General features: G+C 48.1%; 2 protein-coding genes and 1 long non-coding RNA gene across 3 annotated transcripts; all 3 read right to left on the bottom strand.

The window, feature by feature from the left end:
* Window positions 1–2,125: 2,125 nt before the first annotated feature.
* On the bottom strand, window positions 2,126–8,996 carry LOC123387301. The gene is made up of 3 exons (XR_006601670.1): window positions 8,608–8,996; window positions 7,192–8,039; window positions 2,126–2,785 (listed from the first exon to the last, which is right to left on the bottom strand). It is a non-coding gene; the product is annotated as an uncharacterized LOC123387301 (long non-coding RNA).
* A 28,640-nt stretch (window positions 8,997–37,636) lies between these two features.
* LOC101686506 (PRAME family member 27) lies at window positions 37,637–40,357 on the bottom strand. Its single transcript, XM_045064933.1, is given in 4 exon segments — window positions 37,637–38,120; window positions 39,072–39,349; window positions 40,068–40,255; window positions 40,258–40,357. Coding segments are annotated over 4 exon segments (1,050 nt in total).
* Window positions 40,358–58,119: 17,762 nt separating this feature from the next.
* Window positions 58,120–69,921, bottom strand: CFAP107 (cilia and flagella associated protein 107). Its single transcript, XM_004741442.3, has 4 exons — window positions 69,596–69,921; window positions 62,997–63,110; window positions 59,631–59,808; window positions 58,120–58,521 (listed from the first exon to the last, which is right to left on the bottom strand). Exons 1-4 carry the CDS (start codon window positions 69,707–69,709, stop codon window positions 58,340–58,342), a joined length of 588 nt encoding a protein of 195 aa, XP_004741499.1. The 5' UTR covers window positions 69,710–69,921; the 3' UTR covers window positions 58,120–58,339.
* Window positions 69,922–71,008: the final 1,087 nt, after the last annotated feature.

The following is a 71,008-nucleotide window of genomic DNA, read 5'->3' as shown; positions in this document are numbered from 1 at the left end:
CCAAGACAGTTGCTAGTCTAGGTTCCAGACCGAGGGCAGGAAAAGACTCAGCTCAAGCACTCAGGCAGACAGTGAACGGACAGTGGGGGGGGGGGTAATTCTCCCTTCCTAAACCTTTTTATTCTGTTCAGAACCCCAAAACAGACTGGATGCTGCCCACCCACCCTGGGGACCACCCTCTGCTTCACTCAGTCTGCAGACGTAATCTGTTCCCATCGGGAGACACCCTTCCGGTCACAGCCGGAAATCATGTGTAACCACATTTCCGGGCACCCTGGACCCAGGCAAGTTGATGCATAAAATTAACCGTCCTATCAGGGAAGGTCTCGGCGGGTGGCTTCAAGCGGAGTCCTGCCTCTTTCTCTACCCTCCATCCCTCGTCCCCCCTCTTGAGGAGACTTGCGGCCCTCAGCATTGTTGCCTCAAGGGGAGGAGACCCCTCGCCCAGGGAGCTGTCCTGTCACAGGTGGGCAGGTGAGGAGGGGGGCAGCATCTTTGTCACATGCCGTGGCCCTTCAGCCCCAGAGGGAGCCCCCCTCTGGGGTCTACCCCTCAATGCAGGTACCACTTCCCTTGAGAAAATAGAATGAGCTGCCTGAAAGTTGTCGTCACCAACATGAGGTGCTGTGTGAATGTCAGGCCTGAGGTTCCAGCCACAATGTGCCCCTCACTGTGAATGAAGGCTCGTGCAGAAGGTTTTCAGTCAGGAGAGGGGTGCTCTGCTGATGGTGAGCTTCGGGAGGGACTGAGGGACTGTGGTGGAGGGTGTGCGTCAAGGGCTCAGAGGTTGAGAATTGGAGGCACAACACAATCTCCCATTGGCCCCTCCCCAACCTTGCCACAGACTCACTGAGACTTGTGTGGGGTCAGAATCTCTGCCCGTTGTCACAGTGTCTGATGCCCACCCCCAGGGGCACCGTCAGAGGGACACCATTAAAGACCCTCCATCCAACGGGGCCCCCGCCAAAGTTACAACTTGTTTCTCCCAGAATGCTAGGGAGATGGTGCCCCAAACTGGAATATTCCTACCCCAGCCTTGTTCTATGGGGCTCCAGCGGATGAATTCCCACCTCCGGAGTCTATGCTATTCCTTATAATGTGACCCCTTAGAAACGCAAGCCCTGCACAGCGTGGAACTGTTCACTGAGGGAACAAGTGAGTGGGGGAGGGGTGACCCAGAGCTGGAGGTGGGCTCTTGAAGGGCGTCAATCAACCCCCACGTCTGCCAGCTGCACCCCAGAGTTTTCGAAGAACCATGACTCTGGGGAAGAAGAGGTTTAAATCATTGCCAGCTGAAACCGTCACTGTCTGGATATAAAACTTGCGAACCACTCTGGTGGTTGGGGACAGGAGGGACATCCACGCCCAAGAAAATACACTGGCCAGGAGCCCCGGCTCAACTGGGGAAATGCCTGTCGAGAAGTGGGGTGTCAGCAGGGGTTTAGTGATCCCTGACTTGCTCTGGGGTCTCAAGTTGTCACTGGCAACAAGGATGATGCAACACCACCTCTCAGCTCTCCACAAGTGTCCCTGAGTCTTCTGTGTCCTCTCCTCAGCGTCTCCCCATCACAGCACTCCGTAATGTGTGCTTCACAGCCCCTGCCCAGGATGTGAAGTTATCCTACCCACTTGTCTACATGCTTCTGGTCTACCTCTCTGGCCTGGAACATGAGCTCCCCAAGCACCGGGACGTAGGTCATTGGTGTCCCCAGGTTTAGAGCCATCCATGCTTGGCACACTGTGGTGGCACAACCAACATACATATTGGGTAAAGAAAAAATAAAGAGGAAATGAATGAATTCTATGCACTATACCAGAATCTCTACAAACACAAGCTCTTTTCAAGCATTCTCGTAACTCCAGGTGGAAATCACTATTAAACCCATTTTATAGATAAGGAAACTGAGGCCCAGAGAAGGTGGGCAGGTGACAGGACATGGCAGAGCTAGAGCCCACTCATAGTTGGACTAAGAAGCCTGTGCTCCTGCTTATGGTAGTAGTTCATGCGCCTTGAGGATGCTGTCTTCGAGGTGCTGGGCCACACCCATTACGTGGCTCCCAAGCCCTGGAAGGGGGTGTGTTGGTCCGGCTTCCCCCAAGAAAGAGAACCAAAAGGATGTCATAGATAAAGAGATTTATTCTAGGGAGTTGGTTCGTGTGACTGTGGAATCTCCCCAGTCTAGAACTGTCAGGGCTGGCCGGCTGGCCAGAGACCCAGGGAGGAGCCAGTCTCACGATTCAAGTCCGGACACTGTCCCCAGCACAATTCTTTCCTGCTTGGCGGAGGTCGGCCTTTTTGTTCCATTAGAGCCTTCTGCTGATTCCATGAGGCCGTATCACGACTGGGCGATCTGCTTTACCCAGAGTCCACTGATTTAAATAATCTCCTTTAAAACACCCCTGTAGAGACACCCAGCATGTGTGACCGCATGTCCGGGCGCCGTAGTCCAGCCGACTGACCCATGAGGCAAACCATCACAGACAAGGTACCACGATCACCTCCCCTTTACAGATGCATCGCCTCCATGTGGCCATTGAGAGAACTGGTGCGGTCCTGGGAGTAACTTGCTTGCCCGGACATGCTCAGGCCAGCGGGGCGGGCTGGGCAGGGACGGTGTGGGGCGGTCCTTTTCTTGGATCTGTGTCCTGGGCTCCAGGAAAAGCAGGTGGGTGCTCCCGGGATGAATTTCTTTTGAGTCTCCCATCCAGTGTCTCAGACTTCTTCGGGACAATCAAAACCACCAAAATATTTCGCCTTGTCTCGCTCTCCTTAATGTCTGATGCCCTGTAAGGATGACAGAAGATTCTGGTAGCAACACAGATGAATTCGTCTTTTATTAGGCTGACAGTGGGTAAGACCCTATAGCCCATGAACCCAGACAAGGGGGCCTCTGGTTGGGTCTGGCACTTTAGAGGACCCTATCCTAGCCTTTGTCTAGCTGTGCTCTTCCCCCCTCGGATGAAGAATCTATGGGGCCCAGGGTGCATTACCGCTCAGAATGGGCATCCTTTTCTAGAACATTCTCTGGGTACTTAGGACTCCAGAACTCGCTGCACAAATGACATCAAAGGATATGGACCCACCATCCCTCCTCCAGGACGGAATAAGTGGTCAGGCAGTAGAGACTGGGGGCATGGGAATAGAAATCGGATGTTACTTAAGTGTGTGCATAAGACCCCTAGAGGCGCAGGATGGAGGCAGAGCTGGGAAGAGAAACGGGGAGGTCTTAGAGGCTCAGTTCTCCCCACGTGCACATTCTGGTGCAGAAGGTCTGGGAACGTAAGAATCATTTGAAGCTGGCCTTCCGTTCATTAAGGAGGTAGTTTGTGAAGGTTGCTGGTGGAATATTGTCTTTAGCACTTTATCTTCATTGATGACTTACGACGGTTGGATGTGCGTATGCGAAGTGTATTTTTAACCCTTGTCCCGGCTTCATGGGCTGTCACCGGTGGGCCTGGGTACCACAGCTGGGGCCAACAGGCGGCCACAGGCCCTGGCTCTGGCCTTAGGGCCCAACACTGCTTCTGCTCCACGGGGCTTTGTACAGAAAGTATGAAAAATGCACACACACGTCGTCAGCCACAGAGAAGGCTTCGCAGGGAACATCTATGTTTCAGCCTCCCCATTCTGCCCCTCCTTCGCTCCCTGCAAAGTCCCGCTTCACGCTCAGATGGCCAAAGTTACAGGCACAGATTCTACCTTCCGACAGTGGTGGGGCACGGGTGTTTTTTCTAAGCTATTAAATTTAACTGGACCCTGGAGCACATCAAGTCTCTAAGCCTCCTTCATGTACAATCCCACACCCACCAGCCGAGTCAGCCGCCAGCCCTGGCCTTGGCCATAAACTCCTTTTTAGTAGCCTGAGGGTTAAGGAACTCATTCATCACAAAAGTGGTCTGTTGAATCCTGTCTGGTAAAACCACCCCAAAGCAGACGCCTGTGGCTTTCATTTGCCTGCAGCCAACAAGGTAGCTTTGTTCTTTCAGACTCCAGGCTAATAAACACACATCCCAACTCTAAATTGTTTTTTTCTGGGGAAGGATTTCTAAAAAAATGAATACGAACTCTCTTCGATTTGCCAGTGGGATCTATTTTTTGGAAAAAGCACATTTCTAGGGTGCGAGTTACTGTGTTATGGTCTTGGGAAAAATACAATGTGCTTTTTGGTAAGACCTCATACCCGTGTTCAGGACCATTCCTCAAGAGCGTATCTGCTGCCTGGAGCTTTGTTGGTATCTGAGCTAGGGGTGGGTTGACCAGGAATTGTTGTTCCCAGGTGTGTCACCCAGTACAATAGAGCAAAGCCACCATGCGTCCACCAGCCTCCAGCAGAGTCCTGGGTAGCGGACGGCTGGCCCTCCAACAGGGAGTCTGTCCACTCTATCTTTACAGCCAGGTGCCCTTGGCCATGCCAAGGACCCTCTCGAGCCACGACCCCCCACAACGAATAGAGTAATACTTCTTGGCAGAGTCGATGAGAAAGGATGAAATAATGGCCCCTACAAACGTGGACCCTTCCCTCCCCACTCAGAATCCCAGTGGTGCCTCCCTGAACACTCACAGGTGCACAGAAGAGGGACTGTCTCAAGAGAACTGTGGAATCAGCAGCCAGATCCCAGGCTCCGATCACAGGAGCCAAGGGCCAGCCGCCCGAAGACCTCTGGAGCTTAATGAAGGAGCTCAGCTATCCTTTTCATCCTTTTGGGACCAGCCCCAGCCCACAGCTCACGAGTCTGCATAGATGTCAGAGGCCATGTTCACACGTGTAACCCGTACACCCCTGGGGTCCACTCTACAGAGGTACAGATGAGGCCACGTGAAGATTCGTTCATTGTTGTTGTCCTGGTGGCTCCCACCTGCCTGAATGCAAGTCAGGGACCGGGTCCCCCTGCCCACTCCCCTGCCCACAGACAAGAAGACGGAGAGTCTCTCTGAGGCTTAAGACCCATCCTGAACTCATGTCCACAAAGTGTCCTTCCTGTCTGCTGTGGGTTCACCCTCATCGTGGGGAGCGTGGCCTCCACCTGCCCTGCTGGGGCTCCTTGGGGGACCCCTCCCTCACTGTCAGTGCCCTGCCCGGATACGTATTCCCACATCACCCTCCCTGATCCCTGGCTCAGCCCACAGAGCCACAATGTGTTTCTCGAGGAAATCGGGACAATGTCCCCTCTACAGGGTCAGATCGGGGAGGCTGTGGAGATCTGCTGAGGCATGGAGAGCTGAGGGCTCTCTCTACCCTTGCAAGCTGCCTAGGAAGACAAGAAATGCAAGGCAAAACGTGCCCACCACCCGGCTCCACGCTGGCATACATGGACGTCTTCCTCTGCCCCATGGGGTCCCCTGCCCCCAAAGATGCCCATGAGATTGCCAGCTCCCTGAGGTCAGACGCAGATGGTCCCCATCACTAAGCACTGACTCTTGAGCAGGCCTAGCAGATAGGAGCCCCCAAACATCACATGAACAGGGAATGCACACTTTTTCCCATCTGAAGAGGCCACACCAGGTGGCCTCCCTTAAGGAAGGAAGTGTGAGGGAGTGAGGGGGCAGAGCAGGGTCCAGACTGGGTCCAAGCTAGCCTATTGCACTTGACCCATGGCCACTGAGACGGTCCTACCAGAATATTCGGGGGTAGTATTCCTGGAGCATTGAAATAGAGTAATAAAGTATTCTGGTATAGGATTTGCATCCACCTGAGTATTTGAAAGGCCCTTGGTCTGTGTGATGCTGCCGTGGGTGGTCCTGGCCTTTGGCAACCTTCTTCTACCCCTCTCCCCACTGCCCATGCCGGCGGCCCCTTGGCATGCAGGTCTCGCTTGTTCCAGCCTGAGAGCCCTTGCAGCCAGCTGTCCTCTCTGCTTGCGATGTTCCTCCTCCAGATCTTTGCTCCTTCTCCTCATTCTGGTCTCAGGCCAAAGGTCACCTTCTCAGGGAGGTCTGCCCTTCCCATCCCAGCTAAAGGACCATCCCCCTGTCCGCTCTACTGCACGTCACTCTGTTTCATCCTCTTCAGAGCACTCCTCGCTGTGCGGGCTTCTTGGGTTTTGCCTGCCTCTCTGTTTGCTCTGTTTTCCTCCTCCCTTGATTGTAAACTGTGAGAGCAAGGTCCATGCTTACCGTGTTTATGCCCAGAGCCTAGACCTGTCGTGAGGTTGGCAGGAGCCTGATAAATATTTGTGAGGTGGATGGGTAGGTGGGTGGAAGGGGAGATGGATGATGGATAGGTAGATGGGTTGGTGGAGGGATGGGTAGGCAGGTGGATGGATGAGTGAGTGGATGGATGGATGGATAGATGGACGGGTGGATGGTTGGATGGATGGTTGGATGGATGGACGGATGGATGGATGGAGGGAGGGATGGATGAATGGATGGGTGCATGGGTAAGCAGGTGGATGGATGGGTGAGTAGGTGAGTGGGTGGATGGGTGGGTGGATGGATGGATGGATGGATGGATGGACGGATGGTTGGATGGATGGATGGAGGGAGGGATGGATGGATGGATGGATAGATGGACGGGTGGATGGTTGGATGGATGGACGGATGGATGGAGGGATGGATGAATGGATGGATGGATGGAGAGAGGGAGGGATGGATGGATGGAGGGAGGGATGGATGAATGGATGGGTGCATGGGTAAGCAGGTGGATGGATGGTTGGATGGGTGGGTGGATGGATGGATGGATGGGTACATGGGTAAGCAGGTGGATGGATGGGTGAGTAGGTGAGTGGGTGGATGGATGGTTGGATGGGTGGGTGGATGGATGGGTGCATGGGTAAGCAGGTGGATGGATGGGTGAGTAGGTGAGTGGGTAGATGGGTGGATGGGTGGGTGAATGGATAGGTGAGGAAATGTATGGATAGGCAGGTGGATTAGTGAGTGAGTAAGTGAATGGGTTGGTGGATGGATGGGTGGATAGCAAATTTTCTACCCTTTCCAAGGACTTGAAAGCCACACATAACGTGTGAGGGATATAACCAAGAAAGGATTTACAAGCCATATAGTGTGTGTTAAAGGAACATGACTCTTCACCTTGCAGGGGGCAGGGTTCCAAGTCCAGGGATGCAACCATGTTAGGGACCACTTGTCGTATTTCCTTCCTTAGCAGTTGCCCATCTGGTGGCTCAGGAGCCTTCCTCCCCTACCCCAGGGCGGACTTTTGATTATGGATGCAACCCCCAGACTTTGCACCTTACCTTTTGTCTGAGAGCCCCAGGAAAACAAGCCCGGGTCAGATCGTCAGATTGCCATGTCCTGGTAGGTAGTGGCGCCGCCTCTGCCTCCCTCCCACCCTCTCTGAGTCCCCGTCCCCCTTGCTCTCCTCTCCTTGGCCCTGCCAGCCTTGGCATCAGCGGCTGGATACTGAGTGATCTCCATCCGTGACCATCTGACCCCTAATTACTTCCGTTAATTACTTGGACAGGCTTTCCCTGCAAGAAGGACTTAAAACCCAGCGAGGGCGAGAGGGCGATGTTCTTCACCTGTCCTTGTCTACCACCTGCCTCTAGAGGGAGGAGACTGCACCAGTCAGGGTATTTGATTTTCCAAAGATTTGCTCTCCCTGGAGGTCAGTCTGTACTTTGATGAGCTCCCTCCCTCTAACAGCTTATTCTCTTGCTAATCATGAATCTTTCAAAGTGCCTAAAGGCTTGTTGGGAGAAATAAGTGTGAGAGCAGGAGGGGGAGAGCTCTCCTCATGGGTCCAGCATGGGATTAAGCCCCTGGATGATTTCTGGTCCCTGTTCTGACTCTCCCCTGGAGCTTCCCCACTACACCCCCCAGCCCAGAGCACAGAAGCCCAAGCAGGGCATAGACACCCCTCAAACCAGTCTTAGGGAGACTGTGTGGGTCTGCACTTTCTGCTCATTTTCTCCATCCTGCGTAAACCTCCTTGTCCTAGATGCTCCTAGATGCTGGGACTTGATCATTCATTCATTCGCTCATGCATGGGTGCACGCATTCAGTGTCTGAGTATATACCCCAGGAGGGCACTGTCCTACGGTGCCAAACAGGACAGACACAGACTCTGACGTCAAGCACTTTCCTACCAGAGAAAATAAGAAAGACAATGATCAAAACAAAGATAAGGAGTTAGCCTGCCGCTCCCTGAGGAGCCCAGAGCAGGAGCCAGCCCAGGGTGAGGGGCCAGGAGAAGGGTCCCCAGGGACAATGGGCCCTGACTTCCCCTTCTTAGAACATTTACTAAACAGGGCTTTCAGTTGAGAAAGCTTCCTCTGTCCCTTTGAGATGTAGCCCTACGTCCTGTAACTCAGGAGTTTTTCTCTAGGGCTTGAGAGTCATTCCTCTGAAATGCAATCATTGGGAAATCGGGGCCCCAGGCTCCCAGTCCCTCGGGGAGGACAGACTCCTAACTTCCATGACTGCCTAACAGCCTGGGCACTGTCCTTGCCTACCACCTGCCTGTAGAGGGAGGAGACCGCACCAGTCTGTGGTTTTTCTGCCCCCATCCCGTGGCCCCCACCCATTCTCCCCCTGCCTCATTCCCCCTTTCAAATGCCCAGTCATCTCTGGCAAGTCTGCCCTCCCCCTACTGTTGGCCTCTCCAGAAGAATCTATGCTCACTGCTTTTGTTTGCATCGTGCTGTGTTTACCTTGGACACTGCGGAAGGGGTGTTTCATCTGGAATGAGAAAGTTCACCAGGCGAAGGGGCTGGCTCTAGGGCAAGGAGGTGGGGGAGAATGTTCTAGAATGTTCTAGAATGTTCTAGACAGAGAATAAGGGAGGAACTTGAGGAGGTTTAGGGTCAGGATATGGGAGGGATGAGGTCTCTGGTGCCTGTCAGGCTGCTGCTTCTCACCCTGCCTCCTTCCCTTTCCTAGTCACCCCTGCCCAGCCCTCTCTGCAGCTGCCCCATCGCTTCCTTCTTTCTTATTAAAAACAAAACTCCAGATAGGACACACCGTCCAGCCCCGCCTTGAAGGGGACAGCCAGTGGCGTGAGTGCCCTCACAAGCCTGTACAATGGTCACTGTGATCTGACTCTGGAATATCCCATCGCAGGAAGAAAAGCCCCATACCTCGCAGCGGGCGCTCCCCATACCCCTTCCCTCACCCGTGCGACCACTGATCCGCTTGCTGTGCCCATGGATTCGCCCATTCTGGACATTCTGTGCAACAGAATCGTACAAACGTGGCCTTCGGTGTCCAGCTCCTGTCGCTCAGCATCTTCGTCTCCAGGCTCATCCCCTAGGTAGTGAGGGGCGGTGGCCGTGCTCCCCCTGCATGGCGCGGTTACGTTCCACCTCTGGGCCCATCTGCTCTGCCTGCTCAGGGCATAGACGTTTGCATGGCTCTGCTCTTCCCCTACAGTGAATGATGCGGCTGGGAACAGTCACGTAAGCATGTGGGGTTTTTTATTGAACAAATGTTTCGGCTTCTTTCGGATGTGAACATGGGGGTGCGATGCCAGGGTCGTAGGTGACTTTAACTTTGGAGGAACCGCCTGTTTTCCAAAGCAATCGCACCGTTGTCCGTCCCAACAGCAGCTTCCATGTGTTCTAATTCCCCACAACCTCGGCAACACATGTTATTGCTCGTCTGAGGGTATCCGTCCCCGTGGCAGTGGAGGGGCACAGGGCTTCACTTCCCGTCGCCCCCCCCCCTTTCCACTGTAGCTTTGCGTGCAGAGTGGCACCAAGGGTCTGGCGAGAACATTTCAAACGTGGACAGGGCTCTGACTTATGTTTTTCTTAAAATTTAACTTTAGTTTTTAATTTATTTTTTTTTACTTATTTGAGAGCACACAAGCAGGGGGGAGGGACAGAGGGAGAGAGACGGGGAATCCCGAAGCAGACTCCCCACTGAGCCAGAAGCCCCCACACAGGGCTCCATCCCAGGACCCCGAGATCACGACCCGAACTGAAGGCCGGCCCTTACCCAGCTGAGCCATCCAGGCACCCCCTTTCCTGCTCGTTACCCTGCTCTTTCCTGCATCAGCACGGAGAATCCCCTCCACCGGAGCAGGTAGCTGAGAACAGTCCCAGGTTCTTCCCGGTAAAACACGCTCCGTGAGTTTCGGCTAAAGAAGCCTCCAGCCCCAGCACTTCCGTCCTCAGCTTCACCACCTGCCTCTGCACCGGACCACGCCCCGAGAAGAGGCCCGAGTCCGGGGAAAGAAAGGAAAGCTCTCAGAAAACCTGCTCTGACCCAATCGGGGTGAAGGTGGATTGTTTCCAGGAGGGCAGGGCTTGGGCAAGGGGCAGGCTGGTGCCGGCCGGAGCCTGTGAGCGGGAGGCCATCCAGACCCTGCAGGGCTTGCTGCTCTCAGCAGATGGCATAGGCTCTTGCCAGAATTGCAGCTCCAACTGCTGATTTGGAGCCAACGTTCACTCTAATTCACAGTCCCTGTTTTAGAAAGGTGTACGCTTGCCTCCCCAGAGGGCAGCTGAGTCACTTGGCAAAAGCAGATCAGCCCTCACTGAAATGGCCGGGACAGGACGTGTGCTGTGCGTTCACTGGATGCCCGAGCAGCTGGGAGGCAGTGTCCAGTTAGGCTTTACCCAAAACTCCCCCAGGGGATTTGCTAATGGCACCTTCTAGAACCTTCTCTGGCACTTGCCTTGGGTGGTTGAAGCCGCCCCCGTGGGAGTTAGACGTCCCTCCCCACAGTGGAGGGCTGGGACAGTGGCTCACAGAAAAAAAAGGCTTGCCAATTTCTGGGGTGTAAATATCACCCTGGTGGCCAACATAGAGTCTCCAACCTGAGGTCCCTGAACTCGGAGTTGGGAAGAGATGCATACAGTTGGTCTCACCAGCTGATAGAAGCAGGCAAGAACACACCACCACTCCCTTCCCAGGCCAAAGGCAAGCGACTGATGGGAGGTAGGATATCAGAGGTACAAAAGCCCCTCCCCTTTGTCTTAAGATGGGAATGGCCCTGGGGGACCAGTCATGCTTAGGGGCTCCCTAGAGGACTGGCTAAAGCCAGACTTCTGAAACCAGTCTTATGCTGTTCCTTCCCCTGGGGTCTTCTGCTTCCCTCAACCCTTACGGGAATCTTCCAAAGGCTCTCACTTGGTAAGTCACGTGCCCACAGATCCGAGTCTCAGGGTTGGCTTCCAGGGCACCCGACCTGAGACGGGCCTCTCTGCCAAGTGGTGCCCCAGCAAGCTCTGTCCTGAGGTGCACTTGGGATTTCTTGAGGGTGGCAGGAGGGAGGGCATGGCCATCCCCCGACTTTTTCGGGTGGTCAGAACTGCCTGTACTTCCAGGAAGCAGGAAATCGGCCCCGACTCCACAGCTAACCAGGGCCAAGGCCCTTCCTCTTGGTCTCTCCCAAGCCCAGCAAGGAGAATCACGGGCACGGACTCTGTCACCTCTGGAAGCTTTGAAATCCTTGGTCAGGCCCCATTCCTGGAAACTCAGATTCCTCATACCCATGTTGGGAAACTTGTGGTTTAAAAATGCCTGGGGAGGGCCTGCTGATCAGGTGAGGATGGAAATCATGGTTCAAGGGCAGGCTTCTTAGCCTCTGCACCATTGACATTTGGGCCCAATTATTCTTTGTCCCGGGGAGAGCATGGGTGGGGGGGGAGGGTGGGGGATGGGGGGGACCATCTTGAGCAGCATCCCTGGCCTCTCCCCATGGGATGCCGCTATCCCCCACCCAAGCTGGGACAATGAAAAATATCTCCAGGCTCTACCAGCTAGCTGTCTGCTGCTGGGCAAACTCACCCCTGTCCCCACTCCCTGACTCAAGATCTACACCCATGAACCTTGAAATGTCACGGCCACACATCGAACTGCGGTAAGGAGACTGTACAGATAGGACTGTCCACAAACCCTCCTACTTTAAAAAATCTGTTACATTTTATTTTCCAACTATATTTGCATAGAGTTTACAAATCCACTTGCTCCTTTCTTTCTTTTTTTTTTTTTAATTTCCTGTTCTCATGACCGTTCTTCTAATTGTCAGTGAGGGAAGGAGAATGACTTCGAGTTCTGTCCGTGCAGACACATTCCTTTAGCTCTGCCGCCCTCCACCTCGGACTTGAGACCCCTCCCCGCCACTATCTTTAAATTCAGGCTGTCCCCTCTGAGGCCTTCTGTCCTCCACGCTGTCAGCACAAGCTCCTGCAAGATCTTAGGGAGATTCTGGGACCCAGGATGGACTAAGGGGCTTGGGAGACAAGTAGAAAGTAACAGGGACAAGTAGAAAGTATGTGAGGAGCGGGGAGCAAGCCACTGCCACTGGGACAGGGGCTCAGAACCAAACGAATCAGGGGCACAGCACTCTCATAGCTCCTAGTAAGGGGTAGGGTCTACAGCATTCTTCTAACTGGGGAGTGGGTGGAACCCCAGAGGTGGGCATATTCAGCAACCCTCAAAAGGTGGTCGGTTATAAGCAGTCACTTTACATCCCAGTAGGGTCCTTGATAGACAGACAGAGGCATTTAGGTCCACCATGTTGGGCCCTGGGGAGCCACTGAATGTTCTTGAGCAAGGGCATGGTGGCTCCAGGTAAGATTCCACAAAGCACCAAGGATCCTGACATTTGCTGAACCTCCTGACATTTTCTGATGTCTCTGCAGCTTACAGCAAGCCGTCCGAGAATAATGGGGTGGTTAGGGAGTGGAGAAGGCCATTGGAGGAGGAAGAGATCCCGGCTGTCCATCAGTTAGGCAGAAATCATTGAGTAGCCAATTCGTGGGAATTCCCGGGAGGTCACATCTGGATTGTGAAGTCCTTCCCTGTCCAGAGGAGGCACAGTTTAGGGAAGCAGTGTGCCCTTGGCAATGGGGCGCTAAGGGAGCAGGTGGCTTGTTACAGGGCAAGCATTGATGGGCACCTGTGGTCATGGCCCATCTGGACGATGCGGGTTGGCCCCTCCCCACTGTGAACCGTACCAGCTTTTAACCCAGGCTTTGACATTCCAACCAGCGCCTTCCAAACGCCCAGATATACGGCGCCTGCCCAGGGATTTTCTCTAGTGTAAGGGGAGGATTTTCTCAGATTAAGCGAACCCAGACAGGCAGACGTAAAGCACTGGGCGAGGCTTTGGAAAGGAAACCTTGGCCTTTTGCAGGCATATTCTCAAATTTCCTGGATCCTCATGAGTGATGGGGATGTTTCTTCAAGCCATCTTGGGATGAAAGACTGAACAAGGAACATGACTCATAAGTCCTTCTCTTTTCTTTCCTCATGATCTGAGTCTCTAAATCCAAAAAAATAAAGGCATGTAAATACGGTCCTCCCAGGACGGGTTTACACAGGTCCACAGGCCCTGGCTGGCGGATTTCTTTTTTAAAATCAGGAACTCAAAAACGTAGTGGAAACTGTCATTTTCAACCCTGATGTGGCAATCCCTGAGAGGGTGTGAGATGAACCCTGCCTTCCGCATTGCCGGAGGGTGGGCTCACATGCCTTAAAGCGGGCTGATTTCCCACCCTCTCCCAGCACCCAGAGCAGCCCCAGAAGGCATACGGGGTGATGAAAATGTTTGGGGGTCATTCATAGTGAACTTGAGCCACACTGTGAAAGTACTAAGTACCCCTGGATTACAGGACTCTACACTTTCTTTCTTTCTTTGTTTAGAGAAGGGGGGGGGTAGGGAGGAGCAGAGGGACAGGGAGAGGGAGAATCTCCAGCAGGCTGCATGCCCGCCCAGAGCCTGATGCGGGGCTCGGTCTCACAACCCTGAGACCACGACCTGAGCAGAAATGAAAAGTTGGATGCTTAACCGACTGAGCCACCCAGATGCCCCTCAATGCCACTGGATTATACAGATTCAATGCTTAATTTTATGGTGTGTGAATTTCAACCACACTGACAATAGGGCAGGGCATAAAACCCCCTGCCCACTTGTGCTTTTCTACCTCTTTGACCCCAAACAAGCTCCTCGGTCTTATTTCCCTGGCTTCAAACTCGAAGCTCCTTATTTTAAAACCCCAGCCTCACCCTCTGGCTTCCTTTGACATTTATAGTCATTGTTTCCCAGAAATATGATCTTATGTTCCAGCTTTGACCTGCCTCCTGGGTCTCCTTATCTCCTGTCTAGGTGAAAGTTCCAAGAGTTACTCCAAGCCAGCTGAGGGGACTGGGGCCCCCCATTGATGGTCATGATCTTTAATACAGAAGCTCATTAGAATGTTGAACCAAGAGGGAGTAAAAAGCAAGCAGGGTGTGGGAATGGGATTGAGGGAGACACCAGATGGTGACTCCAAGCTGCTTGGCCCTTCCCTCCAAAGCATGTCTATATGTCTTCCTTTTTTTTTTTTTTTTTAAAGATTTTATTTATTTATTTGACAGCGAGAGAGAGAGCAAGAAAGGGAACAGGAGCAGGGGGAGTGGGAGAGGGAGAAGCAGGCTTCCTGCTGAGCAGGGAGCCGGTTGCAGGGCTCGATCCCAGGACCCCGGGATCATGACCTGAGCTGAAGGCAGACACTTAACAACGGAGCCACCCGGGTGCCCCTGTACTTCTTCCTTACTGGTTTGCTTGGGCATTGCTGGACAGAGATACAGCAGACAGACAGGGTTCTCAGATGGCCCCCAAGTTTCCCACCCCTGGTGGGCAGACCCTGCACAACCCTTCCCTTTGAGTGCAGGCAAGACTGAAAAACTGTTGGGATTTTAAGGGTGTGATTAGGTTACACCTGAAGACTAAAGGTGACCGGATCTTGCAGTTGTCGACTTCGGGTTAATCACAAGGGAGGATGTTGTGGAGGAGGATTTTGGAGAGACTGTCCTGCCGGCGGGAGGGCGCAGAGCCATGAATGCTGCCCCAGGAGCTCGGGGAGGACCCTGGGCCTCAGAGGAGACCCCAGTCCTGGCTGACATCTTTTTTTTTTTTTTTTTTTAAGATTTTATTTACTTCCTTGAGAGAGAGCTCAAGTAGGTGGAGAGGCAGGCAGAGAGAGAGGGGGGAAGCAGGCTTCCCGCTGAGCAGAGAGCCCGATGCGGGACTCGATCCCAGGACCCTGGGATCATGACCTGAGTCAAAGGCAGAGGCTTTAACCCCCTGAACCACCCAGGTGCCCCCCCCAACTGACATCTTGACAGCAGACTTGTGAGTCCCTGAGCTAAACCACATAGGGACTCTCACAGAACCCACAGAAACCCACGGAGGATGCATGGGGTTATTTTTTGTTGTTTTAGGTTGTTAAGGTCTGTGGTGACTTGCTCTTCTACATAGCACATTAATATACATTGACCAAGAAAGACGTCTTGGCCAGAAAAGCCCTCAGTATCAAGAGATTGGAGTCAACTCTTAGATCTGCTCTCTGAATGTGATGGGGTCGGGGGCAGTGCTTCTATCATGAAAGAGCTTTTTGTGAACAACTTTACTGGTGTATGATTGACATGTAATAAATGGCACCCTTAAAGAATACAATTGGTGAGTTTTTATCGATCTGTCCATCCCTATGCAATCCTCACCACGATCAAGATCGTGAACATGGCTTTCATCCCTCATACCTCCTGCCCCCATCCCCAGGCAGCCATGATCTGCTTTGTCACTATAGATTAACTTGCATTTTCTAAAGTTTTAAGAAATGGAATGGTTACCAATGCATCCAGCATAGCCCCTGATTCAGGGAAGGAACCAGTAAGCTCTGGCTCAATGATGTAGCCGACGGCTCCATCCTGGGGAATCCCAACAAATCGAGAGCATAGCCCCCGGCTGGCTTTGCCAACACTGTTGCTGAAGAAACTCGGATCAGCTCATGGCAAGAGAAGCCAATAACTCAAGGGATGAGGGTTTGGAAAAGAGGAAGGGAGAAATTTATCTCAGGGGCTGGCATCTGGGGACAATGACCGGCTTGAGCCTTAACAAACGACCCCTCCGCCCACCAGATGGACATTTAGAATTTTCTAGAAAGAGATCCAGCGGGGTACACGTGAGAGAGCAGGTGGAGAGTGTGGGGTCACGGGTGGGGGTTTGTCTGTGTTCAGCACATGTTCGCGGGCAGGGAATGGGGCGCATGGAGTGTGGTCTTCTAGGCATTCCCTTGCTATCAGGGCTTTTCTGGGCTGGCGACTGGGATATTCTGGTCATTGCAAAACATCATCAGTGTCTTCACAAGGTGTGATGAGACATGAGAACATAAGAACAATGGACTTGACGTAAAGCGTGAGTGAAGTGGTCTTGTCTATTTCTGGTGTTAACTCTTGGGGTCTGGAGTGGAGCCAGAGAGCTCGCCTGCACAACCAGAGACTAGGAATTCTTTTTGGTTGGGCTTCCCCTCCGCTCTGCACAACCATTTGGAGACTGGTCCATTGTGGCCATATGCTGTTGCATACATCAGAGGTCATGCCTTTTGCTTGCTCAGTGCTCCTGAATGCCCTGTGATCGGGAGCAGGACACGCAGTGGCTCGGGGCTTCAGTTTCTTCTGTGGGTAAACAAACACCAGATCCCCTGGGAGCTACCACCTGGCTAACTCCACGTCTTCTCTTCTGGGATTTTGGACATAGCACCCCTCTTCTGGTACCTTCCTGCCTGTGTCCTAGATGCCTGGGGATTTTCTAAGGGTGGCAACGGTCTCTTAAGTCTGAAAAATCTGTCTCTCTTGGTTCTTAACTTACAGAAAGAGAGACCTTTGAGACTCCAGTATTCTAGGGACCCTCTGTGACACTGAGTGAGCCCACAGACGTGGACCGGCCAGTGTGCTCACGACCCTGATCACCCAAGAGTTCCAGAAAGAGACTCCCACTTCAGTCTTAAAGACACAGAAACTATCAATCGAAATCTCACGGTCGATTTGTTGTCAGCCTGCCCTCCTTTCTGCTAGGATTCTGGGGGAGGAATATAAATAGTGTGGTGGGTAATCAGAGAGGCAGCAAGGTGCAGGCTCTGCCCTAGAAAAGACATGAAATATATTTGAAGGAAAAAAAAAAGGGAAAGTAAGTAAAGGAGAGAGAGAAACAAACAAAAACAGGAATGCTTTTGTATCTCCTTGGCAGCGCTAACCTCAAATCCTGTTTCTGATGGTTCCTTGGCCCTCTGTCGAAACAGCAGGCAGCTTACTTGCCAAGTCATGGATAAACATTGTCTTTAAAAAGTGAGAGCTGAGGGGCACCTGGGTGGTTCTGTCGGTTAACCGTCTGCCTTCAGCTCAGGTCATGATCTTGGGGTCCTGGGATCAAGCCCTGCGTTGGGCTCCCTGTTCAGTGGGGAGTCTGCTTCTCCCTCTGCCCCCCCCACCAAATAAATAAAACCCCTAAAGATTTTTAAAAATTTAAAGTTAGAGTCGAAGTTTTCTTTCTTTTTAGAGAGAGCAAAAGAGAGAGAGAAAGAGAGAGTGTGTGTGTGTGTGTATGTGTGTGTGAGCAAGCAGTGGGAGGAGTGGGGGGAGTTTAGTACAAAGCCCAATGCCACCACCCTGAGATCATGACCTGAGCCAAAATCAAGAGTCAGATGGTCAACTGACTGAGCCACCCAGGTGCCCCGGAGCTGAAACTTTTAAAACAGAGAGGACATGTCTCTATGGGTAAGGCAGCTCCTGGGTCTAGACCCACCTGAACAAAGAAGCCCTTAGCTTGGTCTGAAATTCCATCGTCGGGGGCTATGGCTTTGGCTTTGGCTGGGCTATGCTTAGGGTCAGTTTCTCCCGGTGCCCCCGACTGCAGTCTCCCACACATCTCTGCCTGGTCCAGAGGCGGCCATCTCTGGTTTATTCACTTAAACTCCTGCTTCCACCACCCACTGGGTTTGGTCCTGTGGTTCCGGAGGCTGGGCAAGAACAGTGGCTTCCTTGGGTCATGGCAAGGCTGCCAGCCTCCAGATTGAGTGGAAAGCCTACCAGGGACCTCCCCACTACAAGCTGGGGCTCCCTCCTGGCACAGGTTCCTCTGGTCAATGGAGAAACATCTTCTCCATTGTTGGTTGGCACTGAGCAGCATCGCTGGGGTGTCTCCATGACAACCACATCTCCACTTCCACCTCCCTTAGGAAAATTACCCAGTGAATGCATGTATTTCAGACTGATTAGAATCAGATAAGTTTAGAACAAGAAAGTTACTTAATTTCTCCTGATTTCTTCCTCTGCTGCTTTGTGGATATACTGAGTCACAAAGAGGTAAAGTGACCCCAGTGAAATTACAGAGGTGGTCAACGGAGAAGACAGATGGGAACCTTCCTGTGTCACTTAGGATTAGGTCCGGGGATGAGGTTTGGCTGTACATGACAACAAACGAGCGAACAACAACAACAATGAAACAGATAACAATAGCTTGAACAAGAGAGTGGCGTAGTTCTCTCTCCGATCAGGCAGCTGGTCAGTTGAGGATTGTCTGACCATTCCACAATTCCAGGAATCCAAGCTCCTTCTCACTGTGGCTCTGCCATCTGCAGCACCCGGCTTCCGCCTCATGGCCCAAGATGTCTGTTTGAGCTCCTGCCATCACTTCAGCATCCTAGCCAACAAGAAGGAGGAACAGAGGGGAAGGACGTGCCTCTGCCTCCAAAGGGGACCTCCCGGAAGTTCCACCAACATTCCTGCTTATTCCTTATTGGGTGGAACTTGGTCACCAGGCAGGCCAGGGCTGTTTTAAGGGAGTCTGGGAAATGAAAGGGGAGGGGACCACAAGACCAGCTAAAATGCTTTTTGGGGATGAATGAAAGGGAGAATAAGTGTGGGAAGCAAATGGAAAGTTCCCTGACCCCTCCAGCCCCCCAGCTTCTGCCTCAGTTGTCACCTGGGGCTGCAGATCTGAGCAGGGAACGCCTAGGTTCAGTGGATCCATATTTTCAAGTTTTCTGCTTGTTAAAATTCATCTGCAACCCCCAAATCAGTACTTAGAGCACTTTGTGGTCATTCACAGACATGCCTGCACTCAGTGACTAGATATTCAAGTCCCCCGATGTGAGGGTTCCCAGCTGATGTGGGCCAGGTGACGCTCTGCCCTGCTGTCTCACGCTCTCACAGCCCAACCTTCCCATGGCCTATGGAGTGCCACTTTTTCTTCCTTTCTTTCTTTCTTTCTTTCTTTCTTTCTTTCTTTCTTTCTTTCTTTTTTTTTGCACTTTTGTGCATTTTGTTGGTGCTTTTGCTATTTAAAATGGTCCCTAAGCCATTTTAGTGTTGACGTGCAGTTTGGTGTTCCTAGATGCTAGGGTTTGGGATGGACCTCAGAAAAGATAACGTGCGTTGGACAAGCTTTGTTCCGGCCTGAGTTATAGGGCGGCGGGCCGTGAGGCTGATGTTATGAATCTATGGTATTTAGCAGATAAGGTGTCTGGAGACAGAAGTACACATAAAACAAGGTTACATGTTGATAAGTTGGCACAAATGTCGTGACCGGAAGTCTCAAAGAAACTGACCATACATTTCCGCTGGAGGTGATAATTCAGTACGGACCTGGTCAGCATCTCGTGGACTTTATGGAATGTAAATGTCAGAAATAATGAGAATTGACAGCCCCCCCCACACACACACGTTATTTAATCCTTAAAAGCCATTTAGCTCACTTCACAGACAAGAAAGCCAGCTCAGAGAGGTTAAGCGGCTTCCCCTACACTGCACAGCCAGAAGGTAGACTTGAACTCACTTCTGTCCAACCTGAGTTCTTCTTCTTGCTCCCGTCACGCGGAATGAGAGAGAGCTGGAGTAAATTCGAGAGCAGGATGAAGATTGCAAGGCAGAGCGTGATGCTCCGAGAGGTCAAGCCCCCATCCATCTCCACTGGGCAGAGGAGCCCAGGGCTCCCTCTCCTCCCCTCTTTGGGCCCTGCCCCTGCTGAGAGGCCCAGGGCGGGGAGAACTGGGCAGGGCCTGGACCCCCAGGCGTGAGCCGCAGAGTGGACATTTGGGCTGGGGTGGGGGCAGGTGTGGGGCCCTTGGTGGGCGACAGTTACATGTCACCAAGGATTGACTGCGGCCACCTGCTCTCCCTTCCTTTGCCCTGAAGACCACCATCCTTGACCTTTACACAAAGCAGGCAGCCAGCACCTCCTCACCTCCCGCCCTGGGGTCGGTCCGCGGGCTCCTTCACATGCAGGCCCCAGTGGAAAGAACAGAAAAGCATCTGCCTTTGGAAAAATGGAAAACAGCAGACAGCGAATGCAGAAGGAGCTTCTGTTGTTTGGCGTAGGAAAGAAGACTCAGAGAAAATAATGAAATAGAAGCAAAATTAGAGTGGCACGGGCAGCGCAGAGCCAGCAAGCAGAAAATGGTGGCTCTGAATGATCCTCACTATCTCTCATCTTGGGGATTTTGCTTCCAACGTGGAATGGGCTGCCTGGCCCCCCGGATTTCCTCTGGGGCTTGTCCATGGGGGATCCAAGGGGGTGTCACAGACTCGGAATTCATGTTGCTCAGGTCCCTTCCAACCCTGGGATCCTTCAAGTCAAATGCCTACAAAGATATGTCCTGGGGTGATAGGGTGAGGTGATTAGGATTTGAGCTCGGTACTTTGTATATGTTTCCCAAACTGCCATGCCGCACAGGTCCCAGTATCTTTGTTTTTCCTTTGGAGACACTGACTGGGAAGCCACGTGCCCCGTGAGACACCAGTCAGTGGCTGTATCTTTCCCATTATGCCACCCCACTCCACCATCAGTGCCCAGAACCATCCAGAAGCCAAGAGCTCTGGAGGGGATGGACAGCAAGACATAATTCCTCCATACCAGCGAGTTCTTTCTCTGAAACAGTTCCTTGGGTTTCCTGGGTTGGAAAGACCATGTTCTCTCTAACGATGATTTCCAACTGTATCCATTTTTAGCAAAATAAAAATCATTAAAAAAAGATCTTCAGATAGAACTTGATGCAGAACTCTTGACACAGGTGGAGCATCAGCCATCCCCTATTTCTGGGATGGGTGCACCATCCTTCAACCCCGGATACTGAAGAAGTCAACAGTATCAGCCATGGAGGAGGAATCATCACCAGGTTCTGGGGGCTTGTCTTCTCCCCCACAAGAGCTGTCTCTTCTGGGCACCTGGCTGACCAGTGCAGCCTCTCACCTGGCTCCCTCAAATGCCACTTCCTCCATGAAGCTTTCTGGATTCTCCTCCACAGGGCATGTTCCATCATATAGTGCATGTCCTCCACTAGAATTATGCAGTGCACAACTTGCACAACCAAATATGGCAGCCTGTCCTGGCTCTAGAAGCAAATAATCTCTCCTTCCTCTGAAGTTGAAATAAAATATTTTTATGAAGTATTACTACCTAGATTGAGTTTTCCACACATGCATGTTCAAATCTCCAACTCTTCTACCTCCTCCCCCCCCCCAAAAAACCAAAAAAACAAAAACCTTCGTGGATTTGGATTTGTCTTCTTCTCTCTTCATTTTATATGCGGCAGATTGGAGTTTCCAAAAATGGCTTCGGTGGTATCTCCCACAGCTTATACCCCTCAGCAATATGACTTTGCCATATCCCCATCAAGAGATGGAGTCAGTGGTGAGTGTTGGGAACCCCGAGACTGTTCTGAGGAATAGAATATGAGGGACCGATGCTATGGCCAATTCCAGGGGCCTGGCAGACCCCGCTTCATGCCCCTACAACGCAAGGGTCATATTGGAAGGTCAGTTTCCCCGAAACCACCATGCTGTGGGACGCTCAGTCATGAGGGATGGGCCCTGGTGGGTGACAGACCACATGAGAGAGGGTGAGGAAGAGTCCGGGGCACCACAGGGCCAACACCAAGGTAGCCAGGAGCTACCTGGACATTCCTGCATGGTGGACACCTCACGGAGAGAACAAGTCACAGACCCATGGCCCCAGTAGGACTGGTCCAGACTCCCCGGTGAGATATCAGAGAGAGGACAGTGGACCCTGCTGCACCCACCCCAATCCTGAACCATGAACACCCCAAAATGGCTGTTGATTTATACCACTGAGTTTTAGCTTGGTACAGAACCACAGACAGCCAGCGTGTCCTACATCCCAACCCACACCAGCATCACCCTTTGGCCGTCATCTTTGTCTTCGCCACCGCCTCCTCCTCCTCCTCCTCCTCCTCCTCCTTCTCCTTCTCCTTCTCCTAGAAAGGAATTTTTTAAAAAGACTTTATTTATTTAGAGAAAGCACAAGCAGGGGGAACAGCAGAGAGAGAGAGAAAGAAGCAGGCTCCAGCAGAGGAGGGATTCCAATACCGGGCTCGATCCCAGGACCTTGGGATCATGACCTGAGCCGAAGGCAGATGTTTAACTGGCTGAGCCCCCCGGGCACTGCTGCCCCTTGGCCTTCTCAAGAACTGATTACCTGGATGCCTCCTGGTCCGTATTTCACCCAGGGGTCAGAGTCCTGTAAATAATGAATCTCATGGCTTCCTGCACAAAGACCTCAAAACCTATCGAGTCTCCTCCTCTCTCTGACTTACCTACCTTGTGCCAGGAACATCTTCCATCAGGTTCTGGAATGTGCCAGGTCTTCCCTGGGAGGGTGATCTGTACATGATGTTCCCCAGCCTGGACTGCTCTTTCAAGGGGGTTGGGAGGGCTGGTTTCTCATCAGTCGGCTTGAACAGCACCTCCTCAGAGAGGTCTTCCTGGCCTCCAGATCCAAAGGCTCCCCCCTCGCCCTGCCCACCCTGCATGTCCTCTGCCTTCATTCTCCATCTACCCCCCTGCCCTCCCTGGAGCTCTTTCTCATGGCTCTGAATGTTATCTACCTGCCAGGCTGTCTCCCTCTTTAGATCATGAACGGTGGGTACAGACACGTTTGTCTGGAAAACCTCATAGCCCCTGCTCCAGCCCAGTGCTGGACAAATGGTAGATGCTTAGTTTGTGGAATGAATGAAGCTCCCAAGGCTGGGCTTACAGCTCATACCTCTCTGAAATCCCGCAGCGCTCAGCCAGGGACCCGACTGCCGGCAGATATTCGCTGGACAAATGTGGCGATGCCGTCTGTAGATTCCATGTGTGTCCCTACGGTGGGAGCAGGTGGGGTTTGGGGGGCGTGTTCAAGACCAGCCTCGCTTTCCCTCCCCTGAGGGTCACCTGAGAGGGTCCCTCACCCTCTCTGGTAGGGTCCCGGTAAGGGAGTTGAAAATTGAAAGTCATACTGCTTGTACCCCATGAAACCAGGGGAAATGAATGAATGAGCAAATGGGTGAATGAATGAATGAATGAATGATCAGGCCACTCCTGGAACCTGCGGCGTGACAAGAGGAAGGCTGACCGAAGACTCCAGCCCCAGGGAGATCCTCGAGAATTGAGGACCATAAACCGTTGTGTGTCTAGCATCCCCTCCCCAGAGAGCCCTGGGCAGGGGGGATTCACCTGCTGCCCACTCCTCAGGTTTCCTGGAGGACGCCGGCCCTCCCCTTTCTCCCGCCCCTCCACCCTTTCTTGTCTCCTCCCCTTCTTCCTCCTTCACCTCCACCCCATCCTCAAAGCCTGCAGCCCAGCCCCGTGGCCAGTTCAAGCAGGGCTGAGCATCTCTGGTTCTGGAGTTTTGGGCACCACACTGACATTTGGGCCTGCACACACTTACCTCGGACGTCTTCTCGCTCGGGCGTGAGCCTGGAGGCAGGGGGAAGAGGGATGACCGGCCTTTCCCCCTCTAGAATCAGTATCAACAATATGCATTGAGTTCCTACACGGAGCGGACATTGGGTCCGTGTGGGGTCAACGCTGATCAACGAGATAGTGAGGTGTTATGCTGCCTGGATCTGGTCATCTAGAAAGAACAAGAATGTAGAACATCATTACAGATCGTGCTGTGTTTCTTCCGTGGGGGAAACCAGCTTCAAGAGTGATGGGGAGGGGCACCTGGGTGGCTCAGTGGGTTAAGCCTCTGCCTTCGGCTCAGGTCATGGTCTCCGGGTCCTGGGATCGAGCCCTGCATCGGACTCTCTGCTCAGGAGGGAGCCTGTTTCCCCTTCCCCCGCCTGCCTCTCTGCCTATTTGTGATCTCTCTCTCTCAAATAAATAAGCAAAATCTTAAAAAAAAAATAGTGATGGGGAGGAGCAGAGGTGGTCAGGGAGGGCTTCTCTGAGGAGGCAGCAGTGCAGCTGAGACTTGGAGGACAAGAAAGAGCTGTTTTAGTAAGGAGGGGTAGGGCAGGAGAAGAGAAGTCCCTGCCTGTCTCCTTCCAGCCCCCAGAGCCAAGCTGCTGCAGCCGGTTAAGGCTCCCTGTACCAACTCCCTTCCCAACCTCTGGCTATGGGAGGTTTTACCCTGAGAGGGAAGGGTCCCCTCTGCCTTGTCTGGAGGCCAGTTAACGTCCCTGCAATGTGCTGCTACGGAAGGTGACAGCTCTTTGATTTATCTCTCGCTGACATGCCTCCCAGTCCATGAGGAAGCAGCACCTAAATGGCCCTGAGCTGCGTTCAGGCGGGTCAGCTTGCCGCACACATGTCTGTTCAGGAGGCGGAAACTGCTCTGGACAAGGAAGAAATGATTTAATAGCAGAAAGGATGGTTGAGAAATTGCAAGGGTTTGGCCAAATCCATGTGCAGAGGATTTCGGGGTGGGGGACAAGTTGCTGACTTAATTACCTTATTTTTTTTTAAAGATTTTATTTATTTATTTGACAGAGAGAAATCACAAGTAGGCAGAGAGGTATAGAGAGGAGGAAGCAGGCTCCCTGCTGAGCAGAGAGCCCGATGTGGGGCTCGATCCCAGGACCCTGGGATCATGACCTGAGCCGAAGGCAGAGGCTTAACCTACTGAGCCACCCAGGCACCCCTAATTACCTTGTTTTTCACACTGACCAGATCCTGTTCAAGAAAGTCCCAGCAAATAACAATGTGGAAAATCAATTTTGAGCTCCTCTGGAGGAAATAAAAAGTACTATTAGCTGTACTCTTCTGTAATGTTTCTTGATTATGCCAGAATATAGTCATGAGCTTCCAGCAATATCTGAATTAGGCTAAAGGAAGTTTTTGGTTTTTTTTACAAGTCTGGTTATAAAAGCATCAAACTAACAGGTGTTTACAATTTTGATTTTTCTCTCTGACCTTGGATGTGGCATTTGATTCCTCAAAGCTAATTTTTCCCTTTAACTTCCCTACGCATACCTGGCATATAAAAACCCCTAACACCTTCTCTGTCCCTTTTTTTGTCTCACGCAGCATCTTGAACTTAATCTTGGTGCCAAAAAGAGGCAATCACACACACACACACACACACACACACACACACGGGTTCAAACCAGACAAGGTGAATGTGTAGAGTATGCTCTGTTTTAACCAAACAGTGAAAAATAATGCACGTCTGCTCGCTTAAGGCAAGAACAAAGGGAGAAAGGTAGTAAATCTTCAAGACATCCTATCCTCGTGGTGTCATTTCTTTTTCCTGAGGAATAAGGGGTCTTTTGAGGCTTAAGACTTTCCAGAGAAGTACGGCGGGTAGGAGCCATCATTAAAGTGAGCCTGCGACGCTGCACTAACTTTCTTCCTCCGGGGACCGAAGAGGGATTTGAATTTTCAAGGAGGTTGAGCCCTCCGTCTGTAACCACATCAAAGTGGGTCACGGATCTGCTCTAACAGATTTCACTGTCAAACAGGAAGCTGGCGCCTGGCCCAGCCTATGATGGAAAGTTAATAGAATATCTCTCATCCTGGAGCCTTTGGATCGTGTGGAGATGTGGAGTCATGAAGGCAGGCCACCGTGTTAAGTGGAAGAAAAATGCCACATTTTGACAGCAAGTTAACTTTCAGACAACCTCTTCCAATGCCTGCTCATGAATATGTATATGTTTAAAGAGCCATTCGCGGGAGCAGCGATTAACTCCCGCACATTGCTCATTTTTCTTTAAGTGTCTTCTTGAAATTCTATCTCCCTTTTGCACTTTGCTGCTCTCTCCAATGGGCTGAGTGCCCAGGTTCTAAATTCCTGGAGCAATGTTGATGATTGCCATCATCTTTTGTCCAGGAAGCCTGGTGCCTACCTCCTGGCCAGTCAGCAGTGCACATACAGCTGTCTTCTTAGCTAAGTTTGACCAGGGGTAGTGAACCTCCAGTGACCCATCCAAGGCCCTGGGCACACCCATCTTCAGCTGCTGTGAGTGTTGATTGCTGACAGCTCCCAGCTCCTGCTTCTTCTAGAGAACTACCACCTGCAGAAGTAGAGTTCCTTTGTCAGTCCTGACCCAGGCACCCCACAGCCATAACTCACTGACAAAGGAAAACAAAAGGAAGCCCCCCTGTCCTCCAGTTGGGACCCACGCGTGGCACATTCTAGATTCCAGAGCCCACATATGGTCAGCTGGAAGCTGGCTCCAGCTGGAACCATGTCCTTACTTGGCTCCTTCCTCTGCCCTGTCCTATGTCCTTCACAATCTTCTCCTCCATCAACATCAACCCTGTGCATTCTCACTCCTGTAGCAGGCTCTACTTCTAGGGAACCTGACCTAAAACATTTGGATGTGCTGGGGTGGAAAAATTTTCCTCTATCATTCAAAATTCTTCTGGCTGATCTAAGAATTAAACTGACATGAGACAGATTAACTGGAGAAAATAAAAATTTAATGTTGAATATATGGAATGAACATGCAAAAGAGGTTCAGAGACAGAAAGGCAAAATGAAGAAGATATGCCATCTTAAATTAAGGAGAAGAGAGTAGGAGTCTGGCACTTTGAAGGGAAGGAAATGATTCAGAGGAAGATAGAAAAATAAAGGTTTGTTAAGTAAATGTTTGCTAGTCCACACAGAAACAATGTGACACAGAGGAATTTTAGCAACCAGACTTTGCTAAATCCCTCTGTGTTTACTATCCCTGTTCACATAACAATGTATTATCAATGGTGACAGATCTCTTCCTGGAAAATGTCCTCTCTAAATTCTTTTAAGCAGTTAGGGGGAAGATCAAAGTTTCTTCCTAAATCTTTTGAGCTTGATTGATTTCAGCCCAAAATAATCTGCTTGCCCAAGTAGTACATCTGTTCTGAACACTTACAGATTTACAGGTACCTAAGAAAGAGTCACACTGACCAACACAGATAAAATTCATCTCCATTATCTTTTCAGAACTCCTTTTTCATTTGAAAGCATAGGATCTGGCAATGAATAGTTGGGGCATTTTCTCATAACATGGGGTGGGAGGGTGGTAAAAAAACAAGTTCCAAAGCTGTTCACATGGGGAATGAGTGAACTTTCTCATTAGGAAGGTCTTCTTCCAGCAGTGGCCATATGATAATATGAAACTGAGTGCGTCAGGATTGGACATCTCCAGAGAACGGTGGTAGGGGCAACCAAGAACCCAGAGACGTGAAAAAGGTCAGCCTTGAAAGTGCTGGCACACTTTAGGGAAATAGATTCAACAGTGGTCTAAGACCTCAAAATATACCCAGTCCCTGATATCTTTGTGGAAACCTCTACAGAGTTGTTGTTCACATCTCTATGTCACATATTATATGTAAAGTAGAAATTCTGGTTTACAATAGCTTTAGGGAGATTATTTAATATCACTAGAGATATTTAGTAAATGTTAAATATGACAACTTCAGAGATGTTTTGTTAGTAAAGGGCATGTTCCAGACACCTATAGCGCATATCATAATAACTCGTGAACCAACAGCAGCATTGTAGGCTGTGTGCTATAATATGTCTGCTAACTTTGCTATGATTCAATATTGCCCTAGGGTTCTAAGCCAATTTTATAAGAAAAGGAAAAAGAATAATAGATATAAATACTTGAAATTAATAATGTCGATGGTATGATTGTCTATACAGAAAATGCAAGAGAATCCACCAATAAACTTATTTGAACTAATATGCCAGTTCTACAAAATGAGCAAGTCCAAGATTAATGCACAAAAATCAGGACTTCTCAGACTTCCAAAGAGCAAGTCCAAGATTAACGCACAGAAATCGGGACTTCTCGGACTGTCAATTCTTGCACAAACACCTAACACTAAATTTAGGAATCCTAGAAAACTATAATATACACTGCTTTTAATGCCCAGCTGAACCCATGGGGTAGGGCGGGGAAAGGAAACATTTACATGTCAGAACAAAACAGAGCTTGAAACTAGGGTAGTAAGAATGTGACCCAATGTCATGACTGCCTGAGGCAAAGGAGGATGTAGTGCAGGGGTCATTAGCAGCCCTGGTAACCTAGCAGCCTGGGTTTGGAGAGCCAGTGGGGGGTGAGTAGGAAACTAGCTTGCAGAGCACAGGGAACTGGAATCAATACCGCTACCACTACATAAAGCTGGGTCATCAAGATTTACCTTCAGTGAAAAGATGGATTCTAAAAATCCACCTGCCAGAGCAGGGATGGTTCTGGGTAGGAAAAAAATTAATTCCCTCATTAATTCAATCCTGTTCTAAGGAACAGACTGGGACTAATTTTAGAACTGGGACCAATTTTACATTCCCTGTGTGGTCCAGGAAACTCCAAGATGAGAAATAACAAAATTACAACTTGTCCCATGCCATTGATGTCACTGAGACATTTGGAAAAAGCAAGGCTGCAAACTGACCTTGGGGGGTGATCCAATAACACAAGCTAGAGGACAGTCCCACAAATGAAGCCCCAGTGAAGATGATTCCCCAAACCAAAATGATAACACTCATTCTAAAATATCACACCGAGAGCTAGGATCAGCCAGCCATAATAATCAGGAGGATTAGAATCCTGGAAATTTGAGGTAATAGAACAGTCCAGAGATGACTCTAATAATAAGATGTTAGAAATGATTAAAAACACAAAGGAATCAAACTCTTAAGAAAAGATGTTAGTAAGAAAAGAAAAAAGCCAAATGTTAGAAGAAGAAGAAGAAGAAGAAGAAGAAGAAGAAGAAGATGATGATGATAGAGCTCTATGAAACTCTTTATCCAAGAGATTAAAGACTATAATTTTCCCAGATTGGTGGAAGAGGCCAAACCTCAGATTCAGAAGGCAAATAAATCATAATCAGAATATTTATTTATTTATTTATTTATTTATTTATAGACACAGAGAGAGCACAGGTGGGGAGGGGCAGAGAGACAGGGAGAGGGAGAATCCTAAGCAGACTCTGCTCAGTGCAGAGCCTGATGCAGGGCTTAATCTCAAGACCCTGAGAGAATGACCTGAGCCAAAATCAAAAGTCAGGTGCTTACCCAACTGAGCTACCTGGGTACCCCAATAAGTCCCAAGTAGAATAAAGGAAAAGAAGTCCATACTAGATCAACTATGTGAAATCCAGAACACCAAAGACAAAAAGCTTCCATCCAGAGTATCCAAGAGAAAAAAACAAATAACTACATGGGAATGACAATTGCCTTTACTGATGACTTCTCAGTCCCATCAATGGAAAGCAAAAGTCCTTCAAGTAGGAACAGGATCTTAAAATCACTAAGAATATAACTGCCATCTTAGAATTCTAAATTCAGGAAAACTTCTCTGGAAGGAGGTGGAACAAAAGCCTTTTAAGATACGTATTGAGCTCTATTGAATGAAAAAATAAATCACATCTATAAAAAGATCTGATGGTAAAAGAGAAAAGTAAATAAAGATTTCAGAAAACATGCTGTTAACCTAAACCAATTTAACCCTGTGAAACAAAAATAATGACAAATTTGGGGTACAAAAGAGGGGTAATTAAAATCCCACTCAATAATGTAGTATAATGTAAAGTGGGAGAGGCATGGGTGCCATTGAAGTTTCTCTATTGTTTGGCAGAATGGAGACACTGACTTTGTATTTTACATCTTTCTTCCTCTTTCTTCTTTCTCTTTTATTTGCATTTTCCCTCCTCCATCTTTCTTCCCGACTCAAAAACAGAACTGGACTCTTCTAGATTCTTCATTCATAGCTCATTGGCGTAACTGGTCCATGAGAGCCCCCTCTCTTGAAAGGGTATAATTATACATCACCTTCTATTTCCTTTTATACTCATTGCCCATTTCCACTCCCCTCCCCACCATAGATAAGCACTCTACTATTTGACCTAATCTTGAATTTGCATGTGTCCTTATAAAACATGTAGTGTCATTTTGCATGTATATATATATATATATATATATATATATATATATATATTTTTTTTTTTTTTAGCTCATATAAATGGTATAGAGTATAGTGTTACAGAGTAATCCTACAATTAATTGCCCAGTCCAGGACACTTGGTGTGTGAATAGAAGTGCTGTTATTAATACTTCCAGAACTGGGACACCCCGTTGGACTTACAATCACCCTAACTACAGACTCTGTTCTCTTATTTAATTAAGTGAAGCCCCGGTGAAGATGATTCACCAAACCAAAATGATAACACTCATTCTAAAATATCACACCGAGAGCTAGGGTCAGCCAGCCATAATAATCAGGAGGATTAGAATCTACTTGGCAACATCTTTTTAAGATATAATAATAATAGCAATAATATTACTTGTTACAAGTTAAACACTGTCAAACTCTGTAAGGTGGATTTTGTTACTATTCCCATTTTGTGGGTGAGTGAATTGAGGCACAGAGAAATTAAGCAAGTTGTGTGAGGTCACACAGCCCATTAAGATGGAGCCGGTTTTGAATCTGAATTAGTCAGTCTGGCTCTGGGGTCTCTGCTACTACTCAGAACACCATAGCTGCCCCTAATCCAAAGGTCATGAGGGTCTTTGGTGGCATTGGTGCTATAGTGGTGAGCATAGTTGCCTTCTGAAGACTTTGAGGGTCCTATCTTATTTCACATCTCACTGGGAAGGTAGTTAAAGTTTCTCCATGGCATCTGATGTTTTAATATGCCATTTTATCTTCCAGGAATTTTATTTTATTTTTAAATTTATATATATATATATTTTTTTTTTTAATAAGCTCTACTCTCAACATGAAGCTTAAACTCATGACCCCGAGATCATAAATCACAGGCTCTTCCAACTGAGCCAGCTAGACATCCCTATTTTCCAAAAATTTAAAGATCATAAATAAGAGTTGATTTCTATAAAATTCTTTTCTGAATTTTTGAGGGAAGTATACTTTTCCTTCATTCGTCTCTCAATGTGGTGAATTACATTGGCAGATTTTCAGAGATTGTCTCACAATCCTGGAGTAAACCTCACTTGATCATGAAGTATTACTTTTTAATACTCTGTTGGATTCAGTTAGCTGAATAAAGAATTTTTGCCAAATGGACCTATAATTTACTTTCCTTTTAATGTCCTTATTCGCTTTTGAAATATGGGTTACAGCTTGCCTCATAAAATGAATTGCTCAGCTTTCTCTGTTAGTCTATTTTCTGGAACATCTTGTTTAAGACAGGAATTACCCGAAAGTGTGAGGAAAATCACATGGAGAGTGTCTGAGCCCAGAGATTTGGGGAAGGGCTTGAGGTCTCTCTGGTTACCATTTCAATGTCTTTGATTTGTCTATTCTCGTTTCTGTTTCTTTTTTCACCAATTTTTCCATTTCATAGTTTTCCAGGAATTCACCCTTTGGGTTTTGGTTTTCAGATTTATTAGCATATGGTTGTTGATATTTTTACTTTAAGACAGTTGTATTATGAAATACACATTAAACACAAGACTATATGTAACATATACACACATATAGTATGTATACAGTAATAATAAATATTGTAAATAATAATAATACAGGGAAGACCCACGCCCATCGACCTTAGGGCTACTGTGGTCCCATCCCTTGCCTCTGCCAATTCCATCCCCCTAAAACCTCTTTCAGTGATTTAATAACCCAGAGACCTGTATCCCAGGAATGGGATTCCTTTCCCATTTGAAAACCACACAATATAATTAACCATATCAATGGAACAAAAGCAAAAAATCCCATAAGTTCATCTCAATAAGTACAAAATAATCATTTGCAGAATTCAATTATCCATTCATGATTTTTTAAAAACTCTCATTAAAATAGGAATAAAAGATAATTCTTCAATAAGATAAAGGCCATTCTAAAAAAAAAAAGTATAGCTAAATTAATTCTTAATCATGAAGGACTGAATGCTTTCTCCTTAGATCAGGCACAAAGCAAGGATGTGTACACTCACATTTTTCATTCAACATTGTTCTCGTTTTTAAATTTTTTAAATTAAAAAAAAATCTTACTTATTTGACAGAGAAAGAGTATAAGCAGGCAAAATAGCAGGCAGAGGGAGAGGCAGAAGCAGGCTCCCCGCTGAGCAGAGAGCCCGACAAAGAGCTTGATCCCAGGACCCCGGAATCATGACCTGAGCTTAAGGCAGTTGCTTAACCAACTGAGCCATCCAGGCACCCCATTCAACATTGATGGTCCTAGCACTGCAACAAGGAATGAAATGGAATGAATGAAAAGCCATATAATGTAAAAAGAAAGAAGTAATGGTCTTTATTTCCAAAAAATATGAACATTTGTATAGAAAACCTTATGGAATCCACAACAAAACTGCTAAAACTAAGTAAATTTAGTAAAGTCATAAGCTACAAAGTCAACATATAAAAATCAATTGTATCTTTATGCTAGCTACTAGCAACAAAGAGTTGGAAATTGGAAATAGAAATCCCCTTTGCAAAAGTATCCAAAAGCAAGAAATACTTAAAGATGACTTTAATAAAATATATTTGAGATCTGCACACTCAAAACTATAATACAGTGCTGGAAGAAATGAAAGAATACCCAAGTAAATGGAGAGACGCAGAATATTCATGCATTAAAAGACTTAATACTATTAAGATGTCAATTCTCCCCAAATTTATAAATTCAAAGGGATCCTAATAAAAATTCTATTGGGCTTTTTAGTAGAATTTGATAGGCTTATTCTGAGATGTATACAGATATGCAAACTCATTGTTCAAACCTGCACTCCCTTCCCCTAGATATTTATCCAAGACAAATATGTTCACACAAAGAATTGTATATAATTCATGCAACAGCTTTTTCCATAATAGCCCCAAACTGGAAACAGCACAAGTGTCCACCAAGAGGTGAGTAGATAAACATGTGGTTTGTCCATAAAATGGACTTTATCCAGTAATAAAGAGGAAAGAATCACCAATACACAGTGGATAATGGTCCTCAAAGGATGATGTTTAAAGAAAGTAGACACAGAAGACAAGTAGCCTTCTGATTCGATTTATAGGACATTGTGGGAAATGCATCCCTATAGTGACCCAAAAAACTCCCATAACATCTAGATGAAAAATCTCACAGGTCAGTTGTTACCAGGGCGAGGATGGGGGTAACTGAGAGCAAAGAGCAGTGGGAACTTTTGGGGGTGAGGGATATACACTCTTACTGTGGTGCTGGTCCCACAGATGTACACGATTGTCAAAACTTAACCAACTGTAGACTTCAAATGTGTATAGTACCTTATCCTTACATCATAGCACCATAGAATTATTTTAAAATCTACATGAATACATATTGACAAATATCAAAAACAAAATCTTAACCCCCCCAAAAACAGGCTGTAGAAAGATCAAGTATGACATTTCATGTATATTTTACAGACATCTGTAACAATGCCATCTATTCATGGCTACATATGTATAAAAATGTTATTAAAACATGCAGTGACCGGGACGCCTGGGTGGCTCAGTTGGTTAAGCAGCTGCCTTCGGCTCAGGTCATGATCCCAGCGTCCTGGGATCGAGTCCCACATCGGGCTCTCTGCTCAGCAGGGAGCCTGCTTCTCCCTCTGACTCTGCCTGCCACTCTGTCTGCCTGTGCTCACTCTCGCTCTCTCTCTCTCTGACAAATAAATAAATAAAATCTTTAAAAAAAAAAAAACATGCAGTGACCATAAACAACAAAGTTAAGCTAGTGATCAGCTCTGGGAGGGAAGGAGAGAGAGGGATTTAGGATGATGGGGGAGCGCTCCCCTGGGAGAGTCACCTGTGACTATAATAGGCTTAAAATAGCTGTAATAGGCTTAAAAAATCTAAAGCAAGCACGGCAAACTGTGAATATTGTAACCGTAAAGCTGGGTAGAGGTACCTATGTGTTTTATATCTTACTCAATACTTTTCCATGTATTTGGAATGTCTCATAATAAAAACGACAGCGTGTGTCTATGAAATATGAAGGCAGAGACAGGAAATGCCAGGGGCTTTTTAGAGAAGTTTTGTTACAAAGGAAAAGAAATGAAACAAGAGCTGCTTCTTCTTCTTCTTCTTCTTCTTCTTTAAGTGAAAAGTAATGGGCAGCTTGCTCATCAGTTGATGAAAATAATCCAGCTGAGATGTTGAAATGGGAGGTTCAGGAAAGATGGGGCTAAATGTAGGGAGAAAACATTGAGAACCCAAAGAGAAACTTTGTGTTGTGTGCAAGGATTTTTATTGTTCTGTGGTCGGTATCAGCAAATAAATAAATAAATAAATAAATAAATAAAAATTTTTTAAAAATTGGGCGACAGAGGGGAGGACAGCCTAAATTTACATAAATAGGCAAAGGGTTAAATTGTGGACCATTCATTTTACGGAATCCTATATGCCAGATAACAAGAAGAGCAAATCTTTAAGACCTATACTTCAATGAGAAAAAGAAAGATGACCAAAATCATGCCAAGACACTATTTCTGTAAGGGAAACTGAGGCCAGACCTTTCTCTATGCCCATATAAGTATATAGAAAGACAGAAAAGTCTGGAAGAAGGTGCATGACACTGAACCCGCTGGAAAGGGGCCTGAGATAAAGGGATAGTGCAGGGAGATGTCTGTTCTATCTGCAGTCTGACATTGAGAATGTTGCCTGTCTTAGTTGGGCAAAACCATAAAAAGGATGGAAAACAATGGAAGCTCCCCTTCGTGCACCATTTACCTGTACAAATGTAGCAACCACAGAATCCCACCTGCTCTTCCTTCCGTATCCAACTCAGTTATAATTTTGGTATCCTGCTAATGTTGGCTTTCCCCCAAATTGGCACGTTAGTGGAAACTAACATTTAGCTATAAACTGATGATAAAGATTTCCATGCGCCATATGCAGTTACAAGCATTTACAACCACCTGCCAGGCTCTGTGCTCTGCTGTGGGACCACAGGGTGACAGAGACACCGTCCCTGCCCTTTATGGGGCAGTCTCTAACAGGTGCAATTGTCAAAGGGGAAAAAAAAGAATTTAATTCGTATCCTTATCATATAATGGTCCTCCTTGTCACCTATCTGTCTAAATGAGGTGAGAACTTATGTCCACACCCAAACCGACACTCAGATGCTTAGGCCAGCTTTAGTCATAATTGCCAAAATCTGGAAGCAACCAAGATATGTGTACCACTCTGCGGGGGGAGGCTGCGCATTGTGCGGGGCAGAGTGGGGATGGGGTATGAGTTAGATGGAAACGACTCTCTACCCAATTTACTGTGAACATAAAACTGCTCTGAAAGATGAAGTCTCTTTCTAAAAATTTAACTGTAACCTTCCAGCTCTAAAATTTTATGATTCTAGACATTTTTTTAACAGAGAAAACAATTCCTTGTTCTTTGATTTCTAAACTGTTCTAAAGTCTCATTTGTTTACAGGCATCAGACGAAATTAAATATTTTTTAAATTACCTGGATGCGTCCTTTAAAAACATCGAATCACCTTTTATGATCCTTAAAAGCAATTTATATCTTCGATATTTATATATATCACAACACAAATATTTATACTCAAATAGTTCATGACAGGTTTCTTAAAATAGTCAACGACACTGTCCAGCCTGTATCACCCGGATCTACCAGCAGGTGGCGTACAAGTCCCGAGGCTTGGAAACGTCTACCTGAGCATCACTAGAGGTAAATCCAGTCATTCCGAAGCCTTCCCTCTCCCTGCGCCTGCGCCTGCGGCGGCTGAAGCTGCCTGCGTGGACCATGATTCCCTGGTGGCCACATATGAAAGCTGAACCCTATGGCATGCCCTGTGTCCTGCTCTCCTGCAGTCAAAAGCAGAAAGGAAGATTGAAGAGTGAATGGAAAGCCCCATTTATTGAGCTTACTGTACGCCAAGCCCTCCTCGGGGGTCATCTCGTTGGCTCCTACGAGAACTGGATAAGGTGGTTGGGTATGCATCATTATGCAGGGAAAACCCCATTTACAGGGAAACGGAGGTTCTTGCCCAAGAACCTCCCACCAGCAACACCAGCCCCCGAATCCTTCATTTGGGTGCCCTTGTTTGAGTCACTGTGATAATTTTTGGGGTTCACCTTGAGTAATGGATGCCCAGGTAGCTGGTAAAACCTTAATCCTGGGTTATGTCGGTCAGGATGTTTCTGGAAGAGATCAGCATTTAAATCAGTAGTCTGAGGTTAGAGATTCTTGGCGTCATTCAACCCGCTGGGAATCAGAATGGAACACACAGGCGACGAAAGGCAAATTCTGTCTCTGCTTGCCCATGAACTCCCAGAGCTCGTGGCTCCAAAGTCTCCAGACTCTCCGGTTCTCAGGTCTTTGGCCTCAGACGAGTTGTTACACCATCTGCTTTTCCGGGTTTCAGGCCTTCGGTCTTGGGCTGAGACCTCCCACTGCTTTGCTGGTCCTCCAGCTCACAGAAGACAGAGAGTGGGATTTCTGCCATGGTCACGTGAGCCGTATCTAATGGGTCTGTAGACATTCTATTGGTTAGTCAAGAAAACTAGGCCAAGACATTGTCTTAACCCAGGCAAGGAATTCACTCATTTGCCTACAGGTATTTTGTTACACATTGCAATATACTAATTTCAAACCATGTCATTCTATTCTTTCCTGAGGCTTGTGTGTGTGTGTGTGTGTGTGTGTGTGGTAAGAGAAATGTTATGAGAATAAAGTCAGTCTCTTATTGACATGACCTAGCCCCGGGATATTCTTTTTTTTTTTTTTAACATGGTGTAGAAATACTAAGTTTCCATGCCTGTAGGATTTTAATACTTTTGCTGAAAGGAACTTGCATGTCTCTACTGTTGAATTCAAGGACGACTACCCACCCATGATAGACATGGTCTGCTGAGGTCCAGAGGCTCCAACTAATCTGTAGGGTGAACAACTCCTTCCAGGTTTGGCCTGCCTTGTGCAGTGAGGTCCTTTCTCAATACAAAGGCCGGGAACTGAGGTCTTGGGGTTCACCTGGAGAATGTGGGGAGGGTTCATGTCCAGGGTCATGGCATTGGGTCACCAGTGAGCATCCCAAGAGCCCTACACTCCAATGGCTCATCGGCCACTTAGTGTGTCCCAATTGTTGTATTAAAACCACCAAATAGCCCCTGAAACAAGGAGTTAAGAGATGCCCCAGAGAGATTAAAGAACTGGAGGAAATCACAAATACACAGTGAGTTCCTGGGGCCTAATCCTACCACAGCAGTTTCTGTTCATGGACAGCTCAGTAGGGCTCTTCTCCATCAGTAACTGGGGCTTCCCGAAGCGTAACTTGAAAAAAAACAGTTAACAGATCAGGAAGAGCACCAGAGAGCTTACACTGGGTTTCTTTATTTCCTACCCTTTCTTTATAAGGGTCCACACAGGGATAACTCACACATGTGAGTCTCAAGCTCAAATCCCCCTGCAGAAATTCAGATTCATATTTCTGACTATAGGACACATGTCCCTGAAGGCCCCAGCAAGTCCCTGAGTCAAGGCTTCTATCTGTGATCCTGCTCTCCCTCTGGGTCACCTCCCCTCTCCCGTTCACACTGAACAGACATCTGAAACTGTGGGTCTGTGTTCCCCTTTCACGCGATGTTCCCAAGGCCTAGATTTCAGTCTCCAGATGCCCAGAAGACAGTTGTTGAGAGATGCACCCAACTAGGCAGGCATATAACAGGGGCATATAATGGGCTCTGAATCATAGAGCATCTTGCCGCCATAGCGAGGACGGGGCTGGTGTTAAGCCAGATGGTGCTGGGCCAATGCTACGTCCCTCAGGGTCTCTGTCAGCTCAGTCTGAACCTGGATAGATCTCCCCAAATGGAGAGCTCCCTGAGGGCTATCACTGTCCAGAGGGACAGGAGAGACAGCTCCAGGTGCAGATGGCACAGCCGGGCGGTGTGACCCCACAGCCTCCCCATGATGGCCATGGAGAGGAGGTTCCCACAGACACTGAAGGTCCAGAGCTGGTGACAACGGCTCAGGGTGGGCAGGATGGCCTCAAGGTGGGCTTTTGTGAGTCCACACAGATCTAAGTCCAGGTCCTGGAGGGGGGCTGCCACCTTCTCTAGCAGAACCTAGAGGGACTCAAGGCTGAAACAGATCAGGCTGATGTCACTGAGATCCAGGTCCTTCCGCTGGCTGATGTTCGGGCACTGGGAGAGGCGGGCCAAGTCCGATTCTGTGAGCTGACGGTTCGTTATGAAGAGATCTTCATTATGAAGATCCAAAGGGGTCTTCAGGCACTTGGGGGAAACCAAGCAGTTAGGCCTGAGGGACTGGGGGTGCAGGTGGCCTTAAAGGGGAGGCAAATGACTTGCCCAAGTCCAATATAGCAATGACCATCTGATGAAGGTCTGTACCCAGGATCCCAGACTCATTTTAGACTGGGGTCTTCCACCTGTCCTTGTGGCACTGGGTCAGGTTCACAAAATCTTTAAAGCTCCTTTTCTTCACCTGTCAGGCAGAGTACAACATACTCCAACTTTTGGAAATGAATGAAGGTTAACAGAATGCTCTAGAATAGGATCAGTCTGACACAGAGTCTCGATCAAGGGTAGGCATCACTGAATCTTAATATTGGGACATAAGACAAGAAATGCTGTCAGTCCAGGCTTCCTTTGGGCCATTGCTCAGGCCTTCGGCACCTGCATCTCTGGTGGGTGACAAAGGCTAGTAGGAGAGAACAAACCTGGTCAAGATCCCCCAGCACCAGCGGGGAGTGCCAGTGTGCAGGGGCCCACTTAGAGCCCCGTAACAGCAGCACACTTTCTACCATTGCTCATGACTCTTTCTGCTCCCACTCCCTTACCTCCAGAATCATGCACTCCCCATATGCATTCCCGGACCTGGAGCACAAAACTTTTTACAGACGGGGGATCGAGACAGACTCGTGCATGTTCATGGAGCTGCTGAGGGTAGAGCTTCTCTTTGGAGAAGCTCAGATCTGCTGTGGATTCCCTCTCCCCTTTCTTATTTCCCTAAGTCATTTTAACTTGGACATCTCTTCCTAAGGAAGAATTCACAAACCCAGCCTCACTCTATCTGACCCCCCAGTGTGTCGCCTCCTGGCAAGGTGTCTCTTTCCATAGCCCCGAACCTTGACGTGGGTGGTTGTGTGACAGCACACTCGGGAGACAGCAGCACATGAGACAGTGCGCCTGACATCCCAGTCTCCCATTCACTGTGACACCATCCGGGGAGTGGGGGGACGCCTCTCACCTGAGCATCTGGTCCAGGCGGCCCTCGAGGAAGGAGGGACATTCCATAGAGAGCTTCTGTAAACGGCGCGGCCAGGGGAACGGAGAAATGAATCGGGTGACTTGCTGCTTCTCCTCCTTGGAGGGGGTCACGTGGACATGAGAGGGCCGGAGTCTCTGCACATTACTCGCCTGGCCCAGGTAAGGTAGAAACATCCCCAGGACGGACGACCTCCAAGTGCAGTTCTCGTCCAACTTCAGGATGCTGTCCACCTGCCCCATGTTCAGGACCTTCTCAATCTTTTGGATGGACACTGTAAAAGTCTTTAGCATCTTCCAGCACAGGTGGAGGGAACTTCTCTGTGCCACCCCACCTAAAGACGTAGGTGAGACATTCATCCTGGGTCCTGTCCCCGAGGCAGAGGTCTCTGAACACCACCGATGGAACCAAGGGCTGCCTTGTCCTTATCCATCCTCAGTCACTGGTCCCATCGGTGGACACCCATGGGCCCTGGCTCCAGACCACACACTCCAGAAGTCCGGCCAGTATTCTGTAAATCCAGCCCCTACAGTTTCCATCTGCCGTGGGGAAAAGGGGAGCTTGGCCGAGATGCTTTAAGATCCGTGTGCAATGACACCAGAGTCTCAATGTAGGCGATCGTTGGACTCCCCACCTGTGAGAAGCATCAGCGGCTCCCCCGCCCTCTTCCCTCCCTGCCTCACTTTTCTCTACCTCCTTTTCCCTTCCATCGTCCCTTGGCTCTACTTCTGGAACCTGGAGGTATCCTGAGGAGGAGGCGGGGGGCTGTGTTCTCTCAGGGGCTTCTGCATCAGAAGCAGCCACGCACCCCCAGAAGCCGTCTCCCACCGCGAGCTCAGCGATGGCCAAGGCCTCTGAGCGCCTTCACTGGCATCATCGGAAGCTTCTCAGCCACCCCTTGTCCATCTGCTTTCTGTACCCCCAGATGCCTTTTCCAGGATACCCAGGCCCCTACCGGACTATGTGGCTGAGCCTCACCTGGGGGGGGGGATCTTTCTGGGCAAGGAAGACATCAAGTCCACTGAGCACGGCTGGGCAGGTGCCCTGCTGAGGCGTCTGCATCAGGGCCCTCAGAGGGAGGCGGGCCGAGGGCCAGGCACACACGGTCACCGTCAGGGTCCTGTTGCAGCTCCCAGCCAAGGCCACCATAAGCAGCAGCCTCCATGAGCTGAGGGAGGGTACTCCAGAGCGACGATGGCCAAGGCCTTGTCTTTCAGCAGGCGCTTTCCCACTGGTTCCAGGAGTCTGGGCGGGGGCTGGGCGCTCATCCTGAATCCCATCCGGAAGGAACCCCTCGGCTGTGGCAAAGGCTTGAGGCAGCCTTCTCAGGCCATGCCTGAGCACGCCCGTCTTCTTCCCCATCCTCCAGAGCAGCCAGCTTGGGGCCAGAGTCACTTCTCTGGCCCTAGTGGGAGAGCCACAGCTTACCCCAGGTCCACTCTGGGCTGCGTGGGCTTCAAGCCATGGCTCGGCTCCTCCCCGAGCACCGAGGGGAGGCACGTGCAGCCGCCAGTCCGCACGGCTCTGCCCACCACTTTGCCTGATTCCAGTGTCACTGGGAAGTGGGTACTGAGATGCCCGAGAGCTGACTCCCACCTTTTTTGGGGGGGAGGGTGAATTTTTTGACCATTACTCAAGGCCCTAAAACAGCAGGCATGGGAGTGCCGCGTGGCCCTAAGGCAGCCTCAGTTCCCACCGTTAACCGGCTGGGCAAGGTGAAGGAGACAGCGCTAAAGCGTGTGGTATTCGCTTTCACTTGACCATTTTTATTTTATTTATTTAAAAAATTTACTTATTTTAGGGGGCAGGCAGAGGATGAGACACAAGAAGACTCCCCACGGAGCAGAGAGACTGACTCAGGACACGATCCCCAGGACCCTGAGATCATGACCTGAGCCGAAGGCACATGCTTCACGGGCTAAGCCACCCAGGCGCCCCCTCCCTTGAATGAGAAATTGTAAAAGCCACAGAACAGTATTATACAGGATTTGGGAGCCGCGATGGAAAATACTGAAATGTACATTTGCACGTTCTGTATCAGCATTGCTATTTTTGGAAGGAGTTCCAGGGAAGAAAGAGTTCAAGGTCAGAACAAAGGCTTTGCTCTTCAAAAATATCATGGGGGTGGGGGTGCCTGGGTGGCTCAGTTGTTGGGCACCTGCCTTTGGTTCAGGTTGTGATCCAGGGTCCTGGGATCGAGCCCCGAGTGGGGCACCCTGCTCTGCGGGAAGCCTGCTTCCCCCTCCCCCGCTCCCCCTGCTTGTGTTCCCTCCCTTGCTGTGTCTCTCTCTGTCAAATAAATAAACAAAATCCTTAAAAAATATGTCCTATGGGATGTTTTTAGGATGGGACCAAGGACGCCTGGGTGGCTCAGTCAGTGAAGCGGCCACTTTCAGCTCAGGTCATGATCTCCAGGTCCAGGGATTGAGCTCCAATCTGGACTTCGGCTCCTCGGGAAGTTTGTTTCTCTCTCTCCCTCTCCCCGTCCCTACTGTCCATTCTCTCTCTCTCTCTCTCTCTCTCTCAAATAAATAAATAAGATTTTTTTTTTTTTAAATGTGGAGAATGGGGGCCCTTCCAATGGCATCAGCAGAAATCAGGAAATTCTCAAGTCCTACCGGGCTATCTTGGAACATGTGACCAGCCGCAGGGCACAGATCCGAAGCAGTGCAGAGGGAAGGAGTGCCCAGAAAACGCTGGAAAGTGGCCCCTTTGGGGTTACACGGGAGGACCCTGACTGTTCTGGTCTTCCTAGAGGTGCCAGGCTGACGGAAGGCTCTGGGACCTAGGCCCGATGCCGCGGCTGTTCCCTCTGTGGTCCTCGTGGCCCAGCCCTCCAGCTGACTAAGTTCTCCTGTGATCCAGTGAATGTTCTTTCTCTCCCCAAAGCAGATCTGTTCTTACCCTGAAGCGTCTTGCCTCCTGTGCCTTTTTGGAAGCCCAAATCTCTTTGACCCTACGTGCCCTCTCAGTTCCACTAATAAGTGACCCTAAACCAGGGGCGCCTGGGTGGCTCAGTGGGTTAAAGCCTCTGCCTTCAACTCAGGTCATGATCTCAGGGTCCTGGGATCAAGCCCTGCATCAGGCTCTCTGCTCAGCGGAGAGTCTGCTTCCTCCTCTCTCTCTGCCTGCCTCTCTGCCTGCTTGTGATTTGTCAAATAAAATAAAGTTACCCTAAACCAGGGGCTGTTCTCTTTCTTCCTCACCATTAAGATTTGATGGCAAATCACCCTGCGTGCAGACAGCCAAGCCCGAGGAGCGAGCTTGTAGGTGGGGAGGATGTCCGCGGGCTCCCTCCTGGTGGGGCCGGGCCAGAGGAACTGAGGGAAGGAAGAGAAACAAGAGAAGGAAAAGGTTGGAGGAGCTGGTGCAGAGCCCAGAATGAGAGAGAGGAGGGCAGGGTCTGCTGAGCAGGAGAACATGTCCTCTGGTCTCAGAGAACTGCGTCCCTTCAGGGTTGAAACCACTGCAGGACTATAGGCCTGGATTTGGGGGCTGAGAGTTCCCAAAGGCCTGGCTTTGTTTGTATCCACTAGTGAGGTCCCTAAGGCAGCCTGCGCTCCAACGGCACAGAATCAGGCCAGGGGAGAGTCGGAGAGAGAGAAAGGCAAGCGTTTATTCTGGATGCAAAGCTGAGGGGTTGGTTGTGGGGGAGCCTGGCCTTGACATCTGGCCCAAAATGGACTGTTGGGTCTCCCTGCTCATTATGGTCTCTTGGGACTTGGACAGTTTGGCTTTCCAGGAGAAAATGAGACACCATGGGGTCTGGCACCATGTCCGTGTCAGCCAAGTGACCTCACATTTTCTGCCAGCCGAAGGAAGGCCATGGCAGAGGCTAGTAAAACCAAGGCCCAGCGGGCTGGGGTGAGAGAGAACCAAGTTGGAGCCCAGGGAGCCTCAGTGGTTGGGAGGCACTAGACGACCCTGGGCTGGGGAAGATCCTCCAGTGTCTCGGGCTGAGAACTGCAGGACCCTGGGGGCAGGGGGTTCTGTGGACACACGCGCTGCAAAGTCTGGGCAGACGGGATGCCCCCCTCCAGGACCCAATACCCTATACCACCCCCTCACTCCACTCTCCTTAATTCGTTAAAAATATCTACTCCTTCTTCTAACTGAGAATGTGTACCCTTTGAGCTACATCATCCATTTCCCCTTCCTCTCTACTCTTGGCAACCACCATTCTATTCTGTTTCTGCAAAATTGGCTTTTTTTTTTTTTTTTTATTGCCCATATATGTGATACCATATAGTATCTGTCTTTTTCTGTCTGGCTGTAGTTCACGAAGTACAATGCCCTCCAAGTTCATCCTACTGTCCCAAACGGCAGGACTTCCTTCTTGGTGATGACTGCATGATATTCCATTGTGGACATATCTCCCTCTCCTTTTTTTTTTTTTTTTTTTTTTTGTTTCCTTTATCCATTCATCCATCAGAGGACATTAGGTTGTTTCCAAATCTTGGCTTTTGCGATTAAAGCTGCCGTGAGTATGGGGTGCTCACATCTCTTCGAGGAGCTAATGTGCAGCATGGCGATCACAGTTACGAAGACAGGGTTGTATATTTGAAAGTTCCCGGGAGTAGGTCTTCTTTTTTCTTTTAGATTTTATTTATTTATTTGACGGAGACAGAGAGGGCACAAGCGGGGGGGAGCGGCAGGCAGAGAGAGAGGGAGAAGCAGGCTCCCTGCTGAGCAGGGAGCACGATGTGAGCCTCAATCTCAGGACCCTGGGATCATGACCTGAGTTGAAGGCAGACACTTAACCGACTGAGCCCCCCAGGCGCCCCACTGGGAGTAGGTCTTCAGCATTTCTTACACACGCAGAGTTAACTGGGTGAGGGAACGGATGTGTTCACGACTAGATCTTGGTCATCGCTGCACATATTTCCTGTATCAATCATCACATTGTGCATTTTTTTAAAAAAGATTTTATTTATTTGACAGTCAGAGATCACAAGTAGGCAGAGTGGCAGGCAGAGAGGAAGGGAAGCAGGTTCCCTGCGGAGCAGAGAGCCGGATGCAGGGCTTGATCCCAGGACCCCGGGATCATGACCTGAGCTGAAGGCAGAGGCTTTAACCCACTAAGCCACCCAGGCGCCTCCACATTGTGCATTTTAAGTATATACAATCGTATTGGTCAATTGTTCCTCAATGAAAAAAAAGTTTTTCCTGGATGTCAAGGGCACGCCAACTGCTATTCTGGGTGACAGGGAAACAGCCAACAAACACGACCCGGTCCAGCTCTCAACGTTATCTCCTCTGTGCAGACCTTACTTTCCATCGAGGCAGACAAAACACTCATCAACTGAACAGTAAATTAAATGCAGGTGCACCCCAGTCGCAGCAGCACAAGATGGTAAAAATGAGTGCGCGCTGAAAGTACAAAGCGATCCTAATAAGCAATGGGGCAAATTATGATCATCCCTTGACCTTCAAAAATTTTTAAGACCTCTCCTATTGTGGTTGTAAATGTAAAAAATGTAAATGTAAAAAAAATGAAAAAAAAAAAAAACCCAGTAAAATTAATATTTATTTAGTACAGTGTCATTTAAAACATTGAGCATTAGAGAGCTTTATTTCCTTGTAAAAAAAATGTATCAAGAGTAGTCTGACCAGTGATTCCCTCCTCACGGCTTCACTGGGGACAGGGAGCAAACATCTTCTCCAAGCTTTGGTGATTGTTACACTCCTGACTTTGGCTCAGCGCCACCCCTCCCCCCACCTTCTTTCCTGCTTCCAATGTCATGAAATATCCCCCAAGAGTTCGGTTCATGTGAAGTTTCTTGCCACGTCCCTTCTCCTGGACATCTTCATCCCTTTCTTCACATACTTTCCACAGTTACGCATCTCTGGGAGATGGGAATGTGAGCTGGAGACCAACAGTGGCCCGGGAGAGAGAGGCGCCCTTGACTGGTCCAAGGTCACTCTTCAGGAAAATGGAGGGAGCAGGTCTGCGTTTACATGGCTTTTATCCAAACACCGCACCACACCCCTCCTCCCTGCACATTGACTCTATTAAGAGAAAGGGCGCAGATCAGCAAGTCCTTAGAAGAGCAGGAGGGAAGCATTCCTACCGGTGTTAGCGTGCTTTCTCCGACCAAACCTGGTTTCTGTGTCCTTTGGGGTGGAAACTCACAGGACCCCGCAGATCATGGATCATGAGTTGGGGATGGACCAGTCCAAGAGGAGTTTGTTCTTGGGCCGGGAAGGGAGCTCTGTGGGGATCCCAGAGGGGTGGGGTGAGGCCAGGACCCACCGCAGGGGATCTGAGCTGTGGGAAACCTCTTTCTCTCCACCTACTCGGGGGTACAGGGGCGGGCCCTGGGTCCTCTCCCATCCTGTGTCTGTCTTCCCCAGAGGACGCACCTGGAGGATCACTGTGGTAGCCTTCAAGGCACCCTAGACCCCAAGAGGGTATGATATCCCCAAACCCAGGCCCAAGGCACTTGGCAAGGAGAAAGGTCCCTATGGCTCCTTTCCTTCCCCTGGGCAGGTTTCCTGCCTCCCTTGCTCTCCTGGGATTCCTGCATCCAGGCGTCAGGCCAGGCTCAGCCAAGGTCCTGTGAGGAGGGAGAGGAGTGCCAGCCCTCATGGTCTCAAGTTCAACATTTGATATCATCTCCAAATGATGGCTTTTGCCCATTGGTCTCCTATTCTCCGAGGTCTTTCTGTTGGATTCCTCAGTGGCACTGGCTGTCCAGGAAGATGGGGACTTTTTGCTTGTCTCTGCCCTGGGACCCACTGCATCCTGGAGGCATGATTGCTTCTAGGCAGGTCTATGTACCCACACAGGGTCCCCTCCAATGGACGCAGCTTCCCACAGAGAGTCACTGGTATCCTCCATCTTCCTCACCTGGGGACTGCAGACCCCAACCTCCTCCTGGCTAATTCTCTTTCTAATTCTCCTTGAATCACTCAACAAACACTTGTCCCTGGGTGACTTCTCCCATGGTGACACAGTGCCCAGTGAGACGGACAGTGTCCTGCTCACAGGCTGTCACAAGACCACTGTTGTAAATTGGCAGGTTGTAACTGGTTCTCTGAAAAGAACACAGAGGCTGAGATAGAAAACTACAAAGGAGGGGGTGGTGTCTCACTTGGGTTATGGGAAAGCTCTGTTCCTGTGCTTTCTCTCACAGAACAAGCTGTGGGAATTGTGTCCAAGAAAACCAGAGACGGACAAGGGTTAGAGGGAAGGCAGATTTTATTCAGGACTGTTGCAGTAAGACCGAACAGGACTCTACTCCTAATACAACAGGGACAAAGGGAGATTAACAGCCAAGGAGTGGGGGAGGCAGGGCATGGGACGTGGGGACCAAGCTAACAGGATTCCTGCTGGAGGCAGCCCCGGGGTGGGGGGTGATCAGGTATCAGGTAGGGTGGGGGATTCTTGCTGAACCAACGTAGCAGGAGTCTTGCTAAGACTGAATTTTACAAGGAAGTGCACAGATGAGCCAAGGAGAAGGTTCTGGAGCCTGGCTAAGTGTTGGTCAAGCAAAGAGTGTTTGTCGGTAGAAGGGATCATGCTGAGTCACTAGGCAGACTGCAGATGTTGTCAAGGTGGTGGCCAACTGGAAAAGAGAAACAAAGACGCTGAGTCCGGGCGGGGGCATCGGCAGACCACGTGGGACTGGGAACAAAGAGAGGCTCCGTGGAAAGGTTTCCATGGTCTGATTAATGCTTTCAAGCTCACCAGGAAGGATGTGTGGAGAGTCAAGCTGTAGGGGAGCACACTGGTCTGAGCACAGACCAATCAAGCCGCTGCAGAGAGACTCAGAGGTAGACACGTGTGGACACCATAGCGATGGACTTCTATCCTTTAAATGGGTGAATTGTGTGGTGTGTAAATTATATCCCAATACAGCTGCCATTTTTTTAAAATGCCATGCTTCACAGTAAATTTTTTTTTTCTGAGTTTTGGAAGACATGACTGCTTTCGATAAAAATGTGGCATTTATATTTCATGGGTGATAGGTTGGGTACCGTGTATGTAATGGCATCAATAAACACGTTCTTAACATTTTTCCATTTTGATTAATACGGTCCATATTAATAGACATAATCCCCCTAAACAAAAGCTCTTTGGGATCTTTGATATATTTTAAGGATCTAAAAGAGTCTTGAGACTCAAACTTTGGGAACGGCTGATCTAGGGACAAAGTTTACCCAAAAGGAAAGCAGTGGTTTCGTGATGGAGTTTCGTGATGATTTTTTTCTCCTTGTATTGTTGGTTAGTCCTGGCCACGCCCTCCAAGCACAGTCAGTGCGACCTGACAGGGAGGGGTCCGTCCCCACACCAGGTCACCCTCTCGCTGCCACTTCTCACTTGGCTTAGTTTAGACAGCTAAATGGCTCCTAAGTGCAAATACTTGCTTTCATCTCTTCCATTGTAAAATGCTATCCCTTTTACTTCTCTTTTCTGTCTTGTTTTGGGCATAATTTCTCAGAATAATTGTCATATGAATCGTGAGGTCAGGAACACACAGTGCCTTACAGTGCCTTGTCTAAATGGAGTGTGGGGGAAATACAGAGTGCGAGGCAAGCAGGCAGATGACGTGGGGCCTGGGGGGCAGGGGTAGGTCTCTCTAGAGCCTCGTGGTGGTGGGACCCGAGGAGCTGGGTTCCATGCCCTGGTCCCCCCACACCCCAGACCCACAGGGCCAGGCACCTGGACTGGTCACCTGTGCAGTTTTTTTTTTTTTCTCCTTACAATGGCCTGTGCTTGGAAGAGGCACTACCAGACAATCAAGTCAGCAAAAGTCACAGGGACTTTGAAAAGTAAAGGCTGCCCCCTGATCTTCCAAGTGGAAAGCCAAGGTCCATGTCCGCATATAGCTGGCGTTTCCACAGAGATCTCGTGCTGGGTCTCGGCCGGTGGGAGAGCCATTCTGGAGGGAGGGAGGTGACTCAGAGCCCACATTCCCAGGAAGTTCCTTGAGAGCTGACCCGGACACAGCCCAGTGCTCTCTCCTGCACAGACCTGGGCACTGGCCTGATGAGAGGCCTCAGAGGCGAGCTTTCCACCCATCCGGATGCCACCTGCTCTCCTGTTCCAGCCCCATTTCCAAAACCCAGTGAGTAGGCACCATCCCAGCCAAGACTGTTAGACACTCCTATTTCCCACTAACACTCTGGGTCTTCTAAGCCTTTGTTCTTCCAAAATCTTTTCCAAACCTTAAGTGCCAGGTCCTTGCTCACCTACCTCCTCCCTCGTCTCTCTGTCCAGACGGTCAGTTAGCTGTGGTCGAGGGTCCCCTGCAAGGCGCAATGGTCTCACCTTGAACTACTGGGAAGCACAGGGAGAGGCTAGGAAGGCAGAACATAACCTCGAGGGCAGAGGCTGGCTAGGGGATCACTGGAAGTTTGTAAGTAGGGGTGTGAGATGACCTGATGCATGTTTTCCTGGTAGCCTCCCCTCACCGCTGCTGGACTATGTTCCACGGTGGAGTAAACAGAGAAGCAGAGACACCAGCCAGGAAGCTCTGAGCTCTGGATGGGGGATCCTGGCTTGCACTTGAGCAGCTGCCGGGACGGCTTTGCGCATGCCCTGGAGGTGAAATCAGCAGGATTTGCTTAGTGCAAGAGACCCTCCAGAGCTTGGTGCAAATGACCTTCTTTGCTTAGTGCAAGAGACTCTCCAGAGCTTGGTGCAAATGATCCTCTTTGCTTAATGCAAGAGACCCTCTAGAGCTTGGTCTTGACTTTCTGAGATTGAGAGGAAGGGGAAGGAACATCTATCTAATGAAAAGTAAGAAGTCTGCTGGGCCATGTTAGATCGCAGACGATTACATCATTGGATGAAAATAAAATCAAGTACAGAACAGCAGAAGCCATAGAATTCTGTTCATATTATACTCATTCAACAGCGATTTGCAAGGGACTCCCACTGATTTTGTTATTTTATACCTGGTGGACGAGGGTTGGAGGGGCGAGGGGATTCCAGCCCCAGCATGTTCCGAGCCAAGGCCCCTAACCAGGGTTAGTTTCAGGTCTGGAAGAACAACTAGGTAACCACAGTTCCCCCCCACCCCAGTCTCTCCAGAGACCTCAGAGACGTCCTGTTCGTCAGCTGGCTGGAATTGGGACCTGGAAGGGAGCCCCACAGGCTGGGAAGCCAACAAGGGTGTGCCTTCAGATTCATGCCTGGATCCTCTGCCCCCACCGTGGGAGCACCCGAATACATAAGACAGCTAGTAACGAACATAAAGGCATTAATCAAAAATAATACAGTAGGGCGCCTAGGTGGCTCAGTGGGTTAAGCCGCTGCCTTCGGCTCAGGTCATGATCTCAGGGTCCTGGGATCGAGTCCCGCATCGGGCTCTCTGCTCAGCAGGGAGCCTGCTTCCTCCTCTCTCTCTCTGCCTACCTCTTTGCCTACTTGTGATCTCTCTCTCTGTCAAATAAATCAATAAAATCTTAAAAAAAATAATACAGTAATAGTAGAGGACATTAACATTACTTACAGCAATGGACAGATCATCGAAAAGGAAATCAGCAAGGAAACACTGGCTTTGAATGACACACTGGACTAGACAGGTCTAACAGATATATTCAGAATAACCCATCCTTAAACATCAGATACACAACTTTTCAGGTGATCCTGAAACATTCTCCAAAATAGATCAGATATTAGGCCCCAAAGAGGCCTCAGTAAACACAAAAAGACGGAAGTCATACCATGCCCCTTTTCTGACCATAATACTATGATGAAGCTGGAAGTCAACCGCAAGAAAAAAAATCTGGAAAGACCACAGTTACTTGGAGGTTAAGCAACGTTCTGCTAAACGATGAATGGCTCAACCAGGAAATAAATGAAGAAATTAGAGAAGTACATGGAAACAGATGAAAACACAACACTCCAAAACCTTTGGGATACAGCAAAGATGGTCCTAAGAGGGAAGCATATAGCAACATAGGGCTACCTCAAGAAGCAAGAAAAAGTGGTGCCTGGGTGGCTCAGTGGGTTAAGCCTCTGCCTTCGGCTCAAGGTCATGATCTCAGTGTCGTGGGATCAAGCCCCGCATCAGGCTCTCTGCTCAGTGGGGAGCCTGCTTCCCCCACTGCCACCTGCTTGTGACCTCTCTTTCTGTCAAATAAATAAAATCTTTAAAAAAAAAAAGAAGAAGAAGAAGAAGAAGAAGAAGAAGCAAGAAAAATCTGGAGTGTCTGGGCGGCTTAGTTGGTTGAGCATCTGCCTTCGGCTCAAGTCATGATCCCAGGGTCTTGGGACCAAGCCTCACATTCAAGTTCTCCGCTCAGCAGGGGAGTCTGCTTCTCCCTCTGACCCTCCCCCATCTCATGCTCTCTCTTTCTCTCTCAAGTAAATAAATAAAGTCTTAACAAAAAAAGAAGGAAGAAAAATCTTAAACAGCCAAGTCTTGCATCCTTAGGTGTTAGAAAAAAACACAACAAAAGAAACCAAAAACCATCAGAAGAAGGGAAGTAATAAAGATTAGAGTAGAAATAAATGATACAGAAACTAAAAAAACCAATAGAACACAATAATGAGAACAGAAGCTGGTTCTTTGAAAAAATTAATAAAATCGACAAACCCCTAGCCGGACTTAACAAAAAGAAAAGAGAAAGGACCAAAATAAAATCACAAACGAGAGAGGAGAAATAAAAATAAACACCACAAAAATACAAATAATTATAGGAGAATATTATGAAAAACTGTAAGCTAACACATGGGACAACCGAAAGAAATGGATAAATTCCCAGAAACATGTGACCTACCAAACCTGAAACATGAATTACCGGCAAAAAAATTGCATCAGTCATCAAAACATTCCCAACAAACAAGTGTTCAGGGCCAGATAGCTTCACAGGAAAATTCTACCAAACATTTAAAGAAGAGTTAATACCTATTCTTCTCAAACTATTCCCCCAAAATAGGAAAGGATGGAAAACTTCAATATTCATTCTATGAGACCAGCATTACCCTAATACCAAAACCAGATAAAGACACCACAAAAGGGAGAATTACAGGCCAATGTCTCTGATGAACATGGAGGCAAAAATCCTCAACAAAATACTAGCAACCAAATCCAACAATGTATTTTTAAAAAGTCATTCACCATGATCAAGTTGGACTTATTCCTAGGATGCAAGTGAGGTTAAATATTTGCAAATTAATCAGTGTGATACATCACATCAATAAAAGAAAGGATAAAAAAAACCGTATATATGATCATTTCAATAGATGCAGAAAAAACAATTGACAAAGTACAACATCCATTCATGATAAGAACCCTCAACAAAGTAGATTCAGAAGGAACATATCTCAGTGTAATAAAAGTCATATAGGAAAACCCACAGCTAAAATCATCCTCAATGGGGAAAAACTGAGAGCTTCCCACTCTACGGTCAGAAGTAAGACACCACTCTCACCACTTTTATTCAACATAGCGCTGGAGTCCTAGCCACAGCAATCAGACAACAAAAAGAAATAAATGCATCCAACGTGGTAGGAAGAAGTAAAGCTTTTGCGATTTATATAGGACGTGAAAAACCAAAAGGCTATATAGTCTACAAAGAAAACTCCGAAGACTCCACCAAAAATCTGCTAGAACTGATGAGTGAATTCAGTAAAGTTGCAGGAGCAAAAAAGCAATCTACAGAAATCTGTTGTATCTTTATACGCTAATAATGGAGCAACAGGAAGAGAAATTAAAGCATCAATCCCATCTGTAATTGCAGCAAAAATAATAAAATACCTAGGAATAACCCTAACAAAGAAGGTGAAAGGCATGTACTCTAAAAACCATAAAATACTGGTGAAAGAAGTTGAAGACAACACAGTATGGAGGTTCCTCAAAAACTTAAAAATAGAACCACCCTATGACCTACTCATTGTACTACTGGGTGTTTAAGCAAAGAATACAAAAACACTAATGCAAAGGGGTTCGTGTACATCTATGTTTATAGCAGTGTTATGTACAAGAGCCAAATTATGGAAGCAACCCAAATGTCCCTCGATTGATGAATGGATAAAGATGTGGTGTATATACATTCCAATAGTGGAACATTATTCAGCCATTTAAAGGAATGAAATCTTGCCATTTACAATGACAGGGATGGAGCTAGAGAGTATTACGCTAAGTGAAATAGGACAGAGAAAGATAAATACCGTATGATTTCACTCAGATGTGGAATTTAAGAAACAAAACAAACAAGCAAAGGGAAAAAAGAGAGAGAGGGGAAACCAAGAAACAGACTCTGAACTATAGAGAACAAACTGATGGTTACCAGAGGGGAGGTGGGTTGGGGGCGGGGGGAGTGGGATGGGGATTAAGGAGGGCACTTTTCGTGATGAGCACCAGGTGATTAAAATAAAAACTTTAACAAAAATTCATGCCTGAATTCTCTAAGCATCAGTACACCCAGGCTCACCACCAGCTGTCAGATGTTTTCCAAGAACAATCAAAAAATCTGGTTTTGAATTGTTTTCACATCTGAGGTTAGAACCAATCTCAGAGACCCTGAATTTGAAACCACAGCTGCCTGTATGTTGGTGTCAAATCGGCCAGCAGGAGGCAGGCTTGTGCCCAACCAGCGGGACAGCACCGGGGTTGCACGGGGGGGCTTGGCTCCTGAAGTGCCTGGTTCCAAGGTAAAAAGTATCCTGTCTCAGTGGAGGCAATGGCTGGCACAGGAGTAGACTCTGCCTCAGGTCTCAACTGTCCTCCATGGCCTTGGCTGTTTTCTTGACTTTATTTTATTTTATTTTATTTTATATTTTATTTTTTCAGTGTTCCAACATTCATTGTTTATGACCCACACCCAGTGCTCCATGCAATACGTGCCCTCCTGAATACCCACCACCAAGCTCACCCAACCCCCCAGCCCCTGCCCTCCAAAACCCTCAGTTTGTCTCTCAGAGTCCACAGTCTCTCATGGTTCATCTCCCCCTCCGATTTCCCCCAACTCGCTTCTCTCCTTCTCCCAATGTCCTCCATGTTATTCCTTATGCTCCACAAGTAAGTGAAACCGTATGATAATTGACTGTCTCTGCTTGACTTATTTCACTCAGCATAATCTCCTCCAGTCCCGTCTATGTTGATACAAAAGTTGGGTATTAACCCTTTCTGATGGAAGCATAATACTCCATTGTGTATATGGACCACATCTTCCTTATCCATTCGTCCATTGAAGGGCATATTGGTGCTTTCCACAGTATGGCAACTGATCATTGCTGTTATGAACACTGGGGTACAGATGGCCCTTCTTTTCACTGTATCTGTATCTTTGGGGGGTAAATACCCAGTAGTGCTAGGGATAAAGAGAACATTCCTCAACTTCATAAGATCTATCTATGAAAAACCCACAGCGAATATCATTCTCAAAGGGGAAAAACTGACAGCCTTCCCTTTGAGATCAGGAACACGACAAGGATGCCCACTTTCACCACTGTTGTTTGACATAGTACTAGAAGTCCTAGCAACAGCAATCAGACAACAAAAAGAAATAAAATGTATTCAGACTGGCAAGGAAGAAGTCAACTTTCTCTCTTCTCTTTATATGGAAAACCCAAAACACTCCATCCCCAAAACTACTAGAACTCATACAACAATTCAGTAATGTGGCAGGATACAAAATCAATGCACAGAAATCAGTTGCTTTCTTATACACTCACAGTGAAAATACAGAAAGGGAAATTAGAGAATTGATTCCATTTACTATAGCATCAAGAACCATAAGATACCTGGGAATAAATCTAACCAAAGGGGTAAAGGATCTGTACTCAAGGAAATACAGAACACTCATGAAAGAAACTGAAGAAGACACAAAAAGATGGAAGACCATTCCATGCTCTTGGATTGGAAGAATAAAAATTGTTAAGATGTCTATACTGCCTAGAGCAATCTATACTTTCAATGTCATCCCATTCAAAACTTCACCGGCATTTTTCAAAGAGCTGGAACAAACAATCCTAAAATGTATATGGAATCAGAAGAGACCCTGAATTGCTAAGAAAATGTTGAAAAAGAAAAACAAAACTGGGGGCATCCCGTTGCCTGATTTCAAGCTTTACTACAAAGCTGCGATCACCAAGACAGCACGGCACTGGCACAAAAACAGACACATACACCAGGGGAACAGAGTAGAAAAGCCAGACATGGGCCCTCAACTCTATGGTCAACTAATCTTCAACAAAGCAGGACAAAATATACAGTGGAAAAAAGACAGTCTCTTCAATAAATGGTGCTGGGAAAATTTGTCCATTGTTTTTGTTGAGCAATAGTTGCCACCATTTAGGGAGGATTTATTATGTACCAAGCTCTGGGCTCAGTATTTCTCTCTGCATTAGAGATAGTTATGGTACCCATTGCTAGAGGAAGAGGGATTCAGAGAGGGGCCGTAACTTCTTCAAGGTCACACAGCCTGTCCCCAGTGAAACTGGCATTCTAAGGCACCGCAGTCGGTGCTCTGGAAATTTTCACTGTGTTGTTCCAGCATCTGGCAACGCATTACTCACTTCATACTTTGTAATACATCCCAGAGACATAGGCTCCCACTGTTGCTGGGAAGCCTTAGAGAAAGTCCGGTCCAGGTGTTTGCTATACTGTTTCACAGCAGAATCTGGTATTCCAAAGAGATCACACAAATAAAATAAGAGGGCAGCCTCCTGGAGTGGTTCCCAAGGTATGTTCCCCAGACCAGCAGCAACAGCATCACTTGAGAACTTTCCAGGAATGTGACTTCTCGGCCCCACCCCACACCCCACTTGTCCACAAACTCAAAGGGCAAGAACCCCACCCCTGCCCAGCCACGCTGATGCTGCTCAGGCTTGAGAAGCGAGTTGAAGCAGGGGTGTGGAGAAGAGACCCTCACTCTCCTTTTCACTCCTTCGAAAAAGACAGGGCGCTCCTCCCCCGCCTGGTTTCACTGGGGCCACTGCTGTGGGTTGCGCGGTCTGATTCATTCATCTTCATCTGGTTACAGTGTTTCAATCTGATTTTCAATTTTTTAATAATCTGATGCCAGTACTTCAGGCCACGGTAGTGTTTATTCTATCTATCTATCTATCTATCTATCTATCTATCTATCTATCTGGGGAGAGGGTTTGGGAAGAGAGAGAATCTCAAGTAGACTCCATGCTGAGCGCAGAGCCGGACACGGGGCTCGATCCCACAACTCTGAGATCATGACCTAAGCCAAAATCAAGAGTCAGATGCTTAACGAACTGAGCCACACAGGTGCCCCTAGAGCTACTTTTTAATCTGTGTGTGTGGAAGGCCAAGGAGTGCTGACCCGTGCACGCAGCCACAGTCCTGGGGCTCATTGCCCCACCGCATGGCCCCTCCACCTTCCCAGTCACCTGGAAAGGACTAGATACGTCTCAGTGGTTACACGATAGAACACACTCGCTCAGTGCACTGGACTCCTGCCTTGCATACAGGCTCCAGATGAATCACACACCCCCTCTCCTTCAGCCAGTGTCCGCAACCTCATCCCCCGAAACTCTGAATATGTTAGACTATATTCCAAAAGAATTTTGCAGACATGACTGAGGATATGAGATGGGGGGATTATCCTGGATGATCCAGCATCCCATTTGATGACAAGGGTCCTCCCAGGACGGGGAGAGAAAGAGAAAATGCTACACTGCTTGCTGGTCTGCAAAGAGCGAGGGGGCATGAGTCAGGGAGTGTAGGTATCCCCTCGAAGCAGGAAAAGGCAAGGAACCCCTTCACCCCTAGAGCCTCCTGAAGAACCCACTGTGGACTTTGCACCCCCGGAACTGTAGGAGAATAAGCTTGTGTTCCTTTCAGCCACTAAGTTTGTGGTATTTGTTACAGCAGCAGTAAGAAGCCCATACACTATCTTTGAGGCTTTTAACAAACCTCCTAAGTTCCTTCCCAACACGGAGCCTCATACATGCTGTTCCTGCGACCTAAGCCACTCTCTCCACCCTCCCCACCTGCCCTTTCACCTGGTTAGTCCCCCCCTCCCCCCACCCCATTCTGGCCTCTGTCTAAATACCCCTTCTTTCAGGAAGGCTTCCCTGCTAGATCATGTCTCCGTTCCCCTATTATTGCTTTCAGTACCCCCGCACTGATCTCCCTCATGATGCACTGGCCACCTAGATCCCGAATTCTGTAAACTGGTCCCCAACATCACTCTGTCCTGTCCTGTCCTGTCCTGTATTTGTTTAGATCCCTGTCCTCTACCTGATGGAAGCCTCTGTGATGTCAGTGCCCTGTTCGATTGTGCCTCAAAGGATGTTTATGGGATCGCTGAGCAGCCGCCGGAGGAGCGAGGAGGGCCAGCGGGGTGCCAGTCCCCCGCTACCACTTGGATCCCCTTTTCTCTTCCTCCCCACCACTCTTCCTGCAAACATGACTCAGCGCCTCGTGGGTGCCCAGCTCGAACTTCAGGGAAATTGGAGTGTGGTAGGGAAGACAGGGTCAGTGAACAGACTTTTGGAAGAATGAGCGATGGCTCTAGAGTGTGCAGAGGTTGACCTAGAGGAGGCCTGGAGTCAGCAGGTGTCCTTGAAAGGGACGGCCCAAAGCCAGTCTTCCTCTGCTTTGAGTCACATTATTTCTGGACCAGAATCACAGCCAACTACGCACATGTGTCCCTGAGCCAAGCGCACAGCAGACTGATGCAATCAGCTGGTCTCAAGGCTTTCATTTCTTTGAAAAGACAGTTTCGCACAAGAGCTAAGCATGCCTGCTCTGTGACCAGCCCACCTAGGTTCAAATCCCAGCTCTAGGATTCATTCCCTGTGCAATCTTGGTCCTGCTGGTTAATCTTCATTGTGTCTGCACTTTATTCCCGTTTCTGTAAATAGAAATGACATTTATAATTCCTGCCTGGGGGTACCTACCATGGAGGGTGGTAAAGACAGTCAATGAGATAATCTCATTTACACCTGGATCCTGGCTTTTGTTGAACTGCCTGTTTAACCCAAAATAAATATTAGATCAGGTTTCCCCTTCCTTCCCCCCCTACCTTGATCATTTGCTAGAGCAGGTGCCAAAAACGTCAAGGAAAAGATCCATGGAAAAATACTTCTAGTCATTTCTTTTTCTCCAAAGCAGAAAAAACACCCATTGGTAGTGGTAGATGTGAGATGGGCTGGCAGGGCGTCAGAATTGTACTATTTCCCTGCCCTGGTGGACAGCCACGTTCTAAAGGATGGAGCTACAGAGGGTGACCTCCTTTCCGACGCTAGCAGGAGGATTGCGGCTTGGGGGAGGGCAGGGCTCACTTGTCTCTGACTTGGAAGTGGGAGTGGCTGAGTTCTGGGAAGAATAAGGGTCTTTGGGCATCCAGATGGGTTGGGGTCTGGACAGAGGTCCACCTTGGGGCAGTGGTGTAGGGAAGCAGCTAGATGGGACCCAGAGTGGGGAACAGGACTGGGTCATGGTGAGTGGGGGACAGCGTGGGTTCAGAGAGGAGCCCTAGAAGAGACAATGGCTCATTCGTTCGTCCAGCCAAGGATAATACACCTAGCGTCTCCCCTCCAGTAATGAACGCAGCCAGGCAGGGTGGAGGCAGAAGGCAGAGAAGCCCATTCTGGGAAGACACGGGCCATCGTGCTTCTCCAGAGGTTGGACGCCATTGTCAGGTGGCAGAACGTGCCTCGGGGGACTCCATCCTGGGCAACGACGATCGCACCCAGTCCCTGAGCCAGGACACAGCCCCGGATCTTCTGTCCGGGGGTCCATCCTCCTTCTGAAACACTTGCTGAAAAATTCCCCATCCTCAAACCCGGAAAAGGATTTGAGAGCTCGGAGGTGGGAGGGAGATGCTGTGTGTCTCGCTTCCTCTGAGCCCTGGGTTCAGCACGCCCCTGCTGGACCCCTCCCCGAAGGCCAGCTCCTGCGGGGTGCCCTCCCATAACCACATTATACTACTCCGTGGGGTTCTGCAGTGGTCTCATGTTCAGATCCCCTTCTGTATGGACCAGACCCTCCTTCCTGGAACATGTTACCTCTCTGGGCCTCAGTTTCCCCTCATGAGAGATGAGGGAGAGGGTCTTTTGCTCCTCCGAAGGATTCTTCATATATATGGCACTCCATTGTGTCAAAGAGCTTTAATTGTGAGATGGAAAAGAAAGGAACCTGAGGGTTTGGAGGAGGGGAGGGATCCGTGAAACACAGACCATGAGTCTAGGGGACCCTTGGCGGGGCCAGATCGAAAACTCGGAGTGTGTCTGCCGCCGCCTGCTGCCTGACAGGTCCAACTGCACAGCGGGTCTCCGGTGGGCTCTGCTCACATTGCCCGTGGAGTGGCCGCTCTCAGAAGCGCGGGACAGGGTGCAGACGAGGGGGAGGGACAGGGATGGCGTGCTCGCGCCGGGACAAAGCATGCCGTGGTGGTCTGGGGTAGGACGAGGTGTAAATGCTCTCTCTCGGGGCAGCCTGGGGTGCCAGCCATCTCCACTGCAGCTGCTCATAGAGTCCGTAGTTCGTAGGGGGAGCTGCAAGAGAAAGCTGCGTCTGGGTGAACGGGCCATGGACCGGCCAGGGGGAATGTGTGGTATGAGGCCCTGGAGGCTTTTCGGGGCTGCAGAGCTCCGGAGGGAAGAAGGGCTTGCAGGAGTGTTGGCTCAGGGTGGGGCTCACTGTCAGCATACTCAGGAGGAACAGGAGCTGGTACGTAGGCCTTGGAAAACGCAGCCCCACGAGTGGTGGACGGTGAACCTGCCAGCTCCTGGGGGACTGTCCTACCCTAGCAGGGAAGGAAGCAGTACAGTCTTGTGAGACTCATCCCAGGGAGAAACCCTTGCAGAAGTCATGAGGAGTGACAGGCACCTCACCATCGGACCTAGGTCCCTTGGCATCGAAGTGTAGGAGTACAAAAAGTTGCATGCAAAGAATGAGGGTAGCCTGAAATGTCCATCAGGTCAAGGCGCTCTCTTACAAAATGCCCTCAAAGTTCTCTTGCTTTTGGAAGGACAAAACCCACACTCCTTGTGGTGGCCTGGGAGCCCTGAAGCGGTCTTCCTGCTGTGGAGTGTCTCCACTCACTATTTCCTCTTCTGGGATTCTCTCCCCCCGAAATTCCTATCAACTCAACTCTCTCTTCCAGAAAGACCATCCCTTCTCCTTCCACCCAAAGGAGAGTCACAGGTAACTGCCTCACTTTGTGGCCCTTACTGGGTACCTTCCCCTCGTGACACATACCCCAGTCCAGAATGATCTTTTTTGCCAGACTTTAAAGTCATCCATGAACAGTGTCCGATCCCGGACCATCTGGGATGACACTCCCCAGGGGCAGGGATTTCTCCCCATCTGTCACTCCTGTGTCCCCCAGGTGCTAAGTCAGGGCAGGGCACCGGGGACCTGGTCGTCACTGTCTATGCAAAGATGATGGATCTGAGTTCAGTGTTCTTACTCCTGCCACCCGTGCTCCCGGTAAACCGAGGCCACCGCGGTGCGCAAGGGAGGGCGCCAACCCACAGCCAGCATCACCTCCGTGGCAAGAAGCAGCCCTGAGGGTCAATAGGGTTCGCCCCCTCTCGTGTCATTCTAACCCTCTCTGGGTGAGTCTTTCGGCACGGGGCGGAATCCCAAATTAGACGAATACCAAGAAGGGGGAAGTCTGATTTCTCTGGGAGCCACAGCAGCTTGTGTCCACTCCAGGAGCGACGTGGGGGCAGGCCCGGGTTGTAACTGTGCCGGTTGTAGTGGTCGTCGTAGGTGCTGATCAGATGGCGGTGGGGGGGCTCCTGGTGGTGCGTGATCAGGTGTTTGTTCGGGAGGCCCTGGAGGGACAGACACGGCGGGGGGGGGGGGGGTGGTCGGGTATGTTAACGGATCGGAGCAAGGCAGACGCTGCTGCAAGGGAGGTGTGCGGCACTGGTGGCAAGTGCTGCTGCCTGAGCCCTGGGGGCTGCCACCTCTGAGGACCCCCCCTGTGTATGTCCACTCAATTCATCCCGAGAATGGGCTATGGGGACACATTAAAATGAAAGGCAGGACACCGAGCCAAATAGGAAGCTGCAGAGCCCTCTCACAGCTGCCCCTGTGATCTGAAATTACATCCTCCGATGTGTCTCTAGGCTCCCCTATCCAAGCGCCTATTTCCATGGGCAGGGAAAGACGTTGAATACCAGGCCTGACATACGCACCTTCTATTTCAATCAGTTACTATGGGAAGAGTCAGAGAACGCCCCATAAATTGCCTTCTCCCGCTGAGGATTTACGGCTCCCTCAGCTGGAAACGCGGGGAGGGATTTCTTTGGTGGGAGTTATTTACAAGGAAAAGAAAGCCATGTCCTCCTGATTCTGAGACCTTTGCCTGCATCAGTGCCTTTCCCCAGAAAATCCTCTCGGCCCTGGAAGGAGATCTTGGGGGGACTGGACTGATTTACAGGGGAGGATAATGTGGCTTTCCATGCCTGTCCTCTTGTCTGGAGCAGTCAGGGAGATCTGTGTCTGCTCTGGTCTGGAAATGCCGGCTGCACGTAATAAATAAGTCAGATCACAATGCTGCAGGGAGACGGGGGACGGGCACAGACACAGGGGATCCCAAGGGCTGCCTCACCAGGTGACCGGAGTACATTTCCAATGCCAGGGAAAGCAAGTTGGAGGGGTTCCAGGAAAGCAATGAGGATGTATCACAGCAGGGAAAGGAGAAAGAGATTTTCTTGCTGTTCTTCTTGGTTTGGGGCATGGCCCAACTGTCTTGATGACACACCTGGGATCTTTGTTTTGATCAGGGATGGTCAGGTGACAGAGAGACAAGTACCTCGGAAAGAAATTATTTGGAAAGTTCATTACTTTCTTCCCGAGAGGAGGCGGCACCACCACCCAGGATCACGTAGGGTGCCCCAGGGTCACAGAAGGAGAGAGCATGGCCCAGGACCTCCAGGTAGTTTCTAAGGGAAGGAACAGGTGAGGCAGGTTTAGCAAGTTTGAGAAGTTTAGGGATGCAGAGTTCAAATGATCTCAGCCGGCTTTGGGCTAAAGAAGTGCTTCCGGTTATTGGAGTCTGGCCCTGGAGTGATTTAAGGCAAAGGGATATCGGCTTGGCATGGGAGCATTATGTCAAAGAGACGGTTCGAGTATGGGATCTGGGTTGGTTGGTTTGTATCCTAAAGGCGTGCTTGCAGGCAAGCTGCTTACTGTCCTAAGGAACTAGCCTGTCCTGGGAGGGCAGTCTGTCCAGGGTTAGCACAGCCCTTAAAATGTCAAACCATCTAAAACACAGAACATAAAAATTGTGATTAATAGACCTGCCTAGTGGAAAAGCACAGGAAGGGGGACCTCCATGGCGGAGGCTAACCCCATCAATCCACACATAGTTGATTGAAAGAGCAGATGCGCCTTTGCCTGAGGAGGAAGCAGAGTGATGTGGGGATGGGAGCTGGCTGTCCGCGGAGAAAGAGCAGGATGAAGCCCGGGAAGAGCCGATGGGCTGAAACAGCTGTGCAGCGGCCGAGCTCTGTCCTAGGTCCACGCCCACAAGCAGGAGATCTGAACAGAGTCCTTGGAGATATGTTATCTGATTGCTTGGGTCTATTCTGTGTGTATGTTGGCAGGGGGCTTCTTAATTTTAATCAGATTATATAAAGACTTATTTATTTATTATTTTTGAGGGTGAGAGAGCAGGGGAGAGGCAGAGGAAGAGAGAGGATTCCCAAGCAGACGCTCCGCCAACCACGGAAAGCCCAGTGCAGGGTTCGCTCTCATGGCCTTGAGATCAGGATCTGAGCCAAAAATCAAGAGTCCGATGCTTAAGCGACTGAGCCACCCAGGTGCCACTTAAACAGATTCCAAAGAAGTGCGTGTGTGTGGTTATCTCCTCATCAGGGTTCGTCATGAGTCCAAAAGTCTTTAAGAGAGGGCACGGATGTGTATCAAGAACTAGGCTAAGTACCTCTCCTATATGGATGACTGGGGAAAAGGAGCCCCAGATCACAGGTTCTTACTTCGACTTGCTTCTATGAGCACGCACTTGGGTCTTCGGCGCACACTCATGGTAAAGATCAGCAGCCCCAGAGCCCCAGCACGGTCTGCGGATGCCAGCGTGCTCCGGGGATATCAGCGCAACCCAGGCACGCCAGGACGGAGCTGAGAACGTGGTGCTGTTTATACGGACGTGACCCCAAACGCAGGCAACAGAGAGTCCACTCTGGCAGACAGTGAAGAGGGACTCGAGGATACTTCTTGCTTGATTTGCAGATCAGCCATCTGCTTAGTCCCTTACCAACCAGCTATGCTATTTCCGACAAGACCTTCACCACACCCCGGGCACCTTTTATCTGAAAATGAGGGTGCTGAGCTGAACAATCTCTCGGGTCCCTTCCAGCTCCAAATGCTCCCGTGCTGGCCATGCCCACCCCTCACTCCATGCCCCCGCCCTGAGCTTAGGCAGGTATGGGGTTGGGAGGTGGGGTCAGAGTAGGGGACATGCCCTGAGGTCATAGTGCCCTGGTTCCTTCTCCAGGGAACTGCAGCACAAGGGCACGCACCAGCACTCAATGAGCGAGAGAGGGCAGAATGACCCCTGACTTTTTATACAAAAGAACAGAAAGCTGGGGGATAGATGATTAAAAATCCTGTCATCCAAGCATCCCCGCTACTCGCTTTTGGAGGACCCTATGTGATTTCTCATGACGTGCCCCTAAACTCAGTATTTACCTTGTTCGTTGGTTTGTTTGTTTCCCACACCCTTTACCTACACCTGTTAGGAAAGTGTGGAGGAACTGGGAAACGATCCAGAAGAGCGCTGGGATACAGGGCAGGGAGAATGCTACCAGCTGGAGACTTGGCGGGTTGTAAATAAAGGTGGATGCCATCTGCAGGCCCCGAGGTTGGGGAAGGAGCTCAAGAGATCACTCCTGTGTCCCCCGAGGGGGAATTGAGCTTCGAAGAAGCTGGCAGGTGGGGACTCCCGAGTGCTGGCGGGAGAGCCCAGCCTGAGTGTGGGGCCGCCACTCCCTCTTACCTCAATTCTCCTCTTGCCGGACCACCTGGAGATCTGGTCTGGTCTGTGGTCCGGGAAGGGGACATATTCTTTTCTGTAAATGCACTGAGGTGTTTTCTCAGTGGCTTTGGTGAACTGGAACAAGACGAAACAGTCAAGATAACATCTCTGATAGGCCTTCTCACATTCCCGCAGCATCCCCGTCCCTCCTGGGCTAGGGGAAGCTGGGCAGAGAAAGGCTAACCTTGGAGCCCAAGGCGTCCTGCGTGAGGCAGGCTTACCCTTGCCCCTTCCCTCCAGAGCTTAGAAAGGACCATGCTCAGGCACTTGGCACCCTATGCCTCAGGAAAAGTTCTTGTGTCCCGGGACCACTTCTCATGGTCTGAACCTGCTCCCTCATCTTCTCTCTCCCTGTTCTCCCCTCCTGCTGGCCTCTTTCTTCTCTTTTTCTTCTTTGTTTTTACCTCTTCCCAGATCCACTCTTCCCCCCTCCCATTATATTGTGTTTCCTGGTTCATTTTTTAAAAAATTTATTGTGGAAAAATATACATAACAAAATTTGCCTTTTTGACCATTTTTGCTTAGACAGTCCGGGAGCATTAAGTACACTCATATGGTTGTGCAACCATCAGTCATCACCTGTCCCCAGAACTTCTTCCTCTTCCCAAACTAAAACTCTGAACCGATTAAACAGCTCCCTCCCTCCCTCTGCCCCCAGCACCCACCATTCTGTTTTCTGTCTCCATGAACCAGACTCTTCTAGGTACTTCACACAAGTGGACTCATACAGTGTTTGTCTTTCAACGCCTGGCTTCTTTCACTTAGCTTGTCTTCGAGGTTCATCTACATTGTAGTATGTGTAAGAATTTTCTTCCATTTGAAGGCTGAGTAGCATTTCATTGCATACATACCCTACATTTGGCTTATCCATTCTACCTTTTGGCTACTGTGAATAACGCTGCTATGAATATGAATGTAGGAATATCTCTTTTCAAAATCCTGCTTTCAATTCTTTTGGGTATAAACCCAGAAATGGAATTGCTGGGTCATATGGCCCTTCTATGTTTAATGTTTTTAGCATTAGCATTTAGTAGTAGTTATACTGTCTACAAGCAGCTGCACTATTATGCATTCCCACTAAGCATTCCAGTTTCTCCATATTCTCACCAACACCGGCTACTTCCTTTTCTTTCTTTCTTTCTTTCTTTCTTTTTTTTTATCATGGCCTTCCTAATGGGTGTGAAGTGGTATCTTGTGATTTTGATTTGCTTTTCCCTTATGACTAGTGATGTTAGGCATCTTTTCATGTGCTTATTAGCCATCTGCATAACTTGGAGGAATATCTATTCAATTTTCCCCCCCATTTTTAATTGTGGTTTGTTGTTGAGTTGTAGGTGTTCTTTGTATATTTGGATATTAAGCCTTTATCATAGATAAGATTTGCAAACATTTTCTCTCATTCCAGGAGTTAGCCTTTCACTCTGTTGATAGTGTTCTTCGATGCATAAAAAGTCTTCAATTTTGATGAAAGTCCAATTTATCTATTTTTTCTTTTGTTATCTATGACTTCGGTGTCCTACACACAAAAATTATTGCAAACTCAATGTCATGAAGCTTTTCTCCTATGTTTTCTTCTAAGAGTTTTACATCTTACATCTAGGTTTTTTGACCCATTTTGAATTAATTTTTATATCTAGTGTAAGGTAAGGGTCCACATTCATTCTTTCACATTTAGATATGCAGTTTTTGTAGAAAAGATTGTCCTTTCACCATTGAATGATCTTGACAGTCCTTTTGAAGTCATTTGACCAGATATGTGAGGACTTACTTCTGAGTTCTTTTTCTTTAATCCCATCTGTTCATACGTCTACCTTTATGTCAGTATCCCAGTATTTGGTTACTGTAGCTTTGTAGTAATTTTTGAAATCAGAGCATGTGAGTCCTCCAACTTTGTACTTGTTTTCTTTTCAAGATTAATTTGGCGGGGCGCCTGGGTGGCTCAGTGGGTTAAAGCCTCTGCCTTCGGCTCAGGTCATGATCCCAGGGTCCTGGGATTGAGGCCTGCATCGAGTTCTCTGCTCAGCAGGGAGCCTGCTTCCTCCTCTCTCTCTGCCTGCCTCTCTGCCTTCTTGTGATCTCTGTCTGTCAAATAAATGAATAAAATCTTAAAAAAATATATTAATTTGGCTATTCAGTTTCTTGAGATTTCAAGTGAATTTTAGGGTGGATTTTTTAATTTCTGCAAAAAAAAATCATAAAGATTACACTGATGCTGTTGCTGGTTTTAGGTAGTGTTGACATCTTAACGAGATTGTGTCTTCCAATCCATGAACATTGGCTTTCTTTCCATCTATTAACATTGTGTTTTATTTCTTTTGACAATATTTTATAGTTTTCATTATGTAAATCTTTTGCCTCTGTGGTTAAGTTTGTTCCTAAGTATTTTTGTGTGTGTGTGTGTGTTCTTATAAATAGAATTTTCTTTAGTCCCCCCTTTTTTTAAAAAAAATTTTATTTATTTATTTGACAGACAGAGATCACAAGCAGGCAGAGAGAGAGGCAGAAGCAGGTCTCCTGCCAAGCAGAGAGCCCGACACAGGGCTCAATCCCAGGACCCTGGGATCATGACCTGAGCCGAAGGCAGAGGCTTTAACCCACTGAGCCACCCAGGTGCCCCTGGTCCCCCTTTTAGAACATTCATTGTTAGTGTATAGAAATGCAACTGATTTTTGTATGTTGATTTTTGTATCTTGCTACTTTGCTGAATTCATTTATCGGTTTTGACAGAATTTTTTCTGGGTTTTTTGTTTTGTTTGTTATGCGGTCTCTAAGCTTTGGTACATAGAAGATCCTGTCACCTGCAAACAGAGATAATTTTACTTCTTCCTTTCCAATTTCTATGCATTTTACTTCTTTTTCTTGCGTAATTGCTCTGGCGTAAACTTTTAATACTATATTGAATAGAACTGGCAAAACAGACATCCTTGTCTTAGTCCTGATCTTAGAGGAGAAGTTTTTTTGGTCTTTTACCATTGGGTATGATGTTAGCTGTGGCTTTTCATATATGGCCTTTGTTATGCCATGGTAATCAAACACTAAGTAGAATTCACCAAAAACACCATCTAGTCATGGACTTGTATTTTGGAGATACGTTTGTTTCTTTCTCATTATAAATCTATTCAGATTTTCTATTTCTTCATGATCCTTTCTTCAATATACATTGTCCTTCTTTGGCTCTTATACCAATTTTTTACTTAGAGTCTATTTTTTTTTTAATGATATCGGTATACCCAACCCACTCTCTTTTGATTGCTATTTGGATGGATAACTTCTTCTGTCCTTTCCTTTTCAACCATGCATGCCCTATGCCCTTAGATCTAAAGACCGTCTCAGAGGTGGCACATAGTTGCATCTTAGGTTTTGAGTACCCCCCCCCCCATTTTGCCAATCTATGTCTTTTGATTGAAAGTTTAATTGATTTACATTTAAAATAATTACTGTCAGGGGAGGGCTTACTTTTGCCATTTTGTTATTTGTTTTCTTAGAGGATTTTTTTGGTCCCTCATTTCCTCCATTACTTCTTTTGTGTGTGTTTAGTTGATCATTTTCAGTGACGTGTCTTTATTTCCTACTCATTTCCTTTTGCATATATCCTAGAGAAATTTTCTTTGTAGTTATCATGGGTTGTGTATACCATTCTAAAGTTATAATGATCTTTTTAACAACCTATTTTAAATGGACACCAACTTGACCGAGCTCATACATAAAAACTCTGCTTCACTACAGCTCTGCCACCTCCCATTTTGTGTTACTGATGTCATAAACTTCATCTTGATACATTTTGTACCCATTAACATAGATTTATAATTATTTTTATATTTATGTATTTATAATTATTTTTATTTTAAATCCTATAAATACAGGGGAGTTACAAACTAAAATTATAATAACCGTGGTTTTCATATGTGTCCATGTGTTTCTCTTTACCAGAGGTCTTCATTTCATATGGCTTTGAGTTACTGTCTAATATTGCTCCATTTCTTGTAGGGTAGGCCTAGTGGTCAGGAACTGCTTCAGTTTTTATTTACCTGGCGATGCTTTAATTTCTCCTTCATTTTTGAAGGATGGTTTTGCTAGCTATATTATTCTCAGTGGATAAATGTTATGAATTTTTTTGTTTGTTTTGCTTTATTTTTTTAACACTTTAAATACATCACCCCATCTCTTTTTGGCCTGCAGGTTTCTGCTGAGAAGTCTACTGATAATGTTATAAATGTTACTTTGTACGTGATGTATCATTTAGATTTTGTTGCTTTTAAATTCTTTTATCTTTGACTTTTAACAGGTTGAGTATACTATGTCTTTGTGTGGGTGTTTTGGATGTTTCCTTTTGGAGTTCACTGAGATTCATGGATTTGTAGATACATGTCTTATCTTCAAATTTAGGAAGTTTTCAGCCATTGTTTCTTCAAATATTGTTTCTGCCCCTTTCCCTTCTTTCTCCCATAATGTGTATACTGGTCTGCATGATGGTGGCCCATAAGTCCCTAGACTCTGATCTCATTTCTTTACTTTTTATTTTGTCTCCTCAGACTCAAGAATTTTGAATGATTTCTCCTTAAGTTCTCTGATTCTTTCTTTGCTTTTTCAAGTCCACTTTCAGATACCTCTAATGATTTTTTTTCAATAAAGTTAATATATTTTTCTGCTTCATAATTTATGTTTGATTTTTTTGTAATTTCTATTTTTATTGATATTTATTTTGTTCAAATATTATTTTCCTGATTTCCTTTAGTTCTTTGTTCATGTTTTCTTTTAGCTCTTTATGCATATTTAAGGTGGTTGTTCTAAGGTTTTTGCCCAGTCCATTTAAGGGAAGACTGCCACTAACAGGGTGTGTTCCAGGATGAATGAAGTCTTGAGTTCTTAGGAGCTTTCTGAACATTCATCTTGCCTGAACCTGTGTATGTGTGTATGTGTGTTTGTGTGCGTTGATTTTTTTATTTGGTTTATATACACAGCTACTTTAAAATCCACACACTGGGTATGGTGCATAAACAATGAATCTTGGAACACCAAAAAAAATAATAATAAATAAATAAATAAATAAATAAATAAAAAACTAAAAATAAAATCCTGAATTTCCCAAAGAGTGTCTCCCCTGGTTCTTCTCAAGGCCTTTTATATTCTGTTGCATTGCTCCACCTGTAATCCCTGGCCTCAGACTTTCACAGGTTTGTAGTCCCCTAGCAGCTTTCACCTGCTGTAACTACCCTTGCTTTCAACAGTTTTCTTAGCCTGAAAGATGAACTATGACATGTTTTCCCTATCTGAGCTCTGAGTTAAGCAAAGCAGGGGTACCAATCCCTCAAGCAGCCTCCAGACAGATTAAAATGTTGCTCCACTCTCTCTGGGTTCAAGGGAAGGAACTAGGAACTGAGCCACTATTTCTCTTACACTCTACCCTACTGTTCTAAGGAGAAAATGAGAAAAGAGCAAGGTAAAATATGATGACATTTCCTATCATCTTGAATGTGACTTTCTAAATTGGGCATTTGCTATGGACCTTTGACTGCTTTTCAGAGATCTTCTGTAATTATTCTGGATAGGTTATAATTGTTTCTTCAGTGTTTCTTTGAGAGAGTAAGGAGCTAGATCTTCTTAGTCTGCCATGTTTTTTATATCACTCCAACTCTGCTCTCTTTATGCAATCTCTTCCAGGTGTAGGACCAGCCCATAGTATCCTTGGGTACTATCGCGCCCACAGGAGCCTAGACGGATTTCTCAGCCAGTTCTCCTTGCCCTTGAACCTTCTCTTAAACATATCTGCCCCCCAAATAAGGCCAAGTGCAATAAGAACTAACAATGGCCACAGGCCACATCTAGCCGGAGGGGTGATGAATGCAAATGTTCTCCCTGAAAACAGCCTTTTCCAGTTCTCAGACGTCACCAACAACCTTCCCCACACTAACACCAAAGCTGCTAATTGTATCTTGTTCTCTTTTCCTTGTCCACTTCCCAAGAAGACATGAGGGTATCTCCTTGTCTCTGCAGAAATTTAAGTGGCTCAGTCTTCACTGCCATCACAAATACAGATACCCAATTTCAAGTAGGCCGATTGAGGCCAAGTATTTTTGTGTTGGCCTTTAAAGTACACTGGGAAAGTAAAAACTGAAATGCACAGGCAGGGCAAGATTGTGGAACAGGTGTCAGAGAGCCCACAGCTCATCCCTGGACATCAGTGCAAGCAGTGACAAGCTTGCCTTGGCATGTACCACACTCTGGGAAGGGCCAGACCAGGGAGAGCCTGTGTTCTTCAAATCAAGGTTCAGGGGAATTAGGGACAGGGAACACCAGATACCTAGAAACACTCCACTGTAAATAATGCTGGGAGGCTTAACTATACTGACACCTCTGTTACGACATTTTCAAGATATAATAGGGATCTTGATGATGGCTTGAATGTAACTCCCCTATGAAGAGCACAGAGATCCTAAAGTCACATTCTTAAGATGTAACCACCTATGACCCTTAATTTGGAAATAATAATGACCTCGTATCGTTCCTCTGCCTGCCAGGTCTTCCCCGGAGCCCTCGGTCCAGCTTCTCCCCTTGCTTACCTTCCTCCTCTCTTCCACCCAGTTTCCAGTGAGCACTCGGGTTGAGTACTTGGTCTCGACCTTCCAGCTCGGGGTAGAGAATGACTGTGGACTTACTGCAGTCAAAAACTGCATGGTAAGTGTTCGCCCCGAGGCTTTGGACTTGACACAGTTCCAGGTCTCGGGCGTGGGGAGATGTTATGTAGTTGCTGAGTTCAGGGTATCTTTTTCATCTTCCCAGCTACCCTTCTGAGTGGGTACAGATGATGACACCCTGCCAATTTCACAAAATAAACAGGCCCGAGGGACTACTTTCAGCCTCCAGGGAGAGGTGCTGTGATCTTGGATTCCCTACTGTTGACTGTCTCCATGGTGATAGGCTCTGCAGATAAATAGTCTCCTTAAGGGGGAAGCTGATTCTTCAGGAGCCAAACCGACCCCACAGAAGCAAATCAAACCAACAATAACCACCGCAAATGCAGGGCCAGAAGGACCTTATTTTCATGTTGTCGTCCTGTGAGAGGCATCATTGTTAGGGTTATTTAACAAGGGTGAGTTGAGATGATTACATTCTAGGACTAATTCTATTACTCTAGTGCTGATGGGCTAGGCCCATGCAGAGATATTTGCATGTAGTCACTCATGTAATTCTCACAGCAGCCCTTTGAAACAGAGACCACTGTTACACCCATTTTATAGATGAGAACAGTGAAGCAGGGAGAGATTAAGTGGCTGTTTAATGTTGTCCACGTGGGAGAGCTGGGATTTGAATCCACTCTGATTTGGGCCTAGACCCCTGGGCTCCAGTTAGTGCTTGTCTGCCCCTTTGCCCAAGGGGTTTCCACAAAAAATCCTATCTTTGTGCTCAAACTGATACCATGTGGTTTTTTCAGTTGGTCTTCATTCACCCCTCCCCAATCATTTTATTGAGCAAATGCTACATCTTGAGCACTGAGCTGTGGGTGTAGTGTGCAGAATGTAACTAGACCAGGACCCCATCCCCACAGAGGGACCCCACTGAGGTCCAATGGGAAAAAGGCCATTATTTTCTTTGTTCACAAGACAAAACAAAAAAAAATTAGAAACTACCTCTCTATCAAGGGAGGGCAGATTCAATAAATTATGGCACATCCACATAATGAAATACTTTGTAGCTGTTAAAAAAAAAAAATGCTAACAGAGAAAGGTGCCTCTGCTACAGTTGACTTAAAGAAGCAGAACCCTGTAGTCTCACTTGCCACAAATGAAAACATCCAGCTTCAAGTAGGTAATTCAGAGAACGTATTTTCCAACAGCCTTTAAACAAAAGAAGAGGAACCCCAAGAAATTATTTGTTCCCTCTTGAAACTAACTATGTGACGGAGAGAAGACCTGAAGACACACCACGGGGCATGGCAAACCTCTATTTGGTAGGGACAACTGCCTGGACAGGCT

The sequence above is a fragment of the Mustela putorius genome, unplaced genomic scaffold, assembly GCF_011764305.1.
Source record: "Mustela putorius furo isolate JIRA1106 unplaced genomic scaffold, ASM1176430v1.1 tig00003853_pilon_pilon_pilon, whole genome shotgun sequence".
Classification (NCBI taxonomy): Eukaryota; Metazoa; Chordata; class Mammalia; order Carnivora; family Mustelidae; genus Mustela; species Mustela putorius.
This window is presented reverse-complemented; position numbering and strand designations above follow the sequence as displayed.

Coding starts and splice junctions, on each gene's coding strand:
- CFAP107 (XM_004741442.3), bottom strand. CDS start 69,709: ATGCAGTTTTTGACTGCAGTAAGTCCACAGTCATTCTCTACCCCGAGC. Junction 63,111..69,595: donor GGGTGGAAGAGAGGAGGAAG/GTAAGCAAGGGG, acceptor GTCTTGTTCCAG/TTCACCAAAGCCACTGAGAA. Junction 59,809..62,996: donor CCGGCAAGAGGAGAATTGAG/GTAAGAGGGAGT, acceptor CTGTCCCTCCAG/GGCCTCCCGAACAAACACCT.